This window comes from Aquarana catesbeiana, linkage group LG05 (genome assembly GCF_042186555.1).
Source record: "Aquarana catesbeiana isolate 2022-GZ linkage group LG05, ASM4218655v1, whole genome shotgun sequence".
NCBI lineage: Eukaryota > Metazoa > Chordata > Amphibia > Anura > Ranidae > Aquarana > Aquarana catesbeiana.
In genome coordinates this window covers 321,662,121-321,734,209 of record NC_133328.1, presented here as the reverse complement: position 1 = coordinate 321,734,209, position 72,089 = coordinate 321,662,121, and positions in this window count along the sequence as shown.

Here is a 72,089-nt window from a genome sequence, read left to right as displayed (position 1 = left end):
TTTTGCACTCTCCAGTTTTAGTAAATCAATCCCACTGACTTTATGTTTGGAGAGAAAGGCTAATTGGGACATTATACCTTTTTTCTCTCTATAAATGCTGCATTTTTATGGTTACATAATCAACTGATATATAATTTGCATAAAATACATTAAATCAACATATAATATTATAGGAAACTTTTTGTTGAAATGAATGGCCTGAAGAAAGGCATTCATTAACAAATGCAGTGTCAGTAAATTTATTTTTTATTTATTTTCTTTTGTATTGAGATCTCTAGTTATAAAATGTACTTATTGCGCTATCCGCTCCTCACATTGCTTTTATTATTGTGATAATTTTTTATGTACTTTTTGGTTTTAAATAAACCTATATTTTTTTGATCTACACTATTGGAGCCCCCCCTCTCTTCTTTTATATATCTATACATCTATACTTTGAGGAGAGTGGCAGTGGTGTGTTTCCTTGGACACATTGTTCCTCCAGTCTTGCTGAGTTCCATGAGGTCGTTTTGGTGACATCTGTGGATATCCCGGACTTCCATTCCCATCAGAGGGAGCCACCAATTCAATTATCTAAGCCTATCTGACCCAATGTCTCTGACATCCGGGTCCACCCTATCCGGTAAGAGTACCTCATCTTATTTCATCTATTGGATTCACCACTGTTGAAGTCTTATAAGGTCGTTTTCACGATAAGAATAAGAAGATTGACACTTCATTGTCATGCTTTTCCTTTGGACTTTGTTGATTTATTTATTCGATTTTTGGACTTTTTACTTGGTGATTGCCTGTCACATTTTGTTTTTTTCCCATACGTTTTGGGTTTTACTGATTATCTTTTTCCTTGCACTGCACCACAGAGCATATAGTATGTTAGCGCTACATTTTTTTGCACTTATTGGAATAATTAAGTCCATGGGTTACTTACAGCTAGAGAACAATTTGAAGTCCAGATTGGTATCTTGATGAGTAAGTTCAAAAAGAATATGCTTTAAATCTGACCCCAGTCTATTACAATGTAAAATTTGGCTTGAACAAAAAAAAACATATCAGGCTATTATGAGTATAGCCATGTACTGTAGCTATATACATTATGTTCAGTTCAAGTTAGAAATATATTTCTTATATATCTTTAAACATAGTATCTAAATCCAGAAACTTGCAGTACATGATGAAACAGTCAAACCTGAAGACAAAACTTCAAGATAAGAAGTGAGCAGTGTTATTCCAAAACCTATCAAGGTTCATAATGTCATAGGCTCAATTTACTAAGCTATAACCATCAATAGTAGACATAATAGCCATTATTTTCACCAATAAGAGTCAATCAGAATCTTAAATAAAAGTTTTATTTGGTGCCGAAATCTTAGGGGTCTATTTATAAAAAAATGAATGTCACAGCATTTGCACAACTGTCATGAATAATGTGTCTAATATGTATATTCTCTATGAACGGCAGCTCCATCTAGCGGTCAAAACGTGGTATATTCCTGACTGAGGCATTTCAGGAAAATACTGCATTAAGGACACTTTTATAATGAGGAATACAAAATGTCATGCTTTATATTAAATACCCTGACTATTTAACAGAGTCAATTAAGCATACTATAGTCCTGATGCTTAAAGCACAATAAAGTGGCTTCTCAACCAATATTATGCATTAGTCATTTTGAGCATTAGTCATTGTGACTACATCTTGATGATTCCAGACTTGTATAGTAGATTTTGTCCTTTGAATTGCTAATAGCAACAAGTACTTGCAAAACTGCTGCACAATAGGCATTTATAAAATGTGCTACAATTCCTTTATATTAGTATACTGCATACATTTAGGAACTGTCATTAAAGGGGACCCCGGAGAGCATCTTTTTCCTTTTGCCCCATACACACGAGCAGAAATTACGCCAGCAAAAGTCCGATGAGAGCTTTTGGTCAGAAATTGCGACCGTGTGTATGCTCCATCGGACTTTTGCTGGCAGAATTCCAGCCAGCAAAAGACTGAGAGCAGGTTCTGTATTTTTCAGTCGGAAAAGGTTCCTATCCGAAAATGCATTCGTCTGTATGCAATTAGGACGTGCAAAAAACCACGCATGCTTGGAAACAATTTGACGCATGCTCGGAAGCATTGAACTTCATTTTTTTGGCTCGTCATAGTGTTGTATGTCACCGCGTTCTTGACGGTCGAAAGTTCAGAGAACTTTTGTGTGACAGTGTGTATGCAAGACAAGCTTGAGCAGAATTCCGTCGGAAAAACCATCCAAGATTTTTCCGACGGAAACTCTGCTTGTGTGTATAGGGCATAATTCCTGCACTGTGTAAGAAGGATAGTGGGATTCCTACTGGTTAATCCAATGTATGACTTTCCTAAATTTGAAAAAATAATGTAAACAGTGTTTAAACAGCTTTGATAAGATTCATATGATACTGAAGCATGTGTTAAATGTAATCAAAAATATACAAAGTCTTTTTCATTGCAATCACAATGAAAAAAATAGTAGTATCAGAAAAAAAAGAAATATAGGTATAGGAAGCAAGCAATTCTAGAGTAAAGGAAAAAAGTTAAGAGAGGAAAAAGATTGATTACCATGTAATCAGCTCTGTACAGAAGACTCCGAAAAACTTCTTTCACTAGTGCCTTGCAAACCTGCATTTCAGCCAAGGGATCAAGTGATTTTAGCATTACAAGCCAAAAACATCAGACACACTGTAATTCTGTGAGATAACAGTTAATTGAATATGTCAGCTAATCTGAGAAGAATGTCAAATGAATTGTGATTGGTCTAAGTACAAGACAGAAGTCTTCTTTTATGGGTAGTTTAAAGTAAGAAAGTTCACCATGGGAGCAGTTGCAGAAGGCAGAAATACTTTTATCTGTCATATAAATTAATAGATAAAAGATGTCTAGCAGAAGCTAGTTGTTCATAAAACAAAATCTAAACAAAATCTCTACAATCTCACGTTATTTAAAAAAAATACTTACTCTTTATATACCTAATTTTTCTGCTTAATTTTTAATTCAATTGATACTAATACTATTAATAGTTGTTAATGGATTAGGCTATTTTAATACTGGTATACAGCCACATTTAGTCTAGCATGGGCTAGTTGATGATGGGAAGACCTCTGAAAAATGTGGCTTCATGAAGCTTTATCAACCTAACAAATATAATTTGATAATTATACATTTATTGCTCACATTTTTATCTGTCTGTTCAGGTGGGTCATGCACATACATTGGGGAAACAAAAGGCATGTATCCTGATCCTGATATGCTCTTTTTTAAGGATATCAGTGGCATACTTGCGTTACCCATTTTAGCATTCAGAATTTTGTTACCAGGGAGCGTTTCTCTATGATCCTGATTTTCTGGATTTTTGACTCATGGTTCCTGTCTGTTCTCAGTTTGCGTAACCCCTTACCTTCTTTTGTTTGACATCCCTGATTTTGCTGTCTCTTACATCTGAGCCTTTGGACTCCTTGGAACTTATTGCTTGTTCATTCTGATCTGGCTAGAATGCCATCTTGCCTGACCCTGGCAGTGTCATTGACCTCATCCCTTCATCACAAGAGGCAAACTAGAGGTCTTTGAGAACACTTTGAACAATGATTTAAAAGGAATCATATCTTTATTGTCAATATGGTGGCATGGTCACAACTTGCTACACTGAAGCACAAGTGCAATGTGACCATCATGCTATTACAAATAACATCCTTATCCATGAAGCCTAGGAAGGCTCCTCCAAGCATCAATTCTAGCATAGCAAAGCTTAAAGTGATTGTAAAGTCTTGTTTTTTTTAAATTAAAAATAACAAAAACATGTTGTACTTACCTGCTCTGTGCAGTGGATTTTCACAGAGCAGCCCAGATCCTCCTCTTCTCAGTTTCATCTTTGGCTCTCCTGGCCCCTCCTTCCTGTTGGGTGCCCCCACAGCAAGTAGCTTGCTATGGGGGCACTCCGAGTCACAGCTCCCTGTGTCCATTCAGATACAGAGCTGCAGCTTGGCCACACCCCCATTTCTATTCTCATTGGCTGACTGACTTTGATTGACAGCAGTGGGAGCCAATGGTGCCGTGCTGCTGTCTCAGTCAATGAGAAGAGGAGTCCTGGATGGCCGAGACATTCCTACAATATCGCTGGAGCTAGAGGAACCTCGGGTAAGTATTAGGGGGGCTGAGGGTGGTTGCTGCACACAGAAGGCTTATCTTAATGCATAGAATGCATTACAATGAAAAACCTTCTGCCTTTACAACTTCTTGAATATGTTTGAGTGGTAGAAAAATATATAAGGCTAACAATCAAGATTTCATGTAAATAATACTATTATATCTATTTGATTTAGCTATGGTTTAGCATTTCCACTTCACCTCAAGGAAGGAGGGTATTTAACCACTATCCTTTGAACCGGTTGGTTCTGTGTCTTCAAACTAGCTACCCCATCACATGCCAGAGGGTACCATAACAGCTTCTGTCTAAACATCAATCATTACAGGAGCCAATTACATCAATTTTATTTACAGACATTGAGGGAATTTACTAAAACTTGCGCAGACAACATCTGGAGTAGCTATGCATGATAAACAATCCATTTTTAGCTTTAATTTTCAAAGCTTAAAGTAGAACTCTAGGTAAAACATATTTTTTCATTTTGGCTAGAGCAATGGATGGTTATAACCCCTGTCAGATTATTGGGGATGTGATTTGGTATTACTGGAAGGTTGTTCAAAACAGTGGAAATTGCAGTCAGCATTCCTAAATGAAAAACAATGCATTTAGGAAAAAGAGTCCTCTATAAGACTACAATATTGGAGGTACTCTGTTGGCCAGAACTATAGAGGACATATGTTTTGGAGTGCTTATTTCTAATGGTTGCTAAATGAGCAAAGCGTGTGGCCTTGCAGCAAAGAAAGTGAATTGAATTATGGAGTGTATTACTAGAAGGATCACCAGCAGAAGCAATCATGTTCTGAATATCCTCTATATCTTTTATAAAACTTCATTTAGAATACTGGAGACCTTATGAAGAGATATTGATAAGAACCAGTACAGAGATGGGTAACATGGTGGGCAAATGGTGAAATGTCTGAGCGATAAAACATATTAGAAAAGACTACAGGAACTTAATATGCACAGTCTTGAGGAAAGAAGGATGGGGGGGGGGGGGTTTAACAATTAAACCGCTGATATCAGCAATAAGTCAAATTAACATTAGAAAGTATTATTTTACCAAAAGAGTATTGCTTGGAACAGACTTTCAGCAATGAATTAGTCAACAGTGAATGGATTTAAACAAGCTCAAGACAAGCATAGATCTATGCGCAGACAAAAAAGTTAAAAAAAATAACAATAAAAAGGGGCATTATTGATGGACCACTTTACTTTATGACCTCACTCTTCTTTGTTTCTATATATGTGTTTCATGTTTCATGTGTCTATATCTATATGTTTTTCCATATTTGTTAGTCTTCTAGGCTGGAAATATTACAAACAACTTTGAAGAACTGTTGGTCTAACAGTGGCCGGTATGTACAGGAGAACAGTGCGGAAGTCATGAGAACTAAAATTGTGCAAGGTGGTGTTCAGAACAGGTATGTACAGTGTATCTTCAGCTCCACCGTTTCTAAGGAATCTGCCTACTGTGCTACTTGATACTTATGGCTTTCAGCTGCTATTGGGTGGCCAACAGTCACAAATCATGCTGCCACTTTGCTGATTGCTCACATCAGAGATAAATGTCCTTCTATCTTCCTTTAAAATAAACTGCACTTCCTCCTTTTTCCTTGTCCTTGACTGAGCTAAGTAATTTTTTTTACTTTGAAAAATTTTTTTTGAAAAGTGAATTTTCATTTAAGCTTGCTTAAATCCTCCATTCATATGCAAGCAAAAATCTTGTTTTTAGTGTTGCTTTTACACAACTGGGCATTTTTTTGCATAGTGAATGTTCATGTTGTTTCCCCTCAGTCAGTAAAATATGCAAAAGTTCACTTTGCAAGGAGAAATTTTTTTTTCTTTTTTTTTTTTTTTCCACATCAGCGAATACCATTAGAGGGCTGAATCAGCTCAACATTCATTAACTGTCGCCTTCTCAAGTTCACATCATTGTGATATATGCTTTTCCTCTTTTCCAATTATGAAATCAAAACTTAAAACTTTATTACATTAACTTACTATTACTAATAACCCCTATTTACTTATACTCATATACACCGTTTTTATCAAACTGGGAACAGAGGAGCAAATGGATCTTATCTCTTGCTAAGTATAGTTGGTGGAATAGTAATGCAGTAAGAGTACAGCATACCATCTCTAATAAATGAAAAAAGAAAGAAAGAAGATACTAGTGGGCTCCCCGCGCCCACCTACTGTCGAAGCCCGTGGTGTACAAACCAGTGAAAGATCATGGTTCCACCCTCCCCCCCCCTTACCCAAGCATCACATAAGTTAATTACAAACCAAAAAAAAGAAAAAACATTTAACAACTATTCTTCTATTAACTGAAATTATACTTAACAAAAACCACCAGCCTGAGGCACCCGTTGCAGTCAGGAGTTTCTAATTCCTACCGGGCTGACTGAGTTGAAACTATAGCCCGCTCTATTGCTCTCTGGACTCAGCATTGAGGGCAGCCTAGCTTTTCCACCCACTCCAAATTCTATCAAATTCTTGGAGGTTGCTTCTCCTAGTATACGCCAATCTTTCCCTACACAGGGTTTCGCTAAGTGTAGCTATCCAATCTCTCATGGACGGGGGGTCCTTTGATTGCCATCTTAAAGCTATAATTTTCCTGGCTTGAAATAAGCCTCTCACGATGGCCAGTGTGGTACTCATCCGCTCCCCCTTCACCCACCTATACCCCAAAATACAAACCGTAGCCTCCCTCTCCACTAAGGTGCCAAAAATGTCACTCAGGCTATTAGTCACCCCCTCCCAGTACCGGTACAACTTGGGGCACCTCCACAACATGTGGATGAGATTCCCTGTCCCCCGGCACCTGGGACAGCTATCAATGGGCCTTCTGCCAAACTTAAAGAGACGTTTAGGTGTATAATAGGCTCTATTTAGCAACATCAAATGCGAGATCTTCTGTGGGGGGGAACCGAAACCAATGGCCCCAACTCCAGAATCCTCTTCCATTGTTCCTAGTTCATAACTCCTACATCCCCTTCCCATTTAGCTCTTACACCTTAGAGTAATCCCCACTATTATCTGAATTACTTAGTTGTCCATAAATCTTAGATATTAGCCCCCTAGTGGGAGCTACTTGAAGCACTTTGAAATAGAGACATTTCACTCCACCTCAAAGTCTGGTCCTTAAATTGAGCTTTGGGGGCATGTTCTAACTGATAATACTGAAAGAGGGAGCTTTGTGGAAGCTTAAATTCCCTTACCAACTCCGGGAAATTCTTTAGGGTATTGCCTTTATAAAGTTGTCTTAGTCTATTAATACCAAGATTCTCCCACACACAAATTTTTCCAATTTTAAGAATTTCCTTTAAGTTACGATTGTTCCAGATAGGGGTAGAATCTGTTAGCCCCTCATACCTCATCAGTTTCTTAACTGTTTTCCAAAGCCTAATTATCAATTTGATGAAAATTCATGGTGAAACATGTCTGCCTCCAGGGCTTCAATTAGCATATTATGTCGGGCGCTTGTTAATAGGAGCCTACCGTTTGGGGTGCCTCCTTCCGGGATCCCGCACCCCATTAACTGCTGCAATTGAGTTGAGAGGAAGTAACGCTCTGGGTGTGGGAGGGCAAAGCCCCCATCCCGAATGGGGAGCTGAAGCACTCGTAGACATATCCTGGCTTGTCTCCCCTTCCATATCAGTTCCCTGAAAAGACCCTCAATTCTTTTGAACCAACTCTTGCAAATCCACACTTGAGAATTGTGCAGGACATACAGCAGTTGAGGCATCCAAATCATTTTTATTAAGCTACATCTTCCTGCAACTGACAAGGGGAGGCGTCTCCATATACCTATCTTTTGTTTAAATTTTGTCAGAAGTGGAGCCAGATTTTTACTAATATATTGGTTGGGGTCCTTTGTCAAGACGATTCCCAAGTACTTCACCGCTTCCACAGTTGCCACCCGGGGCATTCCACGTACTAATGGCTCACTTATGGGATCTATCGGTAAAAACTCGGACTTCTCCCAGTTTATCTCCAGGCTGGAAAAGCTACCAAATTCCTCCACTATTTTCATAGCTCCCACCAATGAGTTTCTCGTATCCCCCAAAAGAGCAAGATGTCATCTGCATAAAGCGCAATCCTTTCTTCGCCTATCTTTCTCTGGAAGCCAGTTATCTCATGGCTCTCTCTTATGGCGATAGCCAGGGGTTCCATCGCCAGTGCAAAGAGCAATGGGGAGAGTGGGCACCCCTGTCTCGTCCCCCTCTCAAGCTCAAACCAATCCGAGAACTCATTATTAATTTTTATTCTTGCCCTGGGTCTGTTATAGAGCATTTTAATCCAGCCAATGAAGGAGGGACCAAATCTGAATTTCTCCAGCACTCGCCACATATATTCCCACTCCACGCTATCAAAGGCCCTAGATACGTCTAGGGTCATTAAGGCTCTTGAACCCACATTATCTGTAGGGGACTGTAAGTTCAAGAAAGCCCTTCTAATGTTCAAACTTGTGGATCTATTAGCTAGAAAACCCACCTGGTCCTCATGGATCAGCTTATGAATGACTCTATTCAGTCTAACTGCCAAAACCTTGGCCAGGATTTTGGCATCGGTGCATAAGAGGGAAATTGGCCTATAAGCAGCCACATCTAGGGGGTCTTTCCCATCTTTTGGTATCACTATAATTGTTGCCTCTAACATTGATGCAGGCAGCTGGCCCCACTTTAATGCCCCCCGTGCATTCAGCAACTCGGGGATTAATACTTCACCGTAATGTTTATAGGCTTCAACTGGGAGACCGTCGGGTCCAGGCGACTTAAGGCTTGCCATACTAGCTATTACATGTTGTAATTCTGCAATTGTTATTGGGGTTTCTAGTAAGTCCCTTTCCTCATGTGATATGGCCGGAATCACCAGCTCCCCCATGAAGTCCTCCATCATACCTTCCTTTCCTTTTTTCTGAGAAGTATACAGGTTTTTATAATAGCCCCTAAAGGTTTGTACTATTTTTGGGGTACTTGATAGTATATCTCCTCCCCGAGATCTAATAGCGAGGACCGAGGATGGAGCAGTATTGGATTTCACCAGCTGCGCCAACAGCCTACCCACCCTCTTGCCCTCCACCAGGGATGTCTGTCTCTGAAGAAGACGCCTAGACTCCGCTTTCTGCATGATAACTAGCTTATATGCTTGTTGTTTATCTTGCCATGCTAATTCCTTCTCAGGGGTTGGATTTCTAATATAGTTATTTTCGGCCTCAAGTGCTTCACTTAGGGAATTCTCTTCCTCGCTCCTAGCCACCTTATTAAATTTGGCCATCTGCTGTATTAGGACACCCCTAAGAAACGCCTTAAGGGCGTCCCATAGCACAGCGGGTGATACCGATCCCTGATTGAATCCTACAAACTCTCTCAGAGTAGGGAGAACCCCATCCTACTTTTTAAAAACTTCAAACCAGTGCGGACTTATTCTCCATTCCTTCCAAGGTCTATTCCCACCTAAATTCAATGTAACCACCACGGGCGAGTGGTCTGAGATACCTCTTGGCCCGTAAATAATTTTTTCTGATATCTGAAGTCCTCTGTCATTCCCCAGGACCAGGTCTATCCTTGAGAGTGCTGGATGAGACACTGAGCGACAAGAATATTGTAGCATACCCGGGTTCCGCACCCTCCACAAATCCACTAACCCCACTTCGTCCAGAAACTGACATAAACGACTCTTCTCCATATGCTCTGGGAGGATTCGTACAGGGAATCTATCCAACCTCCTGTCTAAGATCTCGTTAAAGTCCCCCACTGCTATAATCGGCACCTCTTTTTTGTCTAGCAGAAATTCATTCAGTTTGAGCATAACATCCAGATTAAAAGGCGGAGGGATGTATATATTTGCCACCACATGCATAACACTGTCAATAGAGCAACATAGAAAAATATAATGGCCCATTTCATCTATACTGGATTGCCTGCAGGAAAATTTCACCCCAGTTTTCACCAAGATACTTACACCCCTACTATAAGAGGAGTGGACTGCATGGAATTGGCATTGAAATTTTTGCGTCTGTAACAGCTGGGCTGTATCTTTGGTTAGGTGAGTTTCCTGCAGGCAGACCAGATCTACCCCATAACTCTCCAACAGAGAGAGTACTGCCAGCTTTTTGAGTGGTGTTCCCAGACCCCTAATGTTCCAGGATCCTATTTTCACTGTTTTAGCTTGCATCTAGATACTGGGAAACATAAAATGCCCTGGCAGGTACCACTATATAAAACTAAATTCTTTACAGAATAAAATTTTTGCACCCTCCTACCCCAAAAAGTGGTTTTAACCAGTGGAATCTGTGCTTCTTCTTCCCACTTAAACATCAAAAACTCTAAATAGTGTATTCAACATAGCCATTTCAACACAGCCTTGAGTAAGTATTTAAAAAGAAGAAAAAAAAAGTGTATTTGTGTGCAAATTTAGGAACTAGTTTTCTATCCTCATAACTATAAGTGTAAACCTGGATCTGACCAGGGTGAGCTCCAATAGTGTATATACTTACTGCGGATACTTTACCAGTGGTGCTACCCCTCCCCCCCACCCCTGCTCCCTCCCAGCCCCCTCCCAACCCCCCTCCCATCCCCCCACCACTTAGCTAGGTGAACCCGCTGGGGGTTTACCGTGACCATTACCCTTACTATCAATACCAATACCATACTTTGACTCCTGAATTCTCTTCTCAATCACCACCCCTCATACAGACAACTGTGTGCACCTGCCCCCCCCCACCTCCGACCCCCAGACGACAGGGAGCACTGGCAAGGGACAAAGAAAAAAGAGAGAAAACAAAACAAAAGAAAAAAGAAAAAAAAATGCATATATTTCCCAATGGTCTAGTATATCCCGAGGCTAACACACCCCCTCCAACTCTCTACAAGGTGCTTAAAAATTTCTCTCTATTATCATCCAGCCACTTCTCCACACCAGCTGGAGAGTCAAAAAACAGGGTTCCCCCAAAGCTGTTACACGTAGCCTTGCTGGGTACAGAAGGGCATATGGCAGCTTAAATTTTTGTAGGGTGCGCTTTGACTGATTAAATTCCGCTCTACGCCTCTGCAAGTCTGGCGAGAAGTCGGAATAAAAAGATATTTTAGCACCCTTGAAGAAAACATCTCCTGCCTCCCTCATTTTACGAAGCAACTCCACTTTGTCCTTATAATTAAGAAACCTCATAAGTAAAGGTCTAGGATGGCCCCCAGCCAGAGGAGCCCTGAAGGGGACCCTGTAGGCTCTTACAAATGCAAATGAGGTTGAGAATGATTCTTTCCCAAACAGTTCCTCCAGCCACTTTTCTAGGAATTTGATCGGGTTATCACTCTTGCTTCTTTCCGGTAACCCTACCAGCCTCACATTGTCCCTTCGACTCCTATTCTCCATTTCATCCAATTTGGAGGCTTGCTTGGATATCTGTTCCTTCATCCATTTCATTTCTTTAATTAGTGGGGACATGTCATCTTCAGGCATGCCAACTCTTTCTTCCAGGGCTGTTGTTCTTTCTGCAGTTTTCTGTAGGTCTTGCCTGACTAATAGCAAGTCCGCTTTTACTCCCTTCATCTGTTCACAGAGTTCTTTAAGTGAGTTGTTGCATATCCCTACTGCCATAAATACATCCGTTAAAGTTGGCTCTTTTTCTAGGGGCAAGTTTGAGTCAGTTATTACATCTATATTTACATTTATGTTTTGATCGCTTGGCCCGGTCCTTTATTGCTGTGCGTTTTGGCTTTCCTGAGCCACCGAGGCAGCACCGGATGGCTGCGTCTGAGGCTGGGCCTGGCCCTGACTTTCCCCATCCAGTGCCCCCCCTGTTATGTTTTCAACTGTGACCCCTTCTTTGGGGGTGTCACAGCGGGGGTATGAGCATATTGCTCTAGTTTTGCTGCTGCTGTAAGCTGCAGATTTTTTTCTTTAGAAGATCGTAGATTCTGCATCATGTACTCTTTAGCAATAGGTTGGTAACCCGTCAGTATTCCAAAAGAAAAAAAAAAGGAAGGGACTGTACACCTACCCGCCCGCTATGCAAAGGCGACACCACTGCACTTTAAGATGACCAGGCATAAACCAGCTCCCACCGCTCAGATGCACCCCAACCGAGTCAGTAGTAAATGCTGCCCCCCAGCAAACTTCACCGTTAGAACAGGTTATGGATCAGGTTGTGGAACTGCACTATATAGCATACAGTTATCAGGGCGCCACTGGCTGAAGTGCTCTCCAATTTACAAAGAGTGATTGGCACAGCTGTATTAGACTTTAACAGTGTGTGGTAAGTAAGGTGTAGTTACAAGAGAGAACCGTCAGTCACCCACACATGCAGCCCTTACGGCTGACAAGAATGTCCGATGCTTTAGCAGGTAGCTTTGTAAACAGTAATTGGGGGGTAACATCGCCCAGGGGGTAAAGTTTTTGCAGGTATTTAAAGACACCCAGGAATAGCCCCACAGCTCCTGGTCCCAGAGCCAGTAAATGCACAGGGAGAGAAATTTATACGTAATGTATTACGTTTTTACTGCTCACACTGGTCCTTGTACGACAGCCAAAATTATTGAGGCAGGGAATCAACAAGATTATTAAGCTTAGGCTTTACGGGGACAAAAACTGTCCATTTACCAGAAACTATACTGAGCCAACGGCAACATGTAATTCTTGCATTGCATACAAATTTTCATACAATGGATCATTTACTATACCCGTGTGAAGAACCTCCCGAACTCTAGCTGTCAGTGTGTCCGTGCATGAGTGGGGGGCACTGATTACAGCCAGCCAACTCTCACCCCTCTCAATCCGCTTACTGAGTACCTTTCATTGGCCAGTATGGAGTGACATCACTTCCGGGAGTTTCTCCGGCACCCTCAGTCACTCTTCCACACCGTCCATCCACTGAACGCACACCACCATGAAGACTCTGCACCGCTGGGAAAGATGCCCGAGTATCTGGGAGAGAAGAGTGGAGCAGAGGTGGGGGGGAGCACACAGCGTCACTTCAACCATCCACGTGCAAAACAAAAATTCTGTTTTTTGAAAAAAAAAAAATATTCCTAGCACATGATTGGTTTTTGTTTGAAAATTAATTTTTACATTGTTCAATCTCATTACTTAAGAGTTATAATTAATTGTGAAAGTGAAGATTCCTTTCTTCTTTAGTAAATCTGGGTTGGTAGGGTTGATTTACTAAATTAGTATATTCACTTTACTAGAGACGTGGTAGGCAAGAAAGTAAAAATAAGCTAGCTATGTTTTTCAGTCTGAATGGGAATGTGAGGCAGTATAATATACATCAAATGTGTAAGGCAAGAAGAAATAAGCTACTTAGCTGCAACTTTGGGGGATCAGAATGTTTGTCATTAAAGGGCAGAAACTATTTAAATGCTGAACATATAACAGTGGCTCCAATACAAAAAATAAATTATTAAAAATAATGAAGCTGACTAATTAATTATTCCTGAAATTTGATGCTCTATGCAGATATTTTTAAACCTCCCTGGCGGTATGATTATGTCAGATTTTTGATGCTCAAAGCGGTACATTGTTTTGCATAGAAATTTGGCATTTTATATTGTAGGCCTGTAATTCTTAGGAATAACTCACTTAAATCTGTCCAAACAAGAGTCTAGTAGACAGCCCGCGTATGATAAAGTTTGAAACATGAAATCATAAATTATAATATAATAAATAACTATAAATAATTATAACAAATAATAATATAACAATAATAAAAATGATTTAATAATGTAATCAAATCAAAAACACTGAAATTTGCTCAGTTGCAGAATTGTGGCTGTTATTACTTTCAGTGTTTGATGATGGATTTCCCCCATGAATCACTATCGTTCAATTCTGCAAGTGATTCTAATTTATTATCGCTGTTTTCTAGCTGATCTAAAACCGCTTTTGATGTAAAGGGACACTTTTTTCATTGCAGTTTCCAGGCAGAAAAATAGTATATATAATATAAAACTGCATGCAGGGCACTGGACAAACCACTAGGGACAAAGGGATGTGAAATAATTTGATACAGTAATGTAATCTGTAAGATTACAGTGTACTGTATATGTAATGTGTTTTTAACTTTTTGAATTTGGCGCCGTGCTCCGTCCCCATGTGTCGCAACGCTTGCAGGGAACAGAGCTCAGCACTGTGATAGATGGAGCCAAGACACGGCTCGCAGATACAGCGGGGGGACAACGCAGGATCCTGGGGACAAGGTAAGTAACTTTGCCTGGATCCTGCAATGCGATCCCGAGTGTGGCTCGGGGTTACCGCTTTTGGTACTGAAAATTCACCCCAAGCCACACTCGGGAATACCGCTAGGGAGGTTAAGAACAATAAAATGTGAAAGCATTGTCTATGAAACTAGAAAAATGAAGTAAGATTTATTTTACAATTTAGTCACTTTACAAACATAAATAACAGTAGAATTGATAGTGTGACACAGACACTGAAATTATATACACAATAAATTCTTCAATGTACCTTTCTAAAACATATGTATATACTAGATAAAATCAAAATAATTAATTTCCTCTCATAGATACTCTAGCTTATTATAACCTGGCAGACAATCTGCGTTTGACTGACTAGATGGCTACAGCGCGGTTCTGTTATTTAATGAGGGTGTGCATGGATGTCCTCCTGGAACCACACCCCTTGAGCGCCCCCCTGGGGTGTGCATCCAGTGCGCTCTGTGTTTGCTGTATCCTTCGTGGTAAAGGGCCAATCACATCGGCCCTTTACCATGTGATCAGCTGTGTCCCATCACAGTGTAAACAGACTTGCTGTTATCGGCAGTACTTTCCTAATGTGCTGTCACAGCATGAGAGGAGAGCCAGTAACCAATTCTGACAGGGGACATGTACAGAGATAATCAGGGCACTGATCATCAGTGCCTTCTCATCAGTGTTACCTATCAGTGCCCATCAGTGCCGCCCATCGGTGAAGCCATTCAGTGCCCATCATTGCAGCTTCATCAGCTCACATTGGTGAAGGAGAAAACATTTTTTCTGTTGTTTAGCAAAAAATTTAAAACCCAGTGGTGATTAAATACCACTATAAGCTCTATCTGTCTCAAACAAATGATAACAATTTCATATGGGTACAGTGTTGCATGACCACACAATTGTCATTCAAAGTGCGACAGCGCTGAAAGCAGAAAATAGGTCTGGCCAGGAAAGGGGTATAAGTGCCCAGTAAACAAGCAGTTAAAGGGTGGAGTCTGTCTATGAGTTGTGCCAATACGGCTAAAAAAATAATAATTTAATATCTAGGTGTTTGGATATCATGAGGAGAGTATCAAATTACCCAGGAAAAATTATTCCAACCGGAATATTAATTAAACAAATAAAAATCATCTAGAGAATAATGCATTATTAGTTATCCTCAGAAGCAGAAGATATGGACTTCTTGGGATGAAAGGATAAGGCCTTATGATGGTTACCGATCAAACGCTCAAAAAGGTTACCAATGGGTGGAGCTGGATCAATCAATATGGAATCTGTCTTTCAAAATAGAGTCGATCTCAGATGAGATCCCTAAGCTCCCTTATTTATCTACACAAAACATATTGAACCTACAGTGCCTTGCAAAAGTATTCACCCCCTTGGCATTTTTCGTGTTTTGTTGCCTCACAACTTGGAATTAACATGGATTGTTTGAGGATTTGCATCATTTAATTTACAGAACATGCCCACAACTTTGAAGATTTTTTAAAAAAATTTTTTTATTGTTTTTTTATTGTGAAGCAAACAACAAATTGGACAAAATAACAGAAAAAGTCAATGTGCATAACTATTCACCCCCTAAAGTCAATACTTTGTAGAGCCACCTTTTGCGGCTATCACAGCTCCAAGTTGCTTTGGATAAGTCTCTATGAGCTTGCCACATCTTACCAATGGGATTTTTGCCCATTCCTCCTTACAAAACTGCTCCAGCTCCTTCAAGATGGATGGTTTGCGCTTGTGAACAACAATCTTTAAGTTTGACCACAGATTATTTATTGGATTGAGGTCTGGGCTTTGACTAGGTCATTCCAACACAATTACATGTTTCCCCTTAAACCACTCAAGTGTTGCTTTAGCAGTGTGTTTGGGGTCAGTGTCCTGCTGGAAGGTGAGTCTCCATTCTAGCCTCAAATCACACACAGAGTGGTACAGGTTTTGCTCAAGAATATCCCTGTATTTAGCTCCATCCATCTTTCCCCTTAACTCTGACCAGTTTCCCAGTCCTGACTGCTGAAAAACGTCCCCACAGCATGATGCCGTCACCACCATGTTTCACCGTGGGGATGGTGTTCTTTGGGTGATGTGTTGGGTTTGCACCAGACATAGCATTTTCTTTGATGGCCAAAAAGTTCAATTTTAGTCTCATCAAACCAGAACACCTTCCTCCATACATAATGGGAGTCTCCCACATGCCTTTTTGCAAACTCAAAATGTGGCATTTTGTTTTTTGCTGAAAGTAATGGCTTTCTTTTGACCACTCTGCCATAAAGCCAAACTCTATGGAGCGTACAGCTTATTGTCATCCTATGTACAGATACTCCAGTCTCTGCTGTGAAACTCTGCATCTCCTTCCCTTCAGGGTTACCTTAGGTCTCTGTGCTGCCTCTCTGATTAATGCCCTCCTTGCCCGGTCCATAAGTTTTGGTGTGCAGCCGTCTCTTAGCAGGTTTGCTGTTGTGCCATTTTCTTTCCATTTGGTTATTATAGATTTGATGGTGCTTCTAGGGATCATCAAAGATTTAGATTTTTTTTATAACCTAACCCTTAGGTGTTGCAGCCAATGGGGCCTTTCAAAAAGGTGTGTATATGTAATGACAGATCATGTGACACTTAGATTGCACACAGGTGGACATCATTTCACTAAATATGTGACTTCTGAAGGTAATTGGTTGCACCAGAGCTTTTTATGGGCTTCATAACAAAGGGGGTGAATACATACGCACACGCCAATTATCAGTTTTTTAATTTTGAAAAATAGTTTTATGTATATATTTTTCTAATTTTACTTCACCAACTTAGACTATTGTGTTCTGATCCATCAAATATAATTCAGGTTAAAAAAAACATTGAAATAAAGGCTGTAATTTAATAAAATAGGCAAAAAGCCAAGGGGGGATGAATATTTTTGCAAGGCACTGTAGGCATCCACCCCAGAGGGTTTCGTTTGGAATATTTACCCAGCTCTGATTGGAGAACAGATTATCAATAAACTATTTGCTTGCATAATCAATAACTTACTTGACCACTAGATGGCACTCTGAGACTAAAATTTCTATATTCAGGTTTTCAGGGAGAGAATGGATTTATTGGATCCAATCTTTATAGGATTGGACAATTTTATCCTAAGATTTAACTGTGTTATTTTATTTATAGCGTATATAGATATCTTCCTCTGAGGCGTTTAGTGGCATTATTAGCGATGTTAAATCTTTTGGTAATGAACCGTTGCTACAGGGATGGCATTATACAGTATATACACAGCGATCCGCATTAAAATATTTCCTACAATATTTTATATATACTTTAACTCTTGAGAATGTGTAGATTATAAAACACATATTTCTTATTACAATGATTATAGGGAAAATATACTATATACTTAGTAATTGTATATTAATCATGATTGAATTTCTTTGGACATCATGCTGTCTTATATATCCATAAATTGAATGGGGATTTAACCTTTTATAGTATTTTCAAAAGTGTCTCAAAAGTATTAACTGTTTTATTTTATAAAATACTGGAAAGTTTAATTAATTTCTCCTTTAATTCTAAGCCACTTCAGGAAGAACAATGGGGTCTCTTGACTTGAGTTCATTGACTTGGGTATACAAGAATGTTGACTCTCATTCACCTGGGCAAACAGACTGTGACTGGACCCTTGTGAGGGCTTGTAAACATGGAACAGCAGTTTTATTTAACTATCACGTCTTGTCCATAGGAAAAATGTCCGAAAGTCTGATACTATATGAACTTACCCAGGACTCATTCTTCTTTCAGGGTTATTTACTTATTAATCTCACTCCATTATTTTGGGATATTGTACTCAGCAGTATCTCCTTGTTTTGACAAATAATTTTTTGAAGGTACCTTTATCACCAACTAGGAAACATTTCATGTGAGATTGGATCTTGGCCTATCTGACAAACCCTGTTTCATGGTTCAAATTTAGAGAAATCCTATATCATAATTTTTAAATCAGAGAGGCTCTGATATCAGTTTGTTCTACAGTATGTGCATCATTACCTTCTATACTCTGCTTTTGTGTCATTTCTGTTTTGGTTGCCTAACACTTTAATGGCTTTATTAACATTAGTTTTATCTTTAGCTGCCATCTGCCTCTCTGGCCTGGTGTTTTACCATTCCTGCTCATGTGCAGAGTGTTCTGATGCTAAGGCAATCATCTTAGAGGAAATTGAGCAACTTTGGAAAAAGAGCAAACATTGTGTAGGATTTAAAAATCCATATGCCTCTGCATAATAACCTGTTTTAGTAAATGCTTCTGTAGTAACTATACTATCCTAACTATCCCTCAGCTTATAGTGATTCACATTTTTGCAGTTGTTTCTTTTTTCTGTTACCATGTAACCCCTTCTGCCTTAGGAGCATCCACCACAGTACACTAGGAAAGGGATAATTAAAAAAAAAAAAAAGAGTGTTGGGTCTGACAGGTATTGTCATCAATATCATGTTTACACAAAAGAGACTTTCCCAAGAAGATAATATTAGAGAAGGAAAAGGTGGATAATTGCACACTGGTACCACTTGCTCTCTCTCTCTCTCTCTCTCTCTCTATCTCTCTCTCTCTCTCTCTCTCTCTCTGTGCTGTGTTATTTAGTATTCTTGATTTTTTCAAATAAACTTTACAGATCTTACTGGTATCAGTGTGTGGTCATCCGCCTTTTACTTTTGATATCTTTCAGGTACAAGCTGGACCTGATGTTTGGGGCTAAAGCAATAATTGACTGACTTGGAGTGCTGTTTAGTGTTTAAGATGATAATATAATTTTTTGTATTTTATTCCACAGTATTTCTTGAACAAAAGAAATCAGGAGGATGGAGACCTGTAAGGCACATAAAGTGCCTAAACTGACTCATACAGCCACGACTCGGAGACCACTGATGTTGCGACAGTGGCTGCAAGAGCGCGACGAGGTATGAGTGCCTGTGTAGTCTTACACTGGAAGTTGTGTTGCGTAGGAGGTGCGTCACCAGAGTAGACTGGATAGCTGGAACAACGGATGTCAGCAGAAATAGCAGACCCCGGGCTGGTGGATTGCAGACAGCAGTAGACAGTGGCTGATAGCAGGTGCAAAAAAAATGGTGGCCTACAGTGGAGGAAGCTTCGGCAGGGGCTAGGTAGATGCTTGCAGAGAAGATGAGTAACTGGATGCTTGATCAGACAAGCCAGGTCAGCAACAGATGGTCAGATACAGGCATAGACAGCAGGCAATGAATAATCAGGATCCAGGCAGAGAAAAGGCCAAGGTTGGGACAGGTAGAGTTCAAGCAAAATCAGGAGCAAGCCGGGTCAAACACAGAAGTCAGCAGAATCAGGTAAAGGAACACAGGTAAAGCTGCAGATCAGACAGTAATGGACTCATGCAGCTGGTGCACTTATATAGGCCACTTGGTGTCAGTCTCACTGGCTAATGCGCAATGTTCTAAGGTGTGCGCCTGTGCCCAGCAAGATAGCCACCCACAGGGCCGAGCCTGTGCATTAACATTCACCTCAGAACTCCAGCTGCACTACGGCCAACATGCCCCTGACCATGTCTAACAGGTTATGGGCCCAGGCACCTACCCAGAGAAAAGCTGAGAGCCAGTCATAACCCAGCCATAGCCAGCTAAGACAGACAAGTACAACATACAGCAAAAGAAAGAGGACTGCAAAACAATATAATAAAATGGCCAGTAACATAGCTGCAGCAAAGCTTTAATTTGCAAATCTGACAAACCAGAACCAGAAGTCTTGGAAATTCACGATGAAAATGTTGTTAATGAGAGAAGGCACATGGAAATGTATAAATTAAGTCAGGCCAGAACACCCTTTAGATGAGTGGATAGAAAAAGACCAAAAAGCTCAGAGTGCAATCTCTTTTAGCATAGAAGATGGTCAAATCATACATACAGTATTTCATAAAAGTGAGTACACCCGTCACATTTTTGCAAATATTTTATAATATCTTTTTATGTGACAACACTGAAGAAATTACACTTTGCTACAATGTAAAGTAGTGAGTGTACAGCTTGTATAACAGTGTAAATTTGCTGTCTCCTCAAAATAACTCAACACACAGCCATTAATGTCTAAACTGCTGGCAACAAAAGTGAGTGCACCCCTAAGTTAAAATGTCCAAATTGGGCCCAATTAGACATTTTCCCTCCCCAGTGTTATGTGACTCATTAGTGTTACAAGGTCTCAGGTGCGAATGGGGAGCAGGTGTGTTAAATTTGGTGTTATCGCTCTCGCTCTTGCATACTGGTCACTGGAAGTTCAACATGGCACCTCATGGCAAAGAACTATCTGAGGAGCTGAAAAAAAGAATTGTTGCTCTACATAAAGATGGCCTAGGCTATAAAAAGATTGCCAAGACCCTGAAACTGAACTGCAGCACGGTGACCAAGACAATACAGTGGTTTAACAGGACAGGTTCCACTCAGAACAGGCCTCGCCATGGTTGACCAAAGCAGTTGAGTGCACGTGCTTAGCGTCATATCCAAAGGTTGTCTTTGGGAAATAGACGTATGAGTGCTGCCAGCATTGCTGCAGAGGTTGAAGGGATGGGGGGTCAACCTGTCAGTGCTCAGACCATACGCCGCACACTGCATCAAATTGGTCTGCATGGCTGTCATTTCAGAAGGAAGCCTCTTCTAAAGATGATGCACAAGAAAGCCCGCAAACAGTTTGCTGAAGACAAGCAGACTAAGGACATGGATTACTGGAACCATGTCCTGTGGTCTGATGAGACAAAGATAATATTATTTGGTTCAGATTGTGTCAAGCGTGTGTGGTAGCAACCACCAAAGACAAGTGGTGTCAAGCATGGTGGTGGGAGTATCATGGTCTAGGGCTGCATGAGTGCTGCCAGCACTGGAGAGCTATAGTTTGAGGGAACCATGAATGCCAACATGTACTGTGACATACTGAAGCAGAACATGCTCCCCTTCCTTCAGAGACTGAGCTGCAGGGCATATTCCAACATGATAACAAAACACACCTCCCAGACGACCACTGCATTGCTAAAGAGGCTGAGGGTAAAGGTGATGGACTGGCATGTCTCCAGACCTAAACCCTATTGAGCATCTTTTTATCCACAAATGGAAGGTGGAGGAGCACAAGGTCTCTAACATCCACTGGCTCCGTGATGTCGTCATGGAGGAATGGAAGAGGACTCCAGTGGCAACTTTTGAAGCTCTGGTTAACTCCATGCCCAAGAGGGTTAAGGCAGTGCTGGAAAGTAATGGTGGCCACACAAAATATTGAAACTTGGGGCCAAATTTGGACATTTTCACTTAGGGGTGTATTCACTTTTGTTGCCAGCGGTTTAGACATTAATGGCTGTGTGTTGAGTTATTTTTAAGGGACAGCACATTTACACTGTTATACAAGCTGTACACTCACTACTTTACACTGTAGCAAGGTATATTTTTTTCAGTGCTGTCACATGAAAAAATATAATCAAATATTTACAAAAATGTGAGGGGTGTACTCACTTTTGTGCGATACTGTATATGTAAGTGTGAAATTACTAAAGAAAGCATGGCATAATATTTCAGAGACTGCAGATATAGTACAGGAGAAAGTCAGAGACTGCAGACAAAGTACAGGAGATGGTCAAAGAGTACAGACATAATTGGGCTGAAATTGCACCCGGGTCACAAGTGCATCACACAGAACGCACTGCGCGTTCCAGTGTTTTTTATAGTGTGAACCCGCCCTGTGACCTGGAACTCACACTTTGCTGCACTAACTTGCCTGGAAGAGGGGCACTACTATGGGCACCTGGAGCAATTTTGCACATCTCTTGTGGGGTGCCAAGGGCCACTCCCTCTGTGGAAGACAGCATCTCTTTGATTTTGGGGGGAGGATATGTGCTAAGGGGGGTGGATTTCATATCCAAGTCCTCTTGTAGCACAAATCCTAAAGTGCCCCCTAGAACATATCCTCTCCCCACAAATCACTCAAAGTGAACTGTAGGCTTGCCCCCCTCCTCTGAAAGACTCATTTTGAATTAGTTCAGACAGTTAATCTCAGATGAGCAGCGTAGTCTCGGCAGCGTGGTGAGCCTCCTCCTCTATGTACACAGGAAAATATTACAGCAGGAGAAGGAGGGACGGGTTCAGTTCCTCCACGGCACTCTGCAATGTGTATGTGTCAGGCATCCGGGGACTGTGGGGAGAGAAGTCGACTCTTTCTGCCATAAAAATTGTAGCTCGTGGGCGGAGTGCGGGAACAAAAATTCCATTGATTCCATGACTCTGATTTGCCAGGAAAGGGTGAGGTATGGGCAAATTAGACGGCTGCGAGGCCCCTGGGAGTGTGAGGCCTAAGGCGACGCCTAATTTGCCTAATTAGAGAGCCACCTTTGGGGACACCTCCAGCTTAGGGAGCCAGCAGCTTAGGGACTCAAATACTTAATACCTCTCCCAGCATGCACAGCAAGCTTCCCAGGCCTGCTGATTGAGCAGGTATTAAATATCTATAATGTGCAGTAATATGTCCAGCACACCCTGCTGGAGAACACACATAGCATGAAACTGAGAATAATCACTGGACACTTAAGCCTCATACACACGATCCAATTGTTGGCAGTGGATTGTGTGATGACAGACTGTTGGCCTAAAATCAGACCATTAGTACGCTCCTTCAGACAATTTTTGTCTAACTTTCGGCCAACAAATTTTGGATGGCAGGCTAGTAAATTTTCGGCAGACAATGGTTTGTTATCAAATTTTCGTATGTCTGTACAAAAGTCCGTCACACAAATGTCCAATGTACAAACCCACATGATCGGAAGCAAGGAACGAGCCGGAAGCAGCCGGTCTTGTAAACTAGCGTTCATAATGGAGAATTAACATTCATGCGGCAAATTATGATATGTCAAAATGCAGCGCACATTTTCTTCTTCTTTAATTGGATAATAATGAAGCTGCTTTGCTGGTGATACTGATGGAGTTATGGCAAACGTAATTTTAAAGGCATTTTTTTCCTAGTGATATCAAGAATAATATTATTATGCTTGTTGTTTTATTTTTGGGCATGTTACCACAACACACTTATCCTATAGTTTTTAAGAACAAAGACACAACTATGTTGGTGTCCCTTCTTAGTTTTACATTGTATTTTTTAAAATGTAACTGCCTACTCCCAAACTGTCATTTAAAGTAAAAAACACATAGCCAAGTATTATTATACACATTTTTATTATTGTGCATCAAAAAAATAAATCAAATTAAATTAGAGATGCTATCTGTCATCTAAAAAGTGCATCCTATGCATACAAAAATATAGAAAATATTACAACTAAAATCATTATTCCAAAACAACAAAAACAAGGAAATTAGTAATTGGTGAAAATCCCCAGTCCAGCAGCCTTGTTGGGGGGCTTGTGACTGGTATTGCCACTGCCCGCCATGTTGCTCTGGTGGGTGGGGTGGCTGTAGAGGTGATGGATGTGGGGCCACAAAATCACACAGGTGTGTGGTTTGTGAAATTTGGCCCCTCACCCCCTTGTTGAGGAGCTGCAGGATGAGTTCCTCACACCTGCTCCTTTGCTCGCCCTTAATTTATTGGCCTTCACCACAGAAAATCCCTAAGCCTTATCTGGGTCTGTCCAGATGGCAGTAGTGGCCTGGCTGAGGAAGGCACCTATGGCCTTGTCCAGATTCCTGCTCTTCCCGGCCCTTTCAGCAGGAGAGCGTAGCGGAGGGATCTGGGACTCCGTCTGGCTCCCGACCGCTGGCTCCTCCAGACTGACACTTTCCTGTGTATGAACATGGGACAAAATTAGAATCCTTTTTAGGGTTTGGTCATCAATCACACACAATTTTGATCTCCTCACTGTTGCAAATTGAATGTGGACAAATAGAAAAGACTATGATTCTGACTCCAGCATTTTTAATTCTTGTTCCAATCATTTTTGGTCACTACTGTCTATTGATATGGAAACCACTTTGTTAAGGCAGAAATATTTTATCAATAACATCTAGTTATCATCATTATGTGTTCAACAATGGTATACCTGGGTCAAGCTGGGCTCCTCCACACCTTCTTCCTGTACAGCAGGACCTGGTTGGACCTCAGGAGTAGGGATGAGCTTCGAGTTCGAGTCGAACTCATGTTCGACTCGAACATTTGCTGTTCGCAAGTTCGCCGAACAGCGAACAATTTGGGGTGTTCGCGGAAAATTAGAACACCCTTTAAAAGTCTATGAGAGAAATCAAAAGAGCTAATTTTAAAGGCTTATATGCAAGTTATTGTCATAAAAAGTGTTTGGGGACCTGGGTCCTGCCCCAGGGGACATGGATCAATGCAAAAAATAGTTTTAAAAACGGCCGTTTTTTCAGGAGCAGTCATTTTAATAATGCTTAAAGTCAAACAATAAAAGTGTAATATTCCTTTAAATTTCGTAGCTGGGGGGTGTCTATAGTATGCCTGTAAAGGGGCGCATGTTTCCCGTGTTTAGAACAGTCTGACAGCAAAATGACATTTGAAAGGAAAAAAGCCATTTAAAACTACTCGCGGCTATTGCATTGCCGGTCCGACAATACACATAGAAGTTCATTGATAAAAACGGCATGGGAATTTCCCACAGGGGAACCCCGAAACAAAATGAAAAAAAAAAAAATGATGTGGGAGTCCCCCTAAATTCCATACCAGGCCCTTCAGGTCTGGTGTGGATATTAAGGGGAACCCCGCGCCAAAAAAAAAAAACGGCGTGGGGTCCCCCCAAAAATCCATACCAGACCCTTATCCTAGCACGCAATCTGGCAGGCCGCAGGAAAAGAGGGGGGATGAGAGTGCGGCCCCCCCCCTCCTGAACCATACCAGGCCACATGCCCTCAACATTGGGAGGGTGCTTTGGGGTAGCCCCCCAAAACACCTTGTCCCCATGTTGATGAGGACAAGGGCCTCATCCCCCCAACCACCCGGGTCTGCAGGCGGGGGGCTTATCGGAATCTGGAAGCCCCCTTTAACAAGGGGACCCCCAGATCCCGGCCCCCCCCTGTGTGAAATGGTAAGGGGGTACTTACCCCTACCACTTCACTAAAAAACTGTCAAAAATGTTAAAAATGACAAGAGACAGTTTTTGACAATTCCTTTATTTAAATGCTTCTTCTTTCTTCTATCTTCCTTCATCTTCTTCTTCTGGTTCTTCTGGTTCTTCCTCCGGCGTTCTCGTCCAGCATCTCCTTCGCAGGGTCTTCTATCTTCTTCTCCTCGGGCCACTCCGCACCCATTGCATGAGGGGAGGCTCCCGCTCTTCTCTTCATTTTCTTCTCTTCTTCCTTCTTCTCTTCTTCTCTTCTTCTCTTCTTCATTTTCTTCTCCGGGCCGCTCCGCATCCATGCTGGCATGGAGGGAGGCTCCCACTGTGTGACGGCGACTCCTCGTTTGACGGTTCTTAAATAATGGGGGCGGGGCCACCCGGTGACCCAGCCCCCCTCTGACGCACGGGACATGACGGGACTTCCCTGTGGCATTCCCCGTGATGTCACAGGGAAGTCCCGTCAAGTCACTGTGCGTCAGAGGGGGGCGGGGTCACCGGGTGCCCCTGCCCCTCGTTATTTAAGAACCATCAGATGAGGAGATGCCGTCACACAGCGGGAGCCTCCCTCCATGCCAGCATTGATGCGGAGCGGCCCAGAGAAGAAAATGAAGAAGAGAAGAAGAGAAGAAGAGAAGAAGGAAGAAGAGAAGAACATGAAGAAGAAGATGAAGAGAAGAGCGGGAGCCTCCCCCCATGCCATGGGTGTGGAGCGGCCCGAGGAGAAGAAGATAGAAGACACCGCAGAGGAGATGCTGGACGAGAACGCCGGAGGAAGAACCAGAAGAACCAGAAGAACCAGAAGAAGAAGATGAAGGAAGATAGAAGAAAGAAGAAGCATTTAAATAAAGGAATTGTCAAAAACTGTCTCTTGTTATTTTTAACATTTTTGACAGTTTTTTAGTGAAATGGTAGGGGTAAGTACCCCCTTACCATTTCACACAGGGGGGGGCCGGGATCCGGGGGTCCCCTTGTTAAAGGGGGCTTTCAGATTCCGATAAGCCCCCCGCCCGCAGACCCCCACAACCACCGGCCAGGGTTGTGGGGATGAGGCCCTTGTCCTCATCAACATGGGGACAAGGTGTTTTGGGGGGCTACCCCAAAGCACCCTCCCAATGTTGAGGGCAAGTGGCCTGGTACGGTTCAGGAGGGGGGGCCGCACTCTCGTCCCCCCCTCTTTTCCTGCGGCCTGCCAGGTTGCGTGCTCGGATAAGGGTCTGGTATGGATTTTTGGGGGGACCCCACGCCGTTTTTTTTTTTTTTTGGCGCGGGGTTCCCCTTAAAATCCATACAGGTCTGGTATGGAATTTAGAGGGAACCCCACGTCATTTTTTTTTAAATTTTGGCCGGGGTTTCCCCTTAATATCCATACCAGACCTGAAGGGCCTGGTATGGAATGTAGGGGGACTCCCACGTCATTTTTTTTTTTTAATTTTGGTTCGGGGTTCCCCTGTGGGGAATTCCCATGCCGTTTTTATCAATGAACTTCTATGTGTATTGCCGGCAATGCAATAGCCGCGAGTAGTTTTAAATAGGTTTTTTCCTTCGAAATGTAATTTTGCTGTCAGACTGTTCTAAACACGGGAAACATGCGCCCCTTTACAGGCATACTATAGACACCCCCCCAGCTACGAAATTTAAAGGGATATTACACTTTTATTGTTTGACTTTAAGCATTATTAAAATCACTGCTCCTGAAAAAACGGCCGTTTTTAAAACTTTTTTTGCATTGATACATGTCCCCTGGGGCAGGACCTAGGTCCCTAAACACTTTTAATGACAATAACTTGCATATAAGCCTTTAAAATTAGCACTTTTGATTATTCATGTTCGTGTCCCATAGACTTCAACGGTGTTCGCGTGTTCGAACAAACTTTTTTCCTGTTCGCATGTTCTGGTGCGAACCGAACAGGGGGTGTTCGGCTCATCCCTACTCAGCAGCTGTGACCTCAGCAGATGTCCAAGGGAGTCTAGACAGCGATGGCCTGGGTTTTGTCTGGTCAGTCAAAAACCGCAGGCTGTTATAATACCACAGCCTGGGGACATATATGTAATTTGCTGATGTTTCAGATCTCTGTGAGTCCATGACCCTGTTGAGCTCCCTTTCAAAAGTCCTCCTCAGGTTTGATATTTTTGTCTTGACATAGTTGATGTCTGCCCTGGGGTACACTGGTTTCACCAACTCAAGCAGTTTCTCCAAAGCTGCCTTCCTCAATATTTTATTGGAGTAGTCTCTACTCTTGACCTTCCAGAGACAGGGCAGCTCCCTTTACAGGTCAATGAATTGGGGTAAAAAATCAGGCGCAGTAAATTTATCTGTCGTGATAAATGATATGATGCCTGCAAGACAGAACACAAGACAAACCATAATGTCTGGCTTAACTCATAAGCTGGTCACATATAGGCCTCAATCTAAGCAGTATAGGCCACTAATCACCTTTGCCCCAATTTCCAATTGTACCTTTGTTTTATGGCTCCTTTTTTGCATTGGCGATCGTTCGTCCTCCACTCCAAGATCATTCCTACGGCCGTTCCATCGACTGTGCGTTCTGGCTTTATATACACTGCTCATGCATGAAACTCTGCTCTCAGAGCGTCATGACACTGGGACGTGACCATCTCTCTTCTACATGTGACACACATGGCAGAACATTCGGGAGGGACAACATGGCGGATTTGGCAGATTACAGGCAGCCCTGCAGTGGTGGAGCTCAAAGGAGGCACAAAGCAACCCCCATGAGCAAGGGTGAGATGGTGGAGATGGTGCACAACCTAGAGAAGCATGATTATGACTGCAAGCTGCGCAAATTACGAAAGGCCCAACAGCTCAAAAGACATCATTTTGGAGAAGGTCATTGCCACTTTGTAGAGTGATTTTTCGGTGGAACGATCAAAGGACCAAATCAGAAAATGATGGTCTGATCTCAAACACTGTGAACAAGACCAGATGGAGTACATACATCAGATCATAAAAAAGTAAGCAATATTTGGATCTAACCAATATGTATATGTGTAAATTAGCTGTCTGTATATGTTCTTTCTTCAAGTAGCTCTAGAGAATTATATATAAGGTTTTCTAAAATCTTTGTATGACTTGGTATTCTAAAGATGAAGGTAAATATAAAGCAGATATGAACATTCTTATATGGTCATGTTTTTGGATATTTCTTTATTTTTGGAACTAATTTTTTAATCTTCTTTCAGCAGGGAGGCACCAAAAAAGGAGACTTCAGCCAAGCCACCACAAGGGACGAAGGGAGGCTACCCTCGCTCGGGCCCCAACCAGGGAGGCAACAAGGCCATCTTCCCCCCAAAAATGTAAGCGACAACTTCAAACACACTTATTTAGCCACCGACAGGGGTGTTTTTAGGTGAGCCAAAGGCCATGGGCTTAGGTCAGAACTTAAGGGGCAAAGAACACTTTCTGGTTGCTGCCTGCTGCATCAGTGCCCATTAATGCAGCCTTGCTAGTGTATACATTGGTAGAGGAGAGGCCCTGGGGATCACAGTCACACAGAGTCATGCCGGCTAGGATGATCATCATATATCCCCTTTCCCATAGGAGAGAAGAGGGGTGGGGGCAACTGCATGACTTTTTAAATGTTGGCACTTGTCCAATGTTTACCCTCTGTAAAATGACATCACCATCACTTTCTATGCATTTTTAACAGAAAAACAACCAGAGTGCAGCATTGTGGAGTCAACAAGTCAGGAGCAAACATTGACATCAGACCAAGTGCAAGGTTGGTCAACTAATGTAGCAAAATGGATGCTAGAAACAGAAGGGACTTGGAGTGGCTTAATGAATGGTATATTGTTTCTTTTTAGAGGAAAGAGAGTGTGGTGAGCTCACCCAAGATGTTTGTTGGAGGCATGGGATCTGACTCCTGGACCCAGCCATTGTGGACGTCAAATCCCCTGACGCGAGTCACACTGAGGACCAAAGCAACCCAGAAGAGGAAGAAAGAATTCGGGAGACTCTTTTTTTCCAAGTAAGTATTGTTGGAATCTGGCTTCAAATGTGTATACATGTCGTGTGTTTAGATGTCCAAACAAAACACCCACTCCACACATTAGCAAAGTATGTAGTACATTAGCATGGAGAAGGAAGAGGTGGAAGGAGCTGGCAGTGTTGCTAGGTACCCAAGTTTTGAAGACGCAGGCACCAGGGCCAAGATTACAGAGTAGTTGCAGTGTGTACATTCCTAGTAGTGTAGGTGTCTGAAGGGCAAGCAGGTTGCAAGCAACAATAGACTAGGTAGGTAAGTATTTCCTTAATTTGACTAGTAACTTGATCATAACTCACTATGTAGGGTCTCAGCCACTTGACCATCGTTCCCTTAATACTTTTTACTCTTCTTACTAGGTCATAACTCATGATCTTCCACAATGCCCTATTGGCAGAATGAGTACAGATATGTTGCATTGTTTGAAGGATCTGGAGCAAATCAGGGAGACTGCCACTGCTTTACAGTGAAGAATCAGAGATTTTGTGGACATGCTTGCCAAATTTTAATTTCCTCTTGCCTGTTCTGAAGTTTTTTGTTCCACTTGTTGGCTCCTGTTTGACCTTTTAATATTTACCATATTTTTCGGACTTTGAAATGTGAAAGTTTAGGGACAGAACTCAGTGTTTCTCCACTCCACTCTTCTAGGTGCACCACCAGGTCATGTTTTATGTATTTTGCGCAGTCTAAAAATGACTGTGCGAATTACTAACAGTGAATATGACAACAGTACCTGTGCCAAATTCTACAAGTATAAAAAACATGACCTGGGTGTGCATATTGATGTGAATTGTAATGTTTCTATGTTTTTAACCATATAAAACCCAAAATTTGAAGGTGCCCCCAAATTGTGCCTTAACATTCTTATTTCCCTCTTGATACCATGCCTAAAAAGTTTGTATTTCCATACATCTAGTTTGCAAAAAACCTCAAAACACACAGTGTGTCAACATGTGCTATCTATCATCACTGGGTATCAATGGACGCGTTTTGGGGGTGCAACCCCTTGCTCATAATTAGGGATGAGCCGAACACCCCCTGTTCGGTTCGCACCAGAACATGCGAACAGGCAAAAAATTTGTTCGAACACGCGAACAAGTTAAAGTCTATCGGACAGGAACATGAATAATCAAAAGTGCTAATTTTAAAGGCTTATATGCAAGTTATTGTCATAAAAAGTGTTTGGGGACCTGGGTCCTGCCCCAGGGGACATGGATCAATGCAAAAAACGTTTTAAAAATGGACGTTTTTTCGGGAGCAGTGATTTTAATAATGCTTAAAGTGAAACAATAAAATTGTAATATCCCTTTAAATTTCGTACCTGGGGGGTGTCTATAGTATGCCTGTAAAGGGGCGCATGTTTCCCGTGTTTAGAACAGTCTGACAGCAAAATGACATTTTGCTGTCAGAACCAGAAGAAGAACCAGAAGAACCAGAAGAAGAAGAAGATGGAGGAAGAAACCGAAGGAAGATAGAAGAAAGAAGAAAGAAGCATTTAAATAAAGGAATTGTCAAAAACTGTCTCTTGTCATTTTTAACATCTTTGACAGTTTTTTAGTGAAATGGTAACCATTTCACACAGGGGGGAGGGCCGGGATCTGGGGGTTCCTTTGTTAAAGGGGGCTTCCAGATTCCGATAATCCCCCTGCCCGCAGACCCCCACAACCACCGGCCAGGATTGTGGGGATGAGGCCCTTGTCCTCATCAACATGGGGACAAGGTGTTTTGGGGGGCGACCCCAAAGCACCCTCCCAATGTTGAGAGCATGTGGCCTAGTACGGTTCAGGAGGGGGGGACGCTCTCTCGTCCCTCCCTCTTTTCCTGCGGCCAGGTTGTGTGCTCAGATAAGGGTCTGGCTTGGATTTTTAGGGGGACCCCACGCCGGTTTTTTTTTTTTATTTTGGTGCGGGGTTCCCCTGTGGGGAATTCCCATGCCATTTTTATCAATGAACTTTTATGTGTATTGTCGGACCGGCAATTCATTAATAGCCAAGAGTAGTTTAAACACTTCAGCCCCGGAAGGATTTACCCCCTTCCTGACCAGAGCACTTTTTGCGATTCGGCACTGCGTCGCTTTAACTGACAATTGCGCGGTCGTGCGACATGGCTCCCAAACAAAATTGACGTCCTTTTTTTCCCACAAATAGAGCTTTCTTTTGGTGGTATTTGATCACCTCTGCGATTTTTATTTTTTGCGCTATAAACAAAATAAGAGCGACAATTTTGAAAAAAACGCATTATTTTTCACATTTTGCTATAATAAATATCCCCCAAAAATATATAAAAAAACATTTTTTTTCCTCAGTTTAGGCCGATATGTATTCTTCTACATATTTTTGGTAAAAAAAAATCGCAATAAGCGTTTAATAATTGGTTTGCGCAAACGTTATAGCGTTTACTAAATAGGGGATAGTTTTATGGCATTTTTATTAATAATTTTTTTTTACTAGTAATGGCAGCGATCAGCGATTTTTATTGTGACTGCGACGTTATGGCGGACATGTCGGACATTTTTGACACATTTTTGGGACCATTGTCATTTATACAGCGATCAGTGCAATTAAAAATGCACTGATTACTGTGTAAATGGCACTGGCAGTGAAGGGGTTAACCACTAATGGCGGGGAGGGGTTAAGTGTGTCCTAGGGAGTGATTACTAACTGTAGGGGGATGGGCTGTGTGGGTGACGTCACTGATCTCTGCTCCGATGACAGGGAGCAGAGATCGAGTGACACTTGTCACTAGGCAGAACGGGGAGATGCTGTTTACAACGGCATCTCCCTGTTCATCCGCTCCGTGAGGCGATCGCGGGTATCCCCGCGGCGATCGAGTCCACGGGACCCGCGACCCGACTCACGGAGCTCCCGGCGGCGCGCACGCAATGGTATCGCGGGGAATTCAAATGGACGTACAGGTACGCCCATTTGCCCAGCCGTGCCATTCTGCCGACGTACATCGGCGTGCGCCGGTCGGGAACCGGTTAAATGACTTTTTTTCCTTTGAAATGTTATTTTGCTGTCAGACTGTTCTAAACACGGGAAACATGCGCCCCTTTACAGGCATACAATAGTCACCCCCCAGGTACGAAATTTAAAGGGATATTACACTTTTATTGTTTCACTTTAAGCATTATGCCCCGTACACACGGTCGGACTTTGTTCGGACATTCCGACAACAAAATCCTAGGATTTTTTCCGACGGATGTTGGCTCAAACTTGTTTTGCGTACACACGGTCGCACAAAGTTGTCAGAATTTCCGATCGCCAACAACGCGGTGACGTCAACCACGTATGACAAAACTAGAAAAGGCCAGTTCAGAACCAAGCACGGCACCCTTTGGGCTCCTTTTGCTAATCTCGTGTTAGTAAAAGTTTGGTGATAGACGATTCGCGCTTTTTCAGACTCGTGGCTTTCAGATCTTTTTCTGCCGTTCAGTTTGTGCTTGTGGGTTTGTATCTGCTCTTCAGTGCGTGCAAGCAAGTTCCGCGTGACTTATAGTCATTGTGTTCTTGTTCGTTCGTTACTGTTTTTCAGGTCACTCTTCACAGGCCTTGCTGTTCTTCAGTGCGTTCTGTTACTACGTTCTGAGCAGCCGACCGTTTTCTAGCCATGTTGCATATACGTACTCCTCGTAGAGTTCGTGCTGTGCGGTGGCTTGGTGTTGGGGTCCTGACCTTGACACAAGTCCAGTCCATGAACAGGGTGGGGAGGAGTTCATGGACCAAGAATTGGTTGCTTCGGCGTGACCAGTTCTCTCATATGCCTTTGCTCCGTGAGATCCGTGAGAATAATCCTGATGATTTCAGGAACTTTCTCAGGATGACAGACCCCGTATTTCACCGTTTGTTGGCTTCGCTGACCCCCTATATCAGCAGGCAGGATACCTGCATGAGGCAAGCCATCACTCCGGAGCAGAGGCTCGTCGCTACCCTGCGGTATTTGGCGACAGGGAGAAGTCTACAGGACTTGAAGTTCTCGACAGGCATATCCCCCCAGGCTCTGGGTATCATTATCCCAGAGACCTGTTCTGCCATCATACAGGTCCTGCAGAAGGAGTATATGAAGGTAAGATTTTTATCCTTTAATATCACATTTTATTGTATTGAATGTTTGATAATATATTGTATTTCTTTCCTCATTCCCTAATTACCATGATTGTAATATGCTGTGAATGTCCCCTTTGTCCTCATGCATGCTGGATTTTTATGTAATTTTTTTTTAGTCCTTCATACAGATTTTCCTTCAATAACCTCCCCAGCATGCTCTCCTGCCCTATATTCACCTTATGTAGTCACTTAACAATGTATTTTGTCAGCTCCATAGTAGTGCTTTACCCCAAACACCCCCTAAAATGATTTTAAATGTGATTTGTGCTTTAAATTCAGGCAGAGTGCCAGAGGCTTTTTTTTTGTGGTGTCCCCAAATCATTTTTAGTAACCCTCCCTCCCCCCAACTGCTAAGTCAGCTGATCCCAATTCTCTATCTATCCTCAATCATCTATCTGCTGACTTTGCCAAACCCATACACACTATACCCATCTCTTTTGTGCTCAGATGTATGGATGAATTCCCCAAAGCATGTAGTGCAAGGGCCTGCCTGTATACTTTCAAATGGTACTGTTTAAAGTTTTTGTATCCTATTATTATCTTGACAGGTAATAGCAGAATGTCCAAATGTCCTCAAATGTGTACAGTGTGTATTTATATCTTTGTATTATGACACTTCTTAACTGTCCAGTGGGCTGCCAATAGTGTAACTAAGGAGGGGCTGTTCCAAGTAATACCCTGTATTTAGGCATTCATCTCTCAATGAAGTGGACAGAGTTACCTGTCCAAGACCCCCCCCCTATAATGTTAGAAATGGCCCATGAGAGGGGGGGAGGGGGAATATGATAGGTGTACCTTATACTTTGGTGTTGTTAAATTCCCCTTAATAAATGCTATCTGGAGGTTGGCCAAGAATGTTTGTGTCTAATCTGCTTGCCATGTTTATGTGCAAAAATACTAATTTTTTTTGTTTTCCTCAACAGTTTCCTTCCACGCCACTGAAATGGCAGACTGTGGCCTCCCACTTTGCCCAGCGGTGGAACTTTCCTAACTGCGGAGGGGCAATTGATGGGAAACACGTCCACATCGTCCCACCACGCAACTCGGGGTCGTACTATTTCTACTATAAGGGGTTCAATAGTATTGTGATGTTGGCGGTGGTGTCGGCTAATTACGACTTCTTGTATGTGGACGTGGGGAAGAATGGCCGGATGTCCGATGGTGGAGTCATCGCCCAGACAGAGTTCTACAGGCGTCTCCAGAATGGGAGCTTGGACTTGCCACCTCCAGAGGACAATGTGTAAGGACTCCCATTCGTCTTCGTTGCGGATGAAGCATTTGTGCTGGGGGACCACCTTATGCAGCCATTTCCAATGAGGACCCTCATCCCGGAACAGAGGGTTTTTAATTACCGGCTGGCCAGAGCCAGAAGAGTGGTGGAGAACACATTTGGAATCATGGCCAGCCGGTTCCGCCTATTTCTGACACCCATCCATATGGCGGAGTATAAAGTTAATCATATAATCCTGGCGTGCTGTGTTCTACATAACTTTTTACGCCAACATTCTGCCAACTATGCTGGCTCAGTTGGGCCTGAGGCTGGAATTCTACATGATACAACCCTGACGGCGCTTGAAAGTGGCCGTCCTGGCTTGCCCTCCCTGAGTGCCCGTGATGTCCGGTTAAGATACCTTGAGTTCTTTGCGGGTAGGGGGGCCATCAATATGCCAGACAATTTGTGAAGCATTTATCAAATAAAAAAAAAAAGCTAATCTTTGGTGACATTTACTGCTTGTGTTTGTTTTAGCTGACCCTGACAGCAATGTGGGGAGTCCTGAAAATGGCGTGATTGTGTAACCTTTTATACAAAGCACTGGGTGTTATTTACTAAAGGCGTAGACACTTTGCACTACAAGTGCACTTGAAACTGCACTGAAACTGCACTTGTAGTGCAAAGAGGATTTGCCCTTAGGAAATAACCTCCATTTTCACAGAAAACAGCAATTACATCACCACAAAAGTGTTGTAGCGTTCAGACAATAATGCACACATTCTTGAATAACAAACTTTTTAATACCTGCACAATTACATGTGCATTTAGAAAAGGTTTTTAAAACAAACCAACATGTTTGTTGTATAATAATTTTTGGGGTGGCATTATCAAAAACAGAAATGTCCATTTACGATAAAACAGGCCTGTGTGAAACCAACAAGAAAGACAAACATCTTGAACTTACAAAGTTCACATATGATAAAACTTGAAGGCAATATCAGACATGAGTATTTTGGAACTGTGTTTGATATTGCGTTCAGATGGGGTGAAGTCACCCCTTGAAAAGCCAAATTTGGAAGATGCACACCAATTTACGAATGTCAACATGTGCTAGCTGCCATCACGGGGGATCAAGGGACGTGTTTTGGGGGAATAACCCCTTCCTCACCACTACTTTGTTATTGAGGAAGGGGTTGCACCCCAAAACGCGTCCATTGATCTCCCGTGATGGCAGATAGCACATGTTGGCACACTGTGCATCCTCCAAATTTGGCTTTTCGAAACATCGCTAAACAATTTTTAAGATTGTAGCACACAAAAAAACAAAGTGATTTTGTGCGGTTTTAAATTCGCCCCAAAACATCAATGATGTTATTATTTTTTTGAATAACATCATTGATTTTTTTCTTGAGGTTTTCCAATTCTAAATTACACCCCATGATCTACCCAATCAGGATCTGGGCATTTTCTGATGTGAAAGGATCTCGATCGACAACATCACGATCACCTAAAAAAAGAGAAACCAAACAAAAACAGGTATCAAAAATCTGTCGGCATCCATCTCTTACCTGAGTCTGTGGTCGCAGACACTCACCTGTTGTGGTGCCAATTTCCACCACATCTTCTTCCTCCTCCTGCTCAGCTTGGGTTGGGGGTATTTCCCCTTCTCCCAGAGGTGGGTGGTCTGTGGTCTCCTCGGATGAGTCCTCCGAGTCTTTTCTCCACTATGTAAAACAAAAATGGTATAATTAGCACACAGATATTTGATGGCAGAACTATAAATAGGAAACATTGCTTGGAAGTGGGGTACAATTGTCTATTTGGGCAGAGTTCCAAGATGTAGCATTTTTATTGTCCTTTGTCAAGCTTCAATACTTTACTACTTTACCTGTCTTGTACAAGCTTCACAGATGGAGACCCCCCTATAGTATACACTGGAGCACCTGTGTGGGCCCCCTAATAAAAAGGGTGTTCTTGTGTCCCACACTAGTGCTCCAGCGTCCAGATGTGAAAACAGCTGCTGAGTGTCCTCTCCTTACACAGAATTTAGTTTGCATTCCATTCTAGTAACAAACCCATCTACACAACCAAATTAACAAACCAACGTAAGATTGACAAGGGACACCAACATTTGTACAACAACAACAGTTGTATCTTTGATCTTAAAAACTATGGATATTGATGGTAACGGTAATGGTTGTGGTAACTTGCCCCCCAAAAAATTATATTATTCTTGATTTCAATAAAAAAAAAAAGCCTTTGAAAATTAGTTTGCAATAACTCCATCAGTATCACCAGCAAAGCAGCTTCATTATTATCCCATTAAAGAAGAAGAGAATGTGCGCTGCATTTTGAGATTTCATAATTTGCCACGTCACGGATGTTAATTCTCTATTACAAATGCTAGTTTACAAAGCCGACCGCTTCTGGCTCATCCTTGCTTTCGAGCATGCGTGTTTGTACTTTGGACTTTTGTCCGACGGACTTGTGTACACATGCTCGGAAAATCCGACAACAGACATTTGCCCGCGGAAAATTTTAAAACCTGCTATCCAACATTTGTCCGCAGAAAATACGACAATTGTCTGATGGAGCATACACACGGTCAGATTTTCCACCAACAGCCTGTCATCACACAATTCCCATCTGAAAATCTGATTGTGTGTACGAGGCTTTACTGTTTGGGGATGTAACTGACTAGAGGAGAAGCCAGATCGTTGTTCCTAGCTAGTAGGAACAGACGATCTGTCTCTCCTCTTCTGACAAAACCGGGATTTGTGTGTTTACAGACACAAATGCCTGTTCTGTCTCTCATTCGTGCGTGGCCAGCCGTCATCGTGACCACCAGCCATGTGCAGTGGCTCCCCCGCCGTGCAATGGGCGCGCATGCGTGCCTGTTCTAGCTGTTTAAAGAGCCAACATACAGCTACAGCGATTTGCAGGAGAGAGCCAACCTGCCGGAGTAGAATGATGGCTGGTCGGCTAGTGGTTAGTCTAGCTCAATTGATTCTATGGTCAGGGATTCCCAAGCATGTAAGTGAATGGGACAGGTGACATCACTGGTAGTTACGGTATTTATCGGCGTATAACACGCGGTGGTGTATAGCACGCACCCCAAGTTTAGGAGGGCATTTTAAGGAAAAAACTTTTAGGAGGGAAATTTAAGGAAAAAACTTACATTTCAATGCCAATCAATGCAGCCTCATCAGTATCCATCTGCAGCCTTGTCCATCATTGCAGAATGATCAGTGTCCATTTGCAGCTTGCCCAGTGCCATTTGCAGCCTTGCCCATTGTCATATGCAGTCTTGCCCAGTGCAGCCTTGCCCATTGTCATTTGCAGCCTTGCCCAGTGCAGCCTTGCCCATTGTCATATGCAGCCTTGCCCATTGTCATATGCAACCTTCCCCAGTGCAGCCTTGCCCATTGTCATATGCAGCCTTGCCCATTGTCATATGCAGCATTGCCCAGTGCAGCCTTGCCCAGTGCCGTGTGCCATTTGCAGCATTTATTTGTTTAAATTTGCCGCCGACAGAGCCAGTGTACTCGGCTCGTCATATAGACAGAGCCTGTGTACTCAGCTCGTCATGCTGCCCCGCCTCCCTGCTGTCTCAGAGGATGAGGAGTGAGCACTGCCGAAAAAGACCGAGCCGAGTGTACTGAGTACTCAGCTCGGCTCCGCTCTGCTCACAGTCCCACCCAGTCCCGCCATTGGACAGAGTGTTATTTCCATCATAGGAGCTGGGTGGGACTGCGAGCGGAGCCAAGCACCCGACTCGGTCTTTTTCGGCAACACTCACTCCCCATCCTCTCAGCGACAGCAGGGAGTTGGGACGGCGTGACTTCGAGCGGAGCCGAGCACTTGGCTCAGTCTTTTTCGGCGGCGCTCAGTCTTTTTCGGCGGCACTCGTTTTTGTTCGGCAGCACTCAGTCTTTTTCAGGGGTGCTCGGTCTTTTTCGGCTGCACTCATTCTTTTTTGGCACACAGACAGTGGGAATGCCATATAACACGCACCCATGATTTTCCCCTGATTTTAAGGGGAAAAAAGTGCTTGTTATACGCCGATAAATACGGTAAGTACTTAGCAGTGACTGCACCTGCTGGCATTCTTAAAGCGGAGTTTCACTTATTTTTCAATTTATTAAAAGTCAGCAGCTACAAAAAGTGTAGCTGCTGACTTTTAATAAACAGACACTCACCTGTCCCATGGTCCAGTGATGCAGCCGCCTGAAGCTTTGCTCCTCTCCGCGGTGCTGTCATTGCAACTGTGGGCACCCAGCTGTGATAGCTTGCGGCTTCACAGCCAGGTGTGCACTATGCATGCGTGAGTCACAATGCACTTTTTTAGTGGCCAGGCAATCTTCTGGGACCTGTGAAGTGTCCCAGAAGATTGCAGAGAGGGAGAGAAGTCACCTAGGCGGCCAGGCAATTGAAGCAAGAAGTGGGACAGGAAGTACCTGTCAAAACTAGGTACCCACTCCCCCCCCCCAAATAAATACATGCCAAATGTGGTATGTAAGGGGGTGAGGAGTGCTTAAAGCGTAAGTTCCACTTTTGGGTTCCACTTGCTTACTCGGCACTTAAATCCCCTTCCTGCCCAAGCCAATTTTCAGCTTTCAGTGCTGTCACTCTTTGAATGACAATTTTGTGGCCATGCAAAACTGTAACCATTTAAAATTATTATCACTTTTTCACACAATTAAAGCTTTCTTTTGGTGGTATTTAATCACTACTGGGGTTTTTATTTTTTGCTAAACAAACAAAAAAAGACCGAAAATGTAAAAAAAAACTACAAAAAAACAGTTTTCATAGTTTGTTATAACATTTAGCAAGCAGGTAATTTTTCTCCTTCATTGATGTGTGCTGATGAGGCTGCACTGATGATTACTGATAGGCTGCACTGATAGGCACTGATAAGGTGGCAGTGGTGGGCACTGATGAGCACTGATGGGCACTGATGAGGCAGCACTGGTGGGCACTGATGAAGCTGCACTGAAGGGCACTGATAGGTGGCACTGGTAGGTGACACTGATTGGCAGCACTGATAGGTGGCACTGATGATGAGGAACTGATGGGCATCACTGGTGGGCACTTATAGGTGGCACTGGTGGGCACTGCTTAGCAGTACTTATGGGCACTGGTAGGTGGCACTGGTGGGCACCGATGAGGTGGCAGTGGCCCTCCGTGTGCAGGACCAATGTAGCGTTTACACAAGCTGGTAAACGCCTTTTTTTTCTCCTCACATTTTCAGCGTGAGGGAAAAAAGCCAATTACCAGCTTCTGTTTACATCACCCACTTTTGGGTTCCACTTGCTTACTCTGCACTTAAATCCCCTTCCTGCCCAAGCCAATTTTCAGCTTTCAGTGCTGTCACTCTTTGAATGACAATTTTGTGGTCATGCAAAACTGTACCCATTTAAAATTATTATCACTTTTTTCATACAATTAAAGATTTCTTTTGGTGGTATTTAATCACTACTGGGGTTTTTATTTTTTGCTAAACAAACAAAAAAAGACCAAAAATTAAAAAAAAAACAACCAAAAAAACTGATAGGTGGCACTGGTAGGTGACACTGATTGAAAGCACTGATAGGTGGCACTGATGATGAGGCACTGATGGGCATCACTGGTGGGCACTGATAGGTGGCACTGGTGGGCACTGCTTAGCAGTACTTATGGGCACTGGTAGGTGACACTGGTGGGCACTGATGAGGTGGCAGTGGCTCTCCGTGTGCGGGACCAATGTACCGTTTACACAAGCCGGTAATCGCCTTTTTTTTTCTCCTCACATTTTCAGTGTGAGGGAAAAAGCCGATTACCAGCTTTTGTTTACATCACATGATCAGCTGTCATTGTCTGACAGCTGATCATGTGGTAAGGGGCCAGGATCGGCTCCTTACTATGATCTGTGATCAGCCTAGTCTCATGGACTCTCTGATCACAGAGCATGCCACCATGGGAGGATGTATATGGGCACCATCCAGGCAATTTAGGCCCACGCTGTAGCTGTCTTTTGGCTATAGCGCGGGTGCAAAGAGGTTAAAGTGGTTGTAAAGGCTGAAGGTTTTTTTTATCTTACTGCATTCTCTGCATTAAATTAAAAAAAATCCTTTATTGTTACCCCTTCAAAAAAATCTTTCCTGAGCCCAATCTCGATCCAGCGCTGATCTCTCTCTACCTCCTTACTGAACTCAGTGAGAGAAGTAGGAATCAATGGCCACACAGAGCACAGCTTGGGATCAAGTCCCCACGTATGATACCATAGTAAGGGCTTCCTATGGTGGCACACAGAGAAGAAGAGAAGCCCACAGTGACAGCGGAGCACCCTAGAGATAATTAAGACACTAGTTATATTGTAGTATAACGTGTAACATTATTAAAACATTATTAAAATGATCTTTCTTTTTCAATCTGCAATTCTGTAACTTACTGTAAAATGTAATGCAATATGTCAACATGGAGGTGTTCTGTACACAGATTGTGTATAGAATGCACCCCAGAAATGTAATTTCTTCAGAATAACAAAAGATAGGAATTTGCAACAAAGTTTGTTAAAATCCCTGCAATGTAAATAAATCAACCAGAAGGGAATGTTTTGTTTTCTCAACAATTGGATACAGTCTTTCCTCAAACATAAGACCTACCCTGAAAGTAAGACCTGCTACTATTTTCCAGGAGGGCTGCAATATAATCCCTACCACGAAAATAAGACCTAGTGTAAAATGCTTATAAAATTCTATAATCCACTCTATTATAGTAGTATATAATGTAAAAGGTGTGTGTTTCTGTAATAAAATTAAGTTAAATACCTTTGGTACAGCGTGCTCAGCTGACCTCCCGCTGCTCTCCTCCTCTTCTCCCAGCTGTCAGCAGGGGATCTTGCCCCCCCCTGCAGTGCTCAGAGCAGGGAAGAGAGCTCCAATGGGTCATGAGCTGTAACTAAGGTATTTGGCACAATTATATTACAGAAATATACACATTGTACAGGATATACTACTGTAATAGAATGGATTACAGAATTGTACAAGCATTTTAACTTTGTTCACACTGGGGATTCCTGACAGGCAGGGAGAGATAGGGAGCGAGAAGACAGCAAATTACATGGTAAGACCTACCCCAAAAATAAGCCCTACTGTGTCTTTTGTTGCCAAAATTAATATAAGACCCGGCCTTATTTTCGGGGAAACACATATCCTGGTAATGAGTTTTCTTTACTTTTTTTGCTTTAAATACTGATGTACATTAAATCTAACCTATTAAAACCCTTCAAAAACAAAAAATTGAGAGAAAATACCACAGATCTAAAAATTAGTGTTTTCTCTTGGGCAGAAACACATGCTAATTGGCTTGTAATGAATGTTGTCAATTTATATGACATAAGGGCTGATTTACTAAGAAAAATGTGTTGCACCAGTTCATACCTTAATTGGTGGAACTGGAAAAGTTATTAACCGAATGTGCAAACCAGCGCACTTTGAAGTTCAAAACGATAATAAATATGTAAACTGCAACTGGTGCTAGGGTAACTGCAGATTTCTCACTGACAATAGCACAAGCCCAATACAATTGGTTGATTTCATCTCATTGGATGTGTCTTGTTAGGCAATTAGTAGGTGTTCTCAGTTAATCAACCCTTTTGATGCTAATCTCATTCCTATTACTTCTAATATATCTTTGAAATGTGTTTTTTTTCTATTTTTACCCAAATCTTTCAATACATTACAAAGAACAGAGAAGTGTTTCTAAACCCAATAAATTATTATTTTCAGATCTTGACCTTTAACCACTTCAGCCCCGGAAGATTTGGCTGTTGAATGACCGGGCCATTTTTTTGCGATTCGGCACTGCGTCATTTTAACTGACAATTGCGCGGTCATACAATGCTGTGCCCAAACAAAATTGGCGTCCTTTTTTTCCCATAAATAGAGCTTTCTTTTGGTGGTATTTGATTGCCTCTGCGGTTTTTATTTTTTGTGCAATAAACAAAAAAAGAGAGACAATTTTGAGAAAAAAACACAATATTTTGTACTTTTTGCTATAATAAATATCCCCGTCTTTTTTTAAAAAAACAATTTTTTTCTCAGTTTAGGCCGATATGTATTCTTCTACATATTTTTGGTAAAAAAAATAAATAAATCGCAATAAGCGTAAATTGATTGGTTTGCGCAAAAGTTATAGCATCTACAAAATAGGGGATCCCTGTTCTGCCTCTCGTGCCGCGATCGCTCGTAGGCGGCGGTCATCGCTACTGTCGACCACGGCATCAGCACCCCTGCAGTGCAGCGGCTGGTCAGCAAGCGGTTAAAGGTGACCATACACTGCAATCAGTTAGATCTCAAAAAAATAGATTTAGTGCAAGAGCCTGTTTGAGTTCCTATAATTTGAATTAATTGTTCAAGTACGTCTTCCTATTACTTATTTTGCTGAAATATCAAGTTGTACAGAGATTCGCCAATCAGATTGTATAGTGCATGACCATCTTAAGTGCTAAATTTGGAATGTAGATGTGCCATGACCCACTTGTGATTTCCTAATGATATTTCTTGGGATTATACATGGCACATGAAAAACCACCTTTTTTCAAGACATGCTAGAGTGATCAGGAATCTTCAAACTACGGCTCTCCAGCTGTTGCAGAACTACACATCCCATGAGGAATTGTAAAATTTTGACATTCACAGACATGACTAGGTATGATGGGAATTGTAGTTCCTGAACAACTGGAGGGCCGTAGTTTTAAGACCCCTGTGCTAGACCATTATTATGCCTCCAAAATTGGGAGTGTGGCATCTACCCAACTTCTCTCTGCTGGTGGACACAAGAACCTAAATTTATAGATATATATTTGGGCAGCACAGTGGTGTAGTTGTTAGCACTTTCACCTAGCAGCAAAAAGGGTTGCTGATTTGAATCCCGCACGCGACACCATCTGCCTGGAGTTTGCATGTTCTCCCTGTGCCTGCGTGGGTTTCCTGCAGGTACTCTGGTTTCCTCCCACACTCTAAATACATGCAGGTAGATAAATCGGATGCTGTCTAAATTGGCCCTAATATGTATGAATGTGTGTTAGGTACCCACACAAACACCACCCCATGTAAAAAAATAATAATCATTTTCTTAATTTGCAAATAATGATCATCACTTCCTCAGAGAACAGTGAGCGGGGCATGGTGGTGGGAACAAATTAGCAGCAGTACAAGCAACTTCCTGTAGGGGCGTGATGTCATTCCTGTGTGCTGACCACTGCTTCCGGGAACCAGATATGCGCCACGGGTACATACCTCCATGCACACAGCAGTTGCACATCTCACCGACACAGCAGTCACGCATCTAGCTGCAGGAACCCAAGTTTTAGGGAAATTAACAGTAATGCCCCGTACACACGGTCGGACATTGATCGGACATTCCGAAAACGAAATCCTAGGATTTTTTTTGACGGATGTTGGCTCAAACTTGTCTTGCATACACACGGTCACACAAAGTTGTCGGAAAATCCGATCATTCTGAATGCGGTGACGTAAAACACGTACGTCGGGACTATAAACGGGGCAGTAGCCAATAGCTTTCATCTCTTTATTTATTCTGAGCATGCATGGCACTTCGTGCGTCAGATTTGTGTACACACGATCGGAAATTCCAACAACGTATTTTGTGGTTGGAAAATTTTATAGCAAGCTCTCAAACTTTGTGTGTCAGAAAATCCGATGGAAAATGTGTGATGGAGCCCACACACGGTCGGAATTTCCGACAACAAGGTCCTATCACACATTTTCCGTCGGAAAATCCGACCGTGTGTACGGGGCATTAAGCAGATGCAGATTTTCAGGACTGGACTAACAAACGTTTATAGTGAAAGGCAACTGGTGTTTTCTATTAAACAAGGTCTAATCGGGCCATTAACATGCATCACCGTTGCTTTGAACTTAGGAATGTGTCTTTGCAAAGTAAAACTAAATGAAATACTTTCTTATTTTTGCTTGGGGATAGAGTGCAGAGGGATTAGAAGTCTTGTCAGTTTTTGGGGATGTCTGCACCCTTGATAGTGTCTAGACACCTTCCCAAATTTTGCCACTTACTCCTTCAAATTTATTCACTTCCTGTCACACAGGAATTGAGGGTAAAACCCTACCAATGTCTTTCCTTGAAGACACACAGGTCAATCTAAATAGCTTCCCCATTAGGTAAATTGCACTCTAGCATTTTGCTCTGTACACCCCAAATTATTAAGTATCTTGGACTTTGGGATTTACTAAAGGCAAATCCACTTTTCACTACAAGTTCACTTGGAAGTGCAGATGCTGGAGATCTGAGGTGGACATGCAAGGAAAATAAAAAAAAACATCCAATCATGTAGAAGCAAAGATGCTGATAAAATCATCAGTGCTTTCCCTCAGAAAGCGAGTACACTTGTATTGCACAGTAGATTTGCCTTTAATAAACCCCAAAATACCTAATAATTTGGGGTGTACATAACAAAGTGCTAGAGTGCAACTTGCCTAATGGGAACACTAGTTAGATTGACCTGTGTGTTCAAGGAAAGACATCGGTAGGGTTTTACTCTCACTTCTTGTTTGGCTGTGACAGGAAGTGAAGCCAATTTTCAGAAAAGGGACACAAAGCCCAACCTAAACAAGACAAGCAGGGGTTCTAACATCACTTGGTTTCCCTCAAATAGAATAGGATTGTCTTGAGCTAGATTTTAGCTCAGTGCACTAAATCAGTGGTTCTCTACTCTGTCCTCAATTACCCCCAACAGGCCATGTTTGCAGGTTTTCCTTCATCTTGCACAGGTGCTTTAAATCACAATCAATAGTTTGATATTTTGGGCAGCTATTTTAGCTAAGATAAATTCCCAAAACATGTCCTGTCGAGGGTACTTGAGGACTGAGGCTGAGAACCACTGCGCTAAAATTGAGAATTGAATACTCAGCTCTCTTTAATTTTCCTTTCCTGTTGCCTATCCATGGCAGCATATGCACAATCCATACATTTGCTACCATGAAGGTACCAGTAAAGTAGCTTTTAGACAAATCACACCTTTTTTTGTTTTGCCATGCCAATCAGCCTAGTTAAGCTGCAGCTGGGAAATCTGTTGCATGAAAATTAACAAAACACATAAAACATACAAATTTCCTACAGATTTTATTTGTCAACAAAACAGGACATGGAAAAGAGCAAGGAATGCAAAAAACACATATATGTTATATTGAGACACTAACAGAATATGGTTTTGATGTCTGACCATTTTGCAGAGGAAATTAACAGGAGTTAAAAGGACTGCGCCAACAAACGGACATCTATTAGGATTTGAAGATTAATTAGTCACAACATCTTAAGGAAGATTTTGCAAAATAATGCAGCACAGACAATTAAATCAAAGTGAAACAACCTACAATCGACACACATTGACAACATGAAAAATATTTCAGAGGAAAATATCCCCCACCTAAAAAAAATACAATAAACCAAAGTTAAAAAAAAACTTCCTCTAAAACACATTTGTTTTGCAAAGACATAACAAAATACAAGGAGAAAATACATGTGTTACAAAGGACACCCAAATTTACTCTCTTTTTTTTTCTTTTTCTTTTTTTTTTATTCCACTTCAGAAAACTCTCGAGAGACTATTCAGCTTGATGCTCATTCACTGTCTCCAACAAGGTCTTACATCATCGTGGTAGAGCCTTAATTTTTAATCAACATCCTCCATTTTTTAAACTTCCAGATCCACACCCTTCTTTTTATCCAACATGAAAAAAAAGTATAGCTTGCTTAGCCATAATCCTATACACTGTTTACTGTCTAACTAAACATTTTTATATACATACAAGTTGCGTGCATCCCACAACACTTCCACACATAACACTAACCACAATACTCTCTGTTTATCTTTTTCCAGTTTCCCCAAGCCATACATCATCATTTTCCACTCACTCATATTCACTCCTGTTATTTCTTTCACCAGATCTTGACTCTTATTGATCACATGTTTCGCTACACCACACCCCCAGAACACATGCTCACTGTCTTCTACACCCCCACAATTCATTCTCGGACAAATATCAGACACACGCGAATCCCTCCTTTTCATAAATAGCCTTATAACTAGACATTCACGCAAACTCATCCATACTATCTCTCTCTGCACATTTGTCACCCCATATATACTAATTTTCTTCCATACTTCCCCAGGCACTGACGCATTAACTCCCCTAAGGTTACATACATACTCCTTCTCTATCAACCACTTTCTCACCTTCACTTTATCCCTCTCCCCTTCTCCTAAATCTGCCAACTTAAACTCTACCCTAAATTTTTCCAATACCCAGTAGTCATGTGCCACCACGTAAGCCACCGGTATCCTTGAATCCCTTCCCAACCACCCCCATCTCCTAAACAACCACCCACCCGAAAAAACTATCATCCTAGCACACACTACACCATTCCTCAAATCTTGCACCACGCAAAACCAATAATGCATTAACAAAAACACTCTCAAATTCAGAAAACCAAACCCACCATTACATTCACGTCTACACACATATTCTCGCTTGACTCTTTCCATTTTCAACCCCCATAAAAAGGTAAACAATAACTTATTTTCCTCAATCCTATCTCCCCAGGAGGGAAGATATTACTTGTATACAAAATTAAAGGTAAGATTACTGCCTTGACTACTAAAACTTTCCCATAAATCGACAATTTTCTTAGACACCAAAACCTCAACTTGGCTATCTTTTCTCCCACTTCATTCCAGCACACTTCCCCTTTCATTCCATAGTCAAACACAATACCCAAAATCCTCACTCCATCCTCAACCTTCCCAATCTGATCATCCACACATTCCACTTGTCTTCCATACACACCCAAACTACACTTATTCCAATTCACACTCATTCCCACACATACACAAAAAATAGACAAAAGTAACTTCACCCTTCTTACGTCCACTACCAACTGACACACTGCCACCACGTCTTCCATATAACCTAAACATTTCACAATTTTCCCCCCATTCCCAGGCACCAAAAAGCCCCTCACTACTGTATCATTCTTAACAGTGGATCAATAAAACAAATAAAGAGAATAGGGGACAGGAGACACCCCTGTCTCACCCCAGATTTAACCAAAAAAGCCTGCCCCAAACTCCAATTAACCAGAACCCGTGGTCCCCAATACAACCCTTTTTTTACATTAATGAGCAGCTGTGGTAAACCCATCCACTTCAAAACCTCCCACAAAAACCCATGATTCGCTTTATCGTATGCCTTCTCAAGGTCAAATGATGTCAGGATAATCAAACTATTCCTATGTTTACAAAAATTAATTATATCCCTAACTAAAATTAAATTCTCCGAGATCATTCGACCTGGCACTGCACAGGCCTGCATCTCGCTAACCATTCTACTAATGACCTTAGATAATCGCCTCGCCACCATTTTTGCAAAGACCTTGTAGTCTGAATGTAGTAAAGAGATAGGCCTCCAATTTCCATCTTATCCCCCTTTCTAATAAATTAATACCACTACCCCCTCTCTCATAGATTCTGATATAATGCCTTCTGTCATCATGTAACTAAATATCTTAACCACATCCCGCTTAATAATATCCCAAAATAATTTAAAAAACTCACTTGGGAAGCCATCCCCCATGCTTGTCACAGCTTCCCACACCTCCTCCTCATTCACCGCTTTCTGCAAAAAAACCTTATCATCCTCATCTAAATTATCCTCTACCATATCAATCTTTCTAGTATCTGACTCATCAACACACACTCCCTCATACAATCGTTCATGAAATTTATTCACGCATTCCAGCACATTCTCTCCCTTACATTCCCTCCCTACTTCATCATACACACCCTCAAACACTCCTTTTTCCTTACAAACCTTCTTGAAAAAAAATCTAGAACATTTTTCATCCTGCTCCAGGTGTTTAACTCTCGCTTGAAAAATAATTTGTTTTCCTCTTTCAGTTGATACCTCTTTAATCCTCTTCCTAACATGGTCTATTTCATCGGCGATGTCATAGCCCATATTTCTAAGTGAATATAATGTAGCCAACCTGACTTGTAACCAAGAATATCTCCTTTTCTCACTGCTACTTTTATCCCTACTCTTTTTTTGGAAAAAGAATTTAATTTTCCTTTTGACCCAATCCCATCACTCCAAAATATTACTAAAATATTTTTTCCTATTAACCCATCTACTATATACATTTCTAAAATGGGCTTTGACATGCTCATCCTGCAACAATAAACTATTTAACCTCCATACCCCTAAACCAAACTTAATACTATCTCCCATACTCAAATCAACATACACTGCCACATGGTCTGAAAAAATGACCGGCCTGTGTTTAACATTAGCACATTTGAACGCATCAGAAAACAAGACGGCCATAATTGGTGTACTGGGGTAGATATATAGACGACATCCTCCTCCTGTGGGATGGTGATAAAACATCATTGACCAATTTTATGCAGGTATTAAATCTGAACACCTTGGGCATTGTCCTACAATTTAAAATGAGCAAGGCCGCCGTTCACTTTCTGGATTTAAATATACAGATTTCTAACAACAGGTTTAAGATCACTACTTTTTTTAAAGAAACGGATCGAAATGGCTACATTGGACAGGGGAGCTGCCATTTTACCATATTGGACCCTCTGTAAGTATTTAGGATGGGCCAGTCTGCCTTGCCTCTATGATGATGTCGACTTTTGTCTCAAATAGACTATTTATTTATTTACTTGAGGCATCAATTACGGTCTCATTATTTTATTTATTTATCCATACTCTTGCTGCTAGTGCTGCTTCCATGTCCAATGCAATTTTGTATGAATTTATTTCATGCAATGTATCAAATATAAACCTTTTACCTATGTACTTTATATCCGCACCACACCTGTATTTTAGTTGTGGGTGGATTAATATGATTTAGTATACCAGAGTTTATGTGGTTTATATACTGCCATGTTTCATATAATGTTCTTGCTTAATAAACTTTATTTGTTCAAATTCACCTCCACATGTCAGCCACCTCATTCAAAGTCCCACTTTTTCCTTCTTTTTGCATACAAGGGGAGCTGCCATTATCCGTCATGGTTGAAATCGGTTCCTAAAAGCCAGTTTACCCGGTTAAGGCGTAACTGTACCTTTAAGGAAGATTTCTTCGTGCAGGCCTCCGATCTCAAAATTACATTTTTGGAAAAAGGGTATTCTAATGCTGATCTGGATAAAGCCATAGGAGAGGTTGCCATCATGGATAGAACCACAATGTTGAAAGGAAGAGATAAAGCTACTAATAATGATAATAATAACACTCATGAGTTTTCTTAAATTACTACTTACTCACGGCAACATTATGAGATAAAGAAAACTCTGAAAAAGCATTGGGCCGTGTTGAAGAATGACAAAGTTCTAGGTCTAACCTTACCTGAATACCCACAGGTCATCTATAGAGGTGTACCACCCCTGAGATTGCAGGTTGCCCCTAATGTTCTTGATGCCCTGAATAGAGTCTCATTTTTTCAAAACTCGAAAGGTTTCTTTCCGTAATGTAAAGATGGTCACATTAACAACAATAAAGATAAAAATAAAAAAGTCAATTTAAGTCCCATACTACTACAAAAGTCTTTAATATAGACACTTTTATCACTTGTACATCTAAAAATGTTGTATATCTATTGACCTGTAAATGCAATTTACAGTATGTAGGCCGCACTATGAGAGCTATGAATGTGCGAGTTAAAGAGCATCTAACGAACATAAAAAAAGGGTTTCCTAAACACACAGTATTACGCCATTATCTTAAATATCACAATAAAAATCCAGCTGGGACTACTATTACAGCCATCGATCGCTTTACACCCCATTGGAGAGGTAGTTTTACTAAGAGGGAAATCTTGAGGTTGGAAACCCGTTGGATATATACTTTGAAGTGTTATACGCCCTTTGGGTTGAATGTGGAGTGGGATGTTAATAGCTTCATTAACAACAGTTAGCTTTACTTCCACCTACATTTTATATCCAGGGTTTTCTGATACTCAAAAGTATTTTTGTGGCTATTTATGAGGCCTTTTTTCAACTTTCTTTGAAACCCTTTGTTTGGGATTTATCATTTTCAGCTACTATGTATTGTCTTTGCTGTTCTTGTATGGATATTTTTAATTTTTATATGTATGACACATGGTGTATATGTACTGTATTTTATCTAGATTATGCAACTTTTTAGGTATTCAATTCCGTTAGTTTATGTTTTAGGGTTTACCCCATTGTTTTGCGCTGCACTACAGTTGTTCCTTTGGTCCGGAACTATTGAATGTGTAGCGTTTTTTATCATCGCTCTGGGCCATTGCTGTCCTTTGTTTAGGTGGCACAGAGCGCTGACACGCAGTAAGTCCATGTTCCTACATTGCCCTCTTTTCAATTGGATGTGGTGGTGGCTGTGATGCGGCATCGCGTCAGCTGTTGCCATCTGTGTTAACCTATCAGGTTGTTTCCATTTTTGTCTGCTGTGACGCGGTATCGCGTCAGCTGTTGCCGACAGTGGTAACCTATCAGGCTTCCCCATTGATGAGCACATGCGCTGTATAACATATTGCATTGTTTTCTTCCTGCGGCACGCGGAATGATGTAGAGGTATTATCTTCACGTCGTACGCTGGTGGATGACCAATCAGTTGTAATTCTCGTGTGTGCGTGCACATATCGCGCCACACGAAAGACGCATATTGTGATATGCCCAGCTGTTTTCTTTTGGTGGATTATTTCCCCTTCAAACCCACCAATTAGCTTTCCTATTTATATGGTGTGCGGTGATCAGTAAAGCTACGCCTCTGAAGACATCCGTTGTGATGAAACATGTCAGGCAGGTTGACACCAGCACGCTGAATGCTGCAGCCGATTGTCTTATTTGATGCATGCATTCCTGAGCTCAAACTGTAAGTTACTACAATAAATTGCTTTTATTTCTATTATAGGATTCACTATGGGTCACTTATTTCTCCTCATGGCTATTTGCTGACTACGTTATTGAAAGTCCCACTTCTGGTGTGATTTCTGGGAGACATTTATCTGTGGAGAAAACCATCCGGATATTGCTGTCTGTATGATGAGGGGTTCCAGAGAGCTGAACTTGCTGGATGTTACTAAGAATAACTATACATGCCTACTTTTTACAGCCATCTGGTAAGCAGACTACCTTATCACGTGGTGTCGAGTGTCCCTTTATATATGCACTATAGCTGGTGATTGGATTCCTCCTACTCTTCAGATCTTTTTTGGACTGTTTTTTTCCAGTTGTCATTTTCGCCGCATTGTACACAATTTTGGATAAATCAATTCTGGATTTGGTGCGCCCACACTCCGAAAAAAGAGTGAAATATGGATCCACCAAACCCAGAACAGTATGAGCATCACTGAGATGCAAGTCCTGAATTACCCCATTCAGCATAGTGCTACCTACATCTAACTTAGTCTCCGCTATTCCTATCCGATCTTTCATAAATCAGATCGTATTAAAATCACCCATGATCACACTAGGTCTCCTTCCCACTGCATGTAACTTCAAAACTTCAAAAAACTCAAGATGTTTCTGGCTATTCACAGGAGCATATAAATTAAAAAGCCTAAACTTTTGGTTAAACAAAACTTAATCTGCCATAATTAATCTTCCTGGCACTAACACAACATGAGACATAATGTGAATATTTCTATTTGTAATGATAATGCCTACCCCAGCATTCCTATTTTCCCCAACTGCCGACCATATGTAATCCACCACCCACTCCGGAGGCGTGGGCGGTCGATTAAAAAAACACTCCTGTAGACAGGTGATGTCTCCTCCATTGACCTTCAAGTCCTCAAAATTGGCACACTGTCTAGCAGGAGACCCAAAACCCCTCACATTGAGGGACACCAGCTTGATGCTCATTCACATGAAGATGTGCATCATTCACCCCCAGACCTATCACTTAAGCCAGAAAACTGACATAAATTCCTCAGGGCCATAACACTTTCATCATCCAAAAACTCCTGACTAGGCGACAATGTGGCCGGCTGATAAATTTCTGGAGTCCCTGGACTTAGTGCTGGTGATTCTACCTCCACTCCATCATCCCCCAGGACCTCAAAGGGGTTACTTGTTTCAATCCCAGCTGTCTCTACTTTCAATTTCTTAGCCCTTCTCTTCTTAGGGCTCTCCAAAGCGTCCACCTTGGTCTTGGCACCCAATGTCTCCATCTTTTCCACCTTCTCTTCTTGGGCTTCCTGCACCTCCGGCTCCCACTGTAAGGCTGCTGCCAACTCCTCCATAGCCTCCTCCACTGCTCTCCACCTCTGCTCCACTCTCCGCTGTTAATGGCTCCACACTGGTGGGTGGCACTTCTACTCTTTCCTTCACTCTCTCCTCCACACCCTAGTGCCCACTTTCTTCCTCTTCCACCACCACCTCCTCCTTCTCCTCCTCCTCCTCTTCCTGTCTTTCAGGAGAGTCAGACAGCACCTGTGTGGACACTGGTTGTCCAATCTCAGCGGTGTGCCTGACAGCTTCAGCATAAGAGACATAGGCCCTTCTTACTTTTGGACAATTCTTCACTGAATGATCACGCTGTCCACATATATCACAGGCCCGCTTAATCAAGCAAGCCCCAGCCTCATGTCCCTCCTTCCCACAGTTCCGGCAGTGCATCTCCACATTACATTTATCTCTGGTATGCCCAAACTTATGACATCTTCTGCAGTATGTTGGTTGACCAGGGTAGTAGAGAAACCCTTTATTTCCTGCTATTGAAAAATTAGCTGGTGGATGCCACACTCCACCAATACCTTCAGAATCCACCTTTAGCTTGACAAAAAACTTTAATTTGCCATTAAAGATCCCCAGACGATTAGTCAGCCTGAAGCCTCCCTTCACTGCAGAGCAGTATCTCTTCAAAAAGGCCACTACCAAGGCAATGTCCATGAAGGGGTTAAACAGGTGAACAACCAATGGTCTCTCCTCCATAACATACAAGGGTTCCACTATGAAAGGCCTTATAGACTCATGGTTAGCTTTCTCCAATTCCTTACACTTCTCAATAACTCCCATGCAAATATTGCTATGCACAAAAGAAACATCATAGTACCTTGGTGCTGCATGGTCCTGGATACAATAGATGTGACTTGGTTCCACTCCAACTGATTTCTCCAGCAAATCCTGAACAAGGAACTCCAAACTCACTTTATGCAAATGACCAGGTATAACCTGAAAGCGCAGGGTGTTCTGAATCCCCTTTCGCTCCATTTAGCTCAGCAAAGAAAAATTCAGGCCAGGGCGCATGCGCGAGGCTTAGCATGGAGGACGTTTCCTCTTAGAGCTCCACACTCCCCGCCGCAGACTCGGGACTCCGTATCGCACCCGGACAGTCTAAACGAGCCAGAAATCCGGCGATCCCCTCCCGCATCTCCCGAGCCACAACCAGGATGGTTCTAACGGGACACAGGGGTAAGAGCAAACCCAAGCCAATCAAGGAGGCCCTGGCCCGCGCCTCGTCCAAGATGGCGGCGAAGACTCTCGCACAACACGCTGCATCCCCAGCCAGATCTGAACGGGCGGACAGTGAGGCAGATGAGGACACAGATCCAGTATACAGCGGTTCTCCCGCTCATCCACAATCAGGTATGTCTCAGCCTGATTTCCTGAAGCATATGGAAAAAATGCTAAACAGGGCCCTGAAAGTTACATCTGACCAAATCACCAATAGATTGTCATGGGAGATAAGAGAGCTAGGACAGCGCACATCGGACTTGGAAACAAGGGTAGATGACATAGAGCTCACTCTACAAGAGCATGCCCAGGAACAGGCGGCCCTCTGTGAGGAAAATGCCACATTAATTTCACGCCTGGAGGACGCTGAGAATCACTCACGCAGGTCCAACTTGCGCCTTCAGGGTATCCCTGAAATGGTCGAAGACATTCAATCCTTCACTACAGCCCTCTTTCAAGAACTTTGCCCCTCTATACCCATTGAACGCCTGGAATTCGATAGAATCCACAGGGCTCTTACTCGTCGTCAGCAAGACGGTCCTCCACGGGACATAATAATCAAACTACACTTCTTCCGTACTAAAGAGCAACTACTCTCAGCTGCCTGGAACAAAGACGCTCTCCAGTTCCAAGACCACAATTACCAACTTTTCTCTGACCTGGTACCCCTCACCATTGCTAAACGGCGTGCCATGAAGCCGTAGTTACAAATCCTGATACAGCATCAGATAAAATATACCTGGCGATTCCCTTTCTCCCTTCAGTTCACGTATCAGGGGCAGCAACACTCTTCCACTTCTCCAGAATCGTTGCAACGCCTTCTTGAATTGCTTCATCTGTCCCCCCCTCTACACCAACCTAAGACTTCACTACCACGTACGCCAGCACGATCAGCATCTCACCCCTACAGCACCACACCAAAGAGGAACCAACAAGGCCCCTCCTTGATCCGAAAAGGAACTCCATCTCGCCAAGCAAGCCTCTTTGACCCAAAATCTCACACATCCCGCTGATTAAAATGCGATCACTCATGGGCCCTCTTTGACACCACATGAGAACTGTTGACCACATAGCTTTTATACTATTGATCGGAGACAGATGTGGTTTCAGCCTGTTACAGTCCTATAGGACTTTGTGTGCCTGAAGAACACACGTCGATATGGAACATACTGAATATGACCCCCTTACTTTTTCACCTTTTTGTCCCCCCCCCTTTTTTTTTTTTTTAAGGGGGGACGCACATGTTATGGATATATCCTTTTTGATATGCTCCATTCAATCTTGCTTTTACCTTTTATTTTGGTTCACACATATCCTTAAACAGAATCTTAAGGCTCTGATGTTGATAAATGTTGTGTTATATTTTTTCTGCCGCTCGTTTTATCCCTTAATTTTTTAAGTTGGGATTTGGCAAAATGATAACCATAGAAATTTAAAGAATATTGCTAGGATGACCTTCTTTAAATATTTACATAACCGGTTATTACCTATATGCTATAAGTATGTACAATGACAAATCCTTAACATTAATGCCCCGTACACACGGTCGGATTTTCCGATGGAAAATGTCCGATCGGAGCGTGTTGTCGGAAATTCCGACCGTGTGTGGGCTCCATCGGACATTTTCCATCGGATTTTCCGACACACAAAGTTGGACAGCAGGAGATAAAATTTTCCGACAACAAAATCCGTTGTCGGAAATTCCTATCGTGTGTACACAAATCCGACTGACAAAGTGCCACGCATGCTCAGAATAAATAAAGAGATGAAAGCTATTGGCCACTGCCCCGTTTATAGTCCCGACGTACGTGTTTTACGTCACCGCGTTCAGAACGATTGGATTTTCCGACAACTTTGTGTGACCGTGTGTATGCAAAACAAGTTTGAGCCAACATCCGTCGGAAAAAATCCTAGGAATTTGTTGTCGAAATGTCCGAACAAAGTCCGAGTGTGTGCATGCCCTATTACTGTTTATATTGTTAGAGATTTACAGTTTTTTTTGTTTTTTTTCTCCCAGTCTGCGGCGGGGAACTGTCACTGCTCCCCCCTGTAAGATGCATGCGCTTCCATGCCAGCTGGCTGGTTTGGAGGTGCGGACATCGACCTGTTAGGCTAAAAAGTCCAACGCACCAAGTGTTATTGCACTTTCTTATTCTCCTTGTAAAACCTATCTATTGTTCCTTGATTTCTTTTTCTGCTTTCCCTTCCACTTTTCCCACTGACTTTCTCTTTGTCCTTCCCCACTTGGTCGGGGGGATCGCATGAACCACACACAGCTTTCCTATAGTGCCTCTCCTAAAACACTTAAATGGCCCCCTTGAACATACTCTCCCTTAACGTAAAGGGACTTAACTCCCCTAACAAAAGGGTTAAGGCCTTCCGTACTTTCTCATCCTTGAAGGCTAGTATAATAGCCCTACAAGAAACCCACTTTTCTGCTAAAGCAACTCCCAAATACTTTAGTTCCAAATACCCCCAAGTGTTCACTGCATCTGCTGCCACTAAGTAACGAGGTGTTCTTATTGCGTTCCACCACACTCTCCCGTTTATCTTAACTAATGAAATCAAAGACCTTGAGGGTCGTTACATTATTCTAGTTGGACATGTACAAGATGTGACGACCATTATAGTCTCCTATTATGCCCCCAATACTAATCCCAACCCCTTCTTTACCCACCTGCTACAAGTGATACGTTCACACTGTAGGGGCGCCCTTTTTCTATGTGGCGACTCCAACCAAGTACTGCACCCACATCTCGATAAATCTCCTTACGCCCCTGAACAATATTCCTTTTCCATAGTATTCCGCAAACTTTTCCAACAGGCCTCCCTACTGGATACTTGGAGAGAATGCAATCCTGCTAAGAAAAATTTTACTTTCTATTCTTATCCGCACAAATCTTTTTCCAGGATTGACCACATCTTTATACCAGTTTCTTCCTCGCCAACCCTGCTCCACTCACACATACACCCAATAACTTGGTCGGACCACTGAGCAGTAGTCACAACAGTCTCTTCCCTGATCCCCCAGTTCAAGGATTGTACATGGTGTATAAATGAGGCACACTTAACTAATCCATCCTATTGTTTCGATATACAATTAGCCCTCAAAGAATATATACAGCATAATGCCACACCCGGTATCTCGCATGTCCTATTATGGGAGGCTCACAAACCCGTGATCAGAGGGACCTGTATATCGGTATCCACTCATCTCAAGAGAGATAAAAAACTCAGAACCCAGCAATTGGAAGCAGATTTTCATCGCCTCTTTCTTCAATTCCAATCTGCTCCAACTGAACACCATAGGATTTTACTAGAAAAAATGAAAGCTGAATTAGACCTACTACTAGCAGAATCAGCAGATAAAGCCATCCGTAGATTTAATCATGCAATTTACACAAAAGCCAATAAGCCTGACACCTTCCTAGCACTAAGACTCCGTTGTCCGGAAAGGGTGCACAATCCTATCAGACTCAAATTGGCCAAGGATAATTTCACAAGTAACCCTGTTAAGGTGCTTGCTGAATTCCGCAGGAAGCTAGCTGAACTATAAACCTCAACGCGCACTTTCTCGGCGACACAAGCTGAGTCATTATTCCAAAATATCACTCTACCGAAGTTGTCGGAAGCCAATAGAGAGTCCATGGAGTGCCCCGTTACGTCCGACGAAGTACTTTTAGACATAAAATCTCTTAAACCGCACAAAAGACCAGGTCCCGATGGTCTATCTAGCTCTTATTTAAAAAAATTTGCCCCCATCCTAGCCCCCCTTCTCACTAATACCTTTAATGCCCTCCTTAAACAACACTCCCTTGGCCGGGACACGTTGACAGCCATTATTTCTATGATACCCAAACCTAACACGGACAACTCCTTATGGTCCAACTATAGGCCTATATCCTTACTTAATCTGGATATAAAGATCTTAGCCAAAATCATGGCAATACGCCTCAACCCAATTATAGGTGGCCTTATACATAAGGACCAAGTTGGATTCATTCCAAAACGTCAAGCAAGTGACAACATCCGACAGGTGATTCTACTCCAACATCTAGCCCGAACATGCCAGATCCCCATGCATCTTTTCTCTCTTGATATTCGTAAGGTATTTGACACAGTTTCTTGGCCCTATCTTAAATATGTACTGCAAAAATGGGGATTTGGCCCCAATTTTCTACAATGGGTTAATTCCCTATATAGCCAACCACAAGCATATGTTAAATATTCAGGATACCGCTCAAACTGTGTCACGGAACGTCCCACACTCCGCTTGAGTGCTTCCGTCAGTATACCGCTTCCTAAGTTCTGGAACACGAGTTCAGTAGCCCTTCTCTGAAATCCATGATTTCCTCCACCTGCCCAAATCACTCCCAAAGTTAGGGTCCCCTGTCAGCTTCACAAACAACAGTCCCAAGCCGCCGTAGCTTAAGCCTTACGTTGGGCTGTCATCCGCTATCCAGGGACATGCTTGGGATACATGCCACCGGAGGGCTCTGTAGCTCTCATCCAGCTTTATCTCTGCCCAGACCAGCCTGCTTAATTCAGCTGTCTGCTTCTTGTGTGGTTTTTCTCCCAAAAACCGCACCCGCAGTCTGTACTGCGACCAGTACCTTTCCTCGATGGAGGGGAGAACTTTTCCCTGGTGTCACTGCTCACGGGCTAGCGCTTCCTTCCAGAGTTTGCAGTGAATAGACTCACACCATCCCAGCAGGACCTGCTCCGATACTGGTCCTCTGTGCTGTATCTGCATCTCTCGCAACCTCCTTCTGAATTCCTCATCCATGGCGGCTGGTATCTGTACCTCTCCTCTCCTGCTATCTGGACCTTGGATCCAGATGGAAGTTTGGATGTCCCAGACTGCAGGAAGCTTTCCCGCTGCTTGCCACCAATGTCATGGAACGTCCCACACTCCGCTTGAGTGCTTCCGTCAGTATACCGCTTCCTAAGTTCTGGAACACGAGTCCAATGGATCTGGCTATAGGAACCCCCAAGAACTAGACAACACCAGTCTTGGAGTACATCAGAACTACCCTTTATTTGAGATCTCCCACACATTTATACACCAGGATGACTCAAAGCTAACCTAATTAACATGAGCTCCAATAGGAGTCGTCCCGTCTCCTACATTGTATAGAGGACAATGTGATCAGCTCATTCAATTTGCACACATTACCATAAACATCAACACAGGGTTAATTAGAACAAACAACAATGAGTTGAATTCCCTTAGAACCTAGACTAAACTTATTTACATTAAACACATTATAACTGACATCAGACAGGTGAGTGGAGTTGATGAAATTAGCATCTCCTCACAGTATGTGTCCCAACAGCATAATTCAGTCTTATCATTCTAATATGGCATATAACGGGTTCCAGAGTCTGTGTGTTTTGGGGGGACATGGAGCTGAATCCAACGTAACACCAACCCCAGGGTCCCCAGGCATACAGCTCACAGAGAGCACCATTCCCCCAAATGCTAGGGCCCATAATCAAAAGGCAACAGGCTTGCATACAGTCCTCTCCAACAGCCTCTGTTCTGGCTAGGTCTGTGACATTTCTCCCCTTTCGGCAGGAGACTAACACAGGAGGAGACCCCAGACGGGTTGACTCCGAAGTTAGTCCATAGTTCCAGTCCTCTACTGCCTATACCCACACAGTACCCCAAACAAATTGTTCCAAACAGAGTATTACTCACCCAGCCAACCTCTGCCCCTCTCAGAGAACATATCTGCCGCTGGGGAGAGGCCTGGACTGGCACTTCTCCCTGGAATCCTTTCTGCCGCTGGAGAGAAGACAGGGTGTCTGGGCTCACTCTCTCATGCTGTTGGGGATCGGGGCCGACTGCCCACCATCCCTGGAGTATACAGGTAGAGACTGAAGTCCCATCCACCTTCACAGGAAATCCATCCTCTGTTAGTTGAGGGCAGAGTCCAGCAGTCCTCGGCCCTGTTGCCAGCCCTTCTGCTGGAAACCCCACACCATCTGTTCCGGCTAACTGTTGGAGAGGGAGGCCGACTGCCCCGCCTTTCTGGAACTCTGTAGTTGTTGCCGGTGCTGGGCAGAGGTTGGTAGCACTCTGCCCTGTTGCCAGCACTTCTGCTGGGGACTCCGCATCCTCTGCTCCGGCTAACTGTTGGGGCAGGAGGCTGGCTTCCTCCACTCCCAAACTGTGTAGCTGCCATTGGGGAGGTGAGCCGGCTGCTTCCTTTTCCATTCCCTCATCTGGCTGCTGGGACGACATGTCGATGGTACTGTCTCCCAGGTACACGGATCTTTGCTGGGGAGGAAAGCCCACTTCCTCCACCCTGGCCAACTGTTGGGGAGGGACAACACACACCTCCTCTCCCTTCTCCCCCTGTATCTGCTGCTGGGAAGTGATTGCCATCTTCTCAGCCTGAGCCTCCACAATTGCTGCAGGTGTGGGGCAGAGGTCTTGGACCCTCTGTCCGGTTGCCAGCACTTCTGCTGGGGGTTTGCCAGGTGGTTCCTCCTCTACAGAAACGTCTATTAAATCCCCAGTCTCTGGAATTGGTAAAAGTGTGGGACAGAGGTCTTGGACCCTCTGTTCAGTTACCAGATCTTCAGCTGGAGAAGTTTGTTTTAACTCCATAGATGCTGCTGGCAGAAAATCACATGTCCCTGTCAGTGTTGTGGGAGAAAGGCCGACTACCTTTTCTCTCAGGAAGGCTGAAGCCACTGTTGGTGCTGGGCAGAACACAGTGAACTTTGGCCCTGATAGCAGCTCTTCTGCTGGAGGCTCATCAGGTTGTTCTTCCTCAGCAGAAAAGTCTATCAAATCCCATGTCTCTGCAACTGATGTCTGGGGATAGAGGTTCACCATCTCCTGTCCATGGAACCCAGAAGATGCTATCATTTCTGGGCAGAGGTTAGCAGAGCTCTGCCCTGTTGTCAGCACTTCAGGTTTGGGGACGGCAATCTCCGGATTTTCCACTGCAGATTCTCTGGCATGCTGCTGGACAGGCACATTCCTCCATCCAAGATCATCCCATGCAGAAACAGGATCATCAAGGTCAGTCAGCACTTGCTGCATCCGCCATAAGACCTCCGCCTCCATAGCTGTGGGGGCAGGTTGGCAAAGCACACTATTGCTCTGCCACATTGCCGACTCTTCAGCCAGGATTTCAGTGTTGTCAACTGGTATTTCCTGATAGTCCCAGGCAAAGGGAGCCCAGCCCTGGCACTGAGCAATGTCTAGCAGCCGTCTGTAGGCGATCTCTAGCTCCCATTCCTGAACGGCCAGAAACTCCAAATCTTCCTGTGCCCAGTGCACTTCCGAAATGTTCAGTAGCCCTTCTCTGAAATCCATGATTTCCTCCACCCGCCGCTCCAAATCACTCCCAAAGTTAGGGTCCCCTGTCAGCTTCACAAACAACAGTCCCAAGCCTCCGTAGCTTAAGCCTTCCGTTGGGCTGTCATCCGCTATCCAGGGACATGCTTGGGATACATGCCACCGGAGGGCTCTGTAGCTCTCATCCAGCTTTATCTCTGCCCAGACCAGCCTGCTTAATTCAGCTGTCTGCTTCTTGTGTGGTTTTTCTCCCAAAAACCGCACCCGCAGTCTGTACTGCGACCAGTACCTTTCCTCGATGGAGGGGAGAACTTTTCCCTGGTGTCACTGCTCACGGGCTAGCGCTTCCTTCCAGAGTTTGCAGTGAATAGACTCACACCATCCCAGCAGGATCTGCTCCGATACTGGTCCTCTGTGCTGTATCTGCATCTCTCGCAACCTCCTTCTGAATTCCTCATCCATGGCGGCTGGTATCTGTACCTCTCCTCTCCTGCTATCTGGACCTTGGATCCAGATGGAAGTTTGGATGTCCCAGACTGCAGGAAGCTTTCCCGCTGCTTGCCACCAATGTCACGGAACGTCCCACACTCCGCTTGAGTGCTTCCGTCAGTATACCGCTTCCTAAGTTCTGGAACACGAGTCCAATGGATCTGGCTATAGGAACCCCCAAGAACTAGACAACACCAGTCTTGGAGTACATCAGAACTACCCTTTATTTGAGATCTCCCACACATTTATACACCAGGATGACTCAAAGCTAACCTAATTAACATGAGCTCCAATAGGAGTTGTCCCGTCTCCTACATTGTATAGAGGACAATGTGATCAGCTCATTCAATTTACACACATTACCATAAACATCAACACAGGGTTAATTAGAACAAACAACAATGAGTTGAATTCCCTTAGAACCTAGACTAAACTTATTTACATTAAACACATTATAGCTGACATCAGACAGGTGAGTGGAGTTGATGAAATTAGCATCTCCTCACAGTATGTGTCCCAACAGTATAATTCAGTCTTATCATTCTAATATGGCATATAACGGGCTCCAGAGTCTGTGTGTTTTGGGGGGACATGGAGCTGAATCCAACGTAACACCAACCCCAGGGTCCCCAGGCATACAGCTCACAGAGAGCACCATTCCCCCAAATGCTAGGGCCCATAATCAAAAGGCAACAGGCTTGCATACAGTCCTCTCCAACAGCCTCTGTTCTGGCTAGGTCTGTGACAGGCTGTTTCCAGATTTCTCGAGGCACTAGACAAGGGTGCCCCCTCTCCCCCCTAGTATTCGCATTAGTGATAGAACCACTAGCAGCCCTCCTTAGGGCAAGCCCAAACATCAAAGACCTTGATATAGCCTCTACATCTCATAAGTTATGCCTATTTGCAGACGACGCACTGCTATTTGTCACTTCTCCTCGTACGACGCTCCCCAACCTCATCTTACTTCTAGACAAATTTGCCCTAATATCAGGACTGGAAGTTAACCAGTCCAAATCAAATCTCTCAACGTGTCCCTACCACAGTCAGAAATAGAACACATAAAGGATTTCTTCCCCTTCACCTGGTCTTCATCCTCAATAGCTTATCTTGGTATCAAACTAACTAGCGACCCAGCCCACCTTTTTAGAACCAACTATCTCCCTATGTTAAAACACTTAACAGCCTTATTAGAAGCGTGGTGTCCGATATGTGTCTCTTGGCTAGGCCGAATAGTGGCTGTAAAAATGTCTTTACTTCCAAAATTGCTCTATCTATATAGAGTTCTCCCGATTCTAATTCCCTCATACTATCACCGAGCTATTCAGACACGAGTGTCCAAATACATATGGGGCCCAATTAGACCTAGAGTCTCTAAAACAGTACTACTTCGTAGTAAACTCGAGGGGGGGTTAGGTCTTCCTAATTTTTTGAGATATTACCATGCCGCCCAGCTGGCCCAGATTACACTTTATCACGCGCAAATTGAAATCCCATTTTGGGTCAGCTTGGAAGCTATCGACCTACACCCACTCAAAATATCTAACTTATTATGGTTGCCCCCCACAACTCGTGGTCCAATCAGTAATCCCATAACTGGACACTCCCTTAAGTTATGGGATAAACTCCGGGGTCCCTTTAAGCTACAATCTCCACATTCCCCACTACTCTCTTATTTGGACCATCCGAAGTTTTACCCGGCCCAAGTTAACCCGAGTTCATTTCAAATCTGGCTCAGAGCGGGATTATATCGCATATGCGATTTTGTTTCTGGATCCACTATAAAATCGTTCTCTTCTCTACAAAACCTAGCTGATATCCCCCCTACAGAAGTTTTTAGATATCTACAGATATCCCATTTTATCCAAACAACAATAGGTACTCACACCTCATTAGATGACTTATCCACTTTTGAAAGGATTTGTAACTCTGACCCTCATGCCTCTGATCTAATCTCCCTTTTATACGCTCATCTGACCTCTCCAACCAACCTTCCCTCATATGCTGTGCAATGGTCCAAAGACCTCGCATTAGATCTTGGTGCAGAGGACTGGTCTGATATTTGGTCCAATACGAAATTGTCTTCACAAAACGTAATCGCACAAGAAGCAAACTACAAAGTACTTATGAGATGGTACCTAGTTCCTGCTAGGATCTCTAAATTTCTCCTAAACTACCCAGCTACTTGTTTCTGTGGTTGCACTGAGCGAGGTACTCATGCCCATGTATGGTGGACATGCTCAATAGCTCAGGAATTTTGGGCTGCGATATTTCAAATGGCCTCCACACTATTTCAACATTGTATTGTACCTGATCCGGCTATAGCATTCTGAATCTTATCCCTTCTGACTTCACCAAATCTCAGACCCGCCTTTTCCTTCAGATCACAACAGCGGCTAAACAGACGATAGCTAGGGCCTGGAAAACCCCAAACCTCCCCCTAGCTGAGGTCAAAAATAGAGTTACTCAGGCTATGATCCACAGTAAAATAGAAGCAACGATCCTTGATAGGATCCCCCAACATCTCAAAATCTGGACCCCTTGGACTGAACATTTTCTACCCCCGGACTTTGATAAACGTCTTCTGAAACCTTAACCAACCCGCAACATAACTGGGCTGACTTGGCGGCAGGCAGGGTGTTTCTGCGCTCTCCCCGACCACTCCACTCCCTTCTCCCCTCTCCTTCTCCCTCTCTAACCTCTCTCTACTTTCTCTATACCCTTCGCTCTTCGGACTCTTTCTCCTTCACTTTCTTTGCCTCTTTTATTTTTAACACAGGTAATTTTGCTTACAAATAATTAAAGTCTACTAGACTTTTATCCATTATATGTTCGCAGATCCACTTTCCGTATGAAAATACTATTTCTTAGCTTTTGCTTTTGTTCTTTTTTGTGTTTTAATTTGCTATCTAGTCGTAACTGGAAATGGTTATAATATGTCCACTGACATCTCTGCGGAAGTTCTGTCCCCTGACTTTTGGCTCAAGATCTATTCCTGAAAATTGTTGTCACAAAATCCTCATTGGGGGAAAAAAACATGTATAATGCTCATTATTATATCTTGTATATATATTGCCTGTTAAACTTTATATCCGCTTTTCAATAAAAAAGATTGAACAGAAAAATTCAGGCCATCACACAATCGTGCCTCTTTTCAGGGCAAGGTAAAGAATGCTATCTGCAAGCTTTTTATAACATATGCAATAAAAGGAAAATTGGGATTTTAAAGGTGCAAACAGGGTGACACAATATTTTTTATATAAAATTTTCACATTTTATTTTGAAAAATTAATAAAAACATGGTTGTAAAAAGAGTTTACATGCAATGTACTGGAACAATCTTTAAATAGTGCAATTTCTCAACATGTTTTCAAAAATTTGAAATAAAAAAAAGAAAAAACAATAAAAGAGATAAAAGATAAATATAGCAACAATAAAGAATTAAAAGATGCAAATTAAAGATCACTGCATTCCTTTCTCCACTCGAATTTCAGGACCTCTTCCATCAGTTAAAAACACGATTTTATCTACCCTCTGTGGTCATCAATTTATCCTCCGTCTGGGGTTGCTTCTTGATCTAAATAGCTTAACTACTTGAGTTTCCATTCAATTCGCTATCCCAATTTTTTACAAGACCTACATACAGGTAAACAGATCCCATATTTGGCTTAATTGTCTTATTGGCAGTTTGGATGTGTGGTATTATATTTTTTTGCCTTGTATTGATAGTGTTTTTCTTTGTCTTCTTTGTTTATTTTGTAACTTACTGTATTGTTCTCTTAGTGCCTGATAGATACTACTCTCCTGAAGAAGCCACGATGTGTGGTGAAACATGTTGAGAAATCAATCCTTCGGTTGCACTATTTAAAGATTGTTCCAGTACATTGCATGTAAACTCTTTTTACAACCATGTTTTTATTAATTTTTCAAAATAAAATGTGAAAATTTTATATAAAAAATATTGTGTCACCCTGTGTACACCTTTAAAATCCCAATTTTTCCTTTATTGCATGTTGTATATTGTAGGGATATGGTGCCTATACTCATTTTGAATGTGAGGCAAGTATTTACCTTTTTATGTCATAGGTTTGTGTGCTAATGAGGCAATTGAAACCACATGCACAGTTCATGAAACACACAAAATGCAAGTTCATCCAGTGTAGAGACAGAACTTCAAAGTGGGTACACCTGTTAAGGATGTTCTTAAATTACTAACCCAAAAAACATGAGCCCAGAAACATCCAAGTTCTGTTCACACAACAAAAAGCTGAAAAAAAATCAAAGTACCTAAGCATGCCCAGACCATCCCAAATGCAGCTAACACAAAATAAACCAATTACCTGTCCAAAATTAAGCACATCATCCAGCATGCTACAAAATTACAGATAGGACAAACACCCCCGGGTCCAGGGTAGGGTTGCCACCTCATCCCTTTAAAACTGAACATATATTAATTAGCTAGTTTTTGTGGCTGATTAAGGTGGTAATTAAACTCACTTGGCACCTTATCTGCATTAAATTAGCCTCAGAACCTGTGTAATTCATATGTGTTCGGGTTTAAATGGATAAGGTGGCAACCCTAGTCCAGGGGGGCAAACAAACACCCTAACATGGGCAAAAGTTATACAAAAAAATACCATTGCAGTCTATGGGAACTGACTTGTTCATTTTGCTAGTTTGCACTTGGCTGGCTTATCTTCTAGTTATTGGCCTTAAAATGGGCATAGGGGCCCAGGTCCCACCCTAAGGAACATATGTCAATGTCATTAATTTGGACAACCCCAAAAATGAAACAAGGAGAAGTGCCTTTAAAAATGCAAAATTGCTTAAAGGCTAGTAACTTAAGCTTACTCTGCCTGTAAAGTGGTGTATCTGTAGCATGTATCCAAAAAGCTGCTTCAAAGATGTACGGCTTTAGAGAAAACTTACAAATCTACATTGCAGCTGCAAGATTTTAACCCAAAACAAAAAAATAGCCTGCCCCCAAGGCCATTTTTTGGGTCTGTTAAGGCTTAAAATGAGAACCCCCACGTGAAAAATCCCATCCCAAACTAAAAAAATATTGTGCCCCTCCCACACACTAACAAACCCCTAGCCAAACACACAGCAAACCAGCCCATGAAAGTGGGGTGGATGCTTAGGGGCAGGAGGGACCCAGGCACCCCAAAAGTCAACCACCTTGTTTCCTTATTCAGGGGATAAGGGCCTCTTCCACACAACCCTAGGATGGGGTTGTGGGGGGCTGCAGACAGGGGGATTTACAGAATGTGGAAAGCCCCTTTAAACTAGTGGGTACAAAGTGCTTTGTGGTTGGTATTGGACTGAGCCCAACATGCCCCAAAGGCAGCCCGCTATGTTGTGAGTGCATGTGGCCTTATATGGTTCAAGAGGGAGTTGGGCGATCACTCTTCTCGCCCCTTTCCTAGCTGGCTCTGTTGTATGCTCAAAAAAAGGATGTGGTTTGGATTGGTGAAGGCAGCTCACAGCCTTTTGAAAATGGAGTGGAGTGTGGCGTTCCCCTTTAAAAGCAAAAGTTAGCCCATGGAAATAATATGCATTAGAAGGGGGAGACAAGAGCATTGGAGAATGGAGTGTGGAGGTCCCCTTTAAAATCAAAAGTTAGCCCATGGAAATCCAAGGGGTTAGAGGGGGAAGACAAGAGCACTGGAGAAAGGAGTGTGGAGTTCCCCTTTTAAAGCAAAAGCTAGCCAAAGGAAATAATATGCATTAGAGGGGGAAGGTTAAATTCCCTTTTAGGAGGAGCTAGAGGAGCGAGAGTCTTTTTACATAATTTTACCAAGGTGCATGTCACATGTTGGTAACATAACATGCTAACATGTCCTGTGAGCAAATCTCCTTAAAAAAAAAAAAAATACATAAAGGTGAACCAGCGTAAAAAAAAAAAACTGTCAAGTTTAGAGGTGCGCCCGTACAACCCACACAAATATATTTGCATTGCTTGACATTTACTAAGATTTTGGCTGTGCAGTACCTTGATCTCATGCAGTTCTAAATGTACTTGCAGGCTTTCTCTGAAAAAGTTACTTTCTCATTCTATTTTGGGCATATTTGTTACTTGGGCAGTTGTTGCGAAACTTCGTCACATCACCCCATAATATTGGCACCTCCATCTTCTGTTAATATTGAATTGAAGATGCTGTGTGCCATAGTGGCGCACAGATTGAATTCTCCCGTGCGCTGAGATTGCTATAGTAAATGAGGGATTCGCGCTCTGTTCCCGGCGCACCATTCTGTAAATATGAAAATGTGCATTGCGCCTCGCCATGTGCCTCCACTGATGGTGCTTGGCTTTCGTAAATCAGCCCCATAGTCTGCAAAAGATATCTTTCATAATGGAGAGATGTCTTGCACTGCGGTATCCTAGTTAGAGCGGAGTGTCGCAAACTAAGATTAAAAATAAGATTTTTTTTTTCAGTCTTATCAGATCAGCCCCTTAAATGCAGCAGCAGATATACTATAGCATTATGAGAGCCCTTTGCCTATAAGATAATTATTTTTTGAAAGTGCTATGCCTACCTTAAAAAATAACTCCAAACAAAACAAAATACTTGACAACAAATGTCATTCATGAATGTTTGTTTCTATATTATTTTTGTTTTTGGAAGCATGTTTTTAAAGTACATGTAGTGCAAAAATATTTGCATTGCATTTGCATACAAATAGTTATTGCATGCAATGCAATTGATCCAACAGTCAATCTGTCTAAGTAACAGGATAGTCTTCCAGTTTATTACCCTTTTAGTAAAAGTGAAAAACAAAAAAATCTCTCCCCTAGTCCCCTCAAAATAATCAACCAAGGGTGTCAAACCCCTTTCCCACACAGACCCATACTTACTTCTTCCAATGGTTTCAGCCTCCTGTGCTGTATGCAGTCAAGCTGATATAAATCTAGCTGTCCATGCTTGTGCACACATTTCTTGCAGTATGGGTATATTCCATTCATGTATACAAACTAAAACCTGTTTGGTATGGGTTTAATGTCTGAAGTGGATCAGCAGGCACCAAAATGAAGCAAATCTCTATTAGACCTATAGGTATATATGGGGCTATTTTTTTACCCTTGTTGAATCAGCTTGCAAAATTGGCCAGTTCAATTTGATTGTTCTCCTAGTGAACTCTGTTTATGTTTGCAATATCCTGCATACTCCGCATCAGCCAGCCAATTGATCACTGTGATGTAAAGTTTATGTAGCATCCCTACCCATGCTTACTGGACCACATAGACTTGGTCATGTGGACCCTACCACTGAAAGCATGACCCAACAATGTCACATTACATTCCACATGCTGGTGGAGACTTTGTGTGCATAATAGGGGCTGGGTACCTGACACTGTGGTGTAGCACAAACTTTAAACTCTTTGAAGGGGGCCATTGACTGGTACTTTTACCTCAGAAATATTGTAGTGTTCAGCCTGCAGTGTATCAGCTGTCAGAAGCATTTACAAATCCCACACTTAAGAGCTCTGTTGACCAGCCCTGGGAATAACAGTAGACTGAACCTGTGGATCAGTGCAGTCAGATGGAAAAGGATGGCTGCTTCCTACAGTCCTCCCACTCATATTCCTTTTCCTTAATTGGTGTAGTTAATTGTACAGTTTGCCTCTCATCATCTATCCCACCTCATTACTGGATCCCACTTGGCTGTAATGCCGCGTACACACGATCAGACTTTAAGGCAGACTTGGTCCGGCATACTGGATTTCGTCGGACAAGTCGATCGTGTGTGGGCTCCAGTGGACTTTGTTTGCTCAAAAGTTGGATGGACTTAGATTTGAAACATATTTTAAATCTATCCGACGGACTCTTCTTTCCAGCGGACAAACCGGTCGTCTGTGTGTTAGTCCGACGAACTCAAACTGATGCATGCTCCGAAGCAATTACAAGATGGAAGCGCTCGGTCTGGTAAAACTAGCCTTCGTATTGAAGCTAGCACATTCCTCTTCTGTGATCTTTTAATACAGCGTTTTTTTTTTTTCTTTATAATGCGAGGGGAATGAAGTTGTTTTGGTGCTTTTTATTCACACAGAGTTCTCACAAAGTACTTTCTTCATTATTTATCCTCATGCCATGACTAATATGATATTTTTAAAAAGCCAGATCTCCATAAATAAAGTATTAAATTAGATTTTGGATTCATTTTTTTTTTTTTAGATTTAAACACTATCTGTTTTACAATGTGTGCTAAATTATACAAACCTTTTTATTTATTTTTTTTATTTTTGTAGTTTCAAGTTACCACAATAACCTTAATATTTTGTGTTGTTTTAATGAACCTTAATGAGGTTGGTGTCCCTTGTTAATTAGACATAGGGGGGCTTATTTTCCAAAGGCAAATTCATTTTTCACTACAAGTGCAAATTCTACTTGGAATTGCACAGAAAGAGCATTTTGAAGTGCCTTCGCTGTGGATCGAGGGGAACATGCAAGGAACACCAAAAAAATAAAACCTTTTTCTTGCACATGATTGTATGATAAAATCAGCAGAGCTTCCCCTCATTTCAGCTCTTCCCCTCAGATTTTCAGCGACTGCACTTCCAACAAGTGCACTTGCAGTGCAATTTCTAAAGTGCACTTTTCACTAGTACTTTCACTTGATTTTAGAAATGATTTAGCCTTTTGGAAAAAACACACATAGGGGTTGATTTTTTAAAGGGAAAAAGACTGTGCACTTTGCAAAGTGCAGTTGCCCTCTGCAAGAGCAGTTGCTCCAGAGCTTAGTAAATTAGCAGAAGCTCTGCTGACTTCCATCATCCAATCATGTGCAAGCAAAAATGCTGATTTTTGAATTTTCCTTGCACAGGATTGGGTACTCTTTGCAAAGTCAAGCCTTACCTCATTTCCTAAGCTCTGGAGCAATTGCACTTGCAGAGGGCAACTGCCCTCTGCAAAGTGCACAGTCTATTTGCTTTTATTAAATCAACCCCATAGTCTTTTTGACCTGTTCCTGCCTACTCCCAAACAAAATGTCGTTTTGGAATCAAAACACATAGTCAATAATGTAAGGTAATTAAAAAATCCATTTATTTGGGTTACCCAAAAATTAGGAAGGCAACACTGGAGACACTTTTAGAATCTGTGAAGCCTTTCCTCCCCCAGGACACACATCAAGTTTTAGGACAAGAAAATTGGTATCTTGCGACTAGGGAGCACAGGGAGCACAGTCAGACCAGACAGAAACCAGGCAATCACTTTCGAGTCTTCCGTGGAGCCTTCCCTGCACGCTTCTCTGCAGCCTTCCCTCCACGCTTCTCTGCAACCTTCCTCAGAGGCTGGGCCTCTGGTGGTGTACTTGGGGCAGGAGGAGGAGGAGGAGTGGCTTCATCTGCTAGATAGGTTGTAGCAGTAAGCTCCCCTCTCAAGCCCTTCTGATAGGCCTGAAAAATCAAACCCTCACAGAGGAGGCGTTGCCCCTTTTCCAATTCCAGCAATCTGGTGGCCATATATGTCCCATACGCCTCCTCTGCATTTGGTGGTGTGCTGAGGATTTGGCTGGCTTTACGAATGAGGGCTAGGGATTCCTCCTCACTTTGGGTCATTCTTCTGGGCCTTTTGGTGAGAATGCGGAGGGGAGGCACCTGACACTCCGTGTGGCTTCTACTCGGCCCAGCCACAGCCTCCTCCTCTCTCCCACTGGGCAAGGCCTCCTCCTCTCTCCCACTGGTCAAGGCCTCCTCCTGGCTGAGGTCATCCTGTTTCAAAAAAAGGGACATAGTTGTAATTTTGTGTTACGCAATCACACACAATTTTCAGCTCATGACTTGCAAATATAATTCTCAACAAATATTAAAGGCTATCTATTTGACCCCACCATTATTCCAGCTGATCAACAATATCTGAAGTACATAGGCGTGTGCACAGGGTGTGCCAGGTGTGCCTGGGCACACCCTAATCGCCTTGTGTGGTGCCTATTCCCCCCCTGTTTAGACCACTGATATTTCATCCACAAAAAAAATGTTACAAAATACAATAATTTATTTAAAAAT